Source organism: Rhagoletis zephyria, unplaced genomic scaffold, assembly GCF_001687245.7.
Source record: "Rhagoletis zephyria isolate East Lansing unplaced genomic scaffold, Rhagoletis_zephyria_1.1 Rzeph_scaffold_01879, whole genome shotgun sequence".
Classification (NCBI taxonomy): domain Eukaryota; kingdom Metazoa; phylum Arthropoda; class Insecta; order Diptera; family Tephritidae; genus Rhagoletis; species Rhagoletis zephyria.
The window spans coordinates 1-56787 of NW_016158963.1; the positions used below are offsets into that span (position 1 = coordinate 1).

Here is a 56787-nt window from a genome sequence, read left to right on the forward strand (position 1 = left end):
TTTTTTTTTTTATTGCTGGTCGTGTTTCAGTATTGAAGTGCTAGGATCAGTTGATCGCGATAAGCGTAATGATTTATTTATTTTTATAATCAAAAGCAAGGAAGTCAAATTCGATAGCAGAAATCAATGAAACAAAAAGTGCATGCAATTTTAACAGATGCTATTTAATATACTTCTCATAATCATTGTTTACCTATTACTTATGACATTATATTTAAAGCGATATGTATTTATATTATTTTCGTTTATGTTTTCTGTTTTTTTTTAGCTTAGACGCTTTCAAAATAAATAAATCATCATGCAGTCCCTGCTAGTTGCATTGGTAAGTTTCTTCTTTTTATTTTATAATAAATATATTTCCATCCATTAGTTAGAACGTTCAAAAATATTATTCAGTAAATAAAAATTTGGAAAGCATGCTGTATATTCCCAAACTCTTATGAGTTTAACGAAAAAATCATAACATTTGAAAGGGATAAATTACCATTAATTACGCTAAAAAGGCTGACAAAAAGTTTTTTTTTTTTTATTGAAAGAATTGATCAGCATAGCGATACACCTCGATTTAATAAAAATATTTTAAGAAATACCTATTTAAATTGAGTAGAAAATTAAAGCAAAGAATTCGTCCAGAAAACAGCAATCAGGGCACATACCACCCATTGTGCTGGTTGCCACCTGTCTAAAAAAATCAAATTCAACTTGAATTAAAAGTACTTTTTTTACTGTTAGACGAAAGAGGCTTACCAAGGCTGTAGTTTGAAAATAGTTTGAAAAGCGTTGCCACCTGTTTAAAAAGTCTAATTTAAATTAATTGTTCGCAATCAATTTGAAAATTTTAATTATAATGCCAAACGAAAGATTGTTTCGGAACCTTTTGTTTGAAGATTTTGAATATTATTATTACAAGAGTTTACCTGTTTATTCAATAAATTTAAATTATTATAACATTATGGGTATCAATCGAAATGGTTTTGAAACGGTTTTATTTTTAAACTATGTGTAGGAGGGTTTCCACCTGCTGGAAAAATTAAATTTTACTTGAACTAAGGGAGTTAGGTAACTGGAATTTGTATCACAAAATATTTACTAATTTGAATATTACAATATGGGCAATATGGAAAACGCTTAATTTCCTAACTGCATGTTCCTGTTTAAAAACTCAAATTGGGCTTCAATTTAGGGAATAAGAAAAGTGAAGGAGGTTTCACTTTGAAAATATTGAGAGGGAGTTAAAAAAAATTAGAAACTTCTATATTTTTAACTGAGTTTAAATGTGTTCAGTTTATTTAGAAATAAATTACACGGAATGTAACTCGCAGAAACTCCATACACTCAGCGAAGCGGGTGAGGGCAATCTAGTCTAGAAGATTGCTGGGTTTTAAAGAGCTCAGCTTTTCGTTTGTCAGCTCAGCGCTGCCAAGAGTCGCATACCTAATCTTTACACTGCAGGAAGCCTCGAATCCTTCTAGGCATTTCTAAGCAAAATTGTCGGCCAGTTACTATGGCTAAAGCTGGTTCAAACCAAACGGCCTGGTGTCTTATTACTTCTGATTGACCTGGTGCACAAATTGAAACAAATTCGTTATGTTTTCCAACATAATTTAGTCGAGGCTTGCATTACCGAAGTAATCTGGAAGTTCTTAGGTGGCTACCCAATGCCGTGTTGTCGCACGTAAACTCTTGCCACACTACCTACTTTCCTCATTAAAGATTCCAAATATCTATATTCTCCAAGAGAAAAGTGAGTGCTGGAATTAAGCCAACATCAACCTTAGCGAACTCAACATTTTTTAACTTCTCAGCTAAGGTAATGGTGGCTTAATATCTAAGGACAAGACACTTGCGTCTAAATCTCCAACAATTTCCGTCTCACCCCACCCAGTACCATACCAACATCTCAAGAGCAGAGAAGGCATGCGAGCAGCACATGGCGACTGTCTTTTGAAACTTGGCGAGCAGATTTCCCAAGCTATTAATTGAGAAACTGTTCCACCATACCATGATGTATGTCCTAGGCAATTCATCTGGTGGCACTCAACGTACCCTTACAAAAGAAATACGAATATTTGCCCTACTTTCGCGCTGTTGGCGTCACTGTACTCGCTGAGTCCTGGAAAGAAATAACCTTTCTGTAAGCTTACGGGGAGAATGGACGAATATGCCTTAGGCATAACATATATATAGTTTAAAAGTGTTTATTGTGAGAGTCTCAAATTTTTAAAGCCAATGTTAATCAGCCAAAAAACTGCATACCTTCTCAGGCGCGATCTCCATAATTGCATATGGCATAATCAAGGGCTTCAACAGAATATTGTCATGAATATTTTTATAAACACCGGTCATAAACTTGCGCCTACTCAGAGACCTCAGAGAAGGCATTCACAATGAACAACCCAGGTTCTGACAGTTTGACATAAACGGAAAGGGTCGGATTTTTATCTGAGTACGGGCTGTCACTGCATCATCACTCCCCAAAACCTCTGGTGAGATTTTATATTGTTAAAACAACAACAACAGGTTTCTGTCTAAGCCAACACAGAAACCTGTTTAAGAAGGGTTAAAAGTTGGACTTTTTGGTAAGAAATGTTAATTATTTAACGAAATGTTCTGTATTTACTCCAATTCCTTAAGTCGCAGAAGGTTATCGTTTTCGATAAATGAAAATTCCAATAAAAAATTCACCAGTAACATTCTTCATAGAACATGTTCGTAGAATATCTTTAACACTCTAATTGTAAGTTTTTCAAAAGTTGGGACAAAAGGACCAGATGTAGTAGGAGTTAGAGGGTTAGTACCTTCCACAAAAACTTACACACAATATTTTACTATAGGTCTCTTTAGGTTTTTATATAGGTCTATTTATAGAAATTGTTTAGTAAAATTAGAAGGGAAGAAATTTAGTTGAAGGATTAAAAAAAGAACCTTGAAATGACTAGACGTATCGTTATTTAATAAAATAAAATGTCTCCTCTTGTCTTAGGCTGCGATCTGCAGTTTAAAGTTACAATCCGTGCTTGGTCATGGACGACTGATGGATCCACCCGCGCGCAATGCCATGTGGCGCTTTGGATTTCCAAATGCGGTAAACTACAATGACAACGAACTCTTCTGCGGTGGATATGCTGTGCAATGGGAACAGAATGCGGGGAAATGTGGGGTGTGCGGTGATGCGTATCATGTGAAAACGCCACGCCCACACGAGGCGGGTGGTGAATATGCGAAAGGGATAATTTCACGGTACTACGCGGCAGGGCAGGTGAGTAAAAACTATGATTATTTTAGCCACTAGGTGGGATCTTCATTTGTTTTTTCTTTTTTTTTTTTGTTTTGTATTTTTCTAGGAAATCGACGTAGAAATCGAACTTACTGCCAATCATTATGGCCGTTTCGAAATGTTCCTCTGCCCCAACAACAATCCACGTCGTGAGGCTTCACAAGAATGTTTCGATCGCTTTCCACTTTACATTTCTGGTAGCCGGCGTGAACATCGTTTTCTCATACCACGCGATGCACCCAAGAAAGAGATATTCCGCTATCGTGTCCGTCTGCCGCCCTATGTCACGTGTACGCAATGTGTGCTGCAATGGACCTACTACACAGCCAATATGTGGGGCAAATGCGGCAACGGCACCGAGGCGGTGGGTTGCGGTAAGGCGGGTAAGTAAACGCCTTTTTTTCGTAACTTTTAGTTGAGCTGCTAATTTAGAAATTCTATTAACTACAGAAACATTCCGGAACTGCGCCGATATTGCGATCGTATCCAATACGGGTGGCGGTGTACCGCCAATCTTCGTGAATAACAAATCTCCTTATCTACTTTACTATAGAGATTATCGTGCGCCGGAGGATAATAACGTATTCCCGCTTATTGTACGGTAAGTAGGGGTGAGGTTTTGTGGATGGAGAGAGTTGTTATGGATCAACATAAAGCTTAACAAATTGAATTGCAATATTTGATTTCGCGCTAAACTGATTATTTTTATTTGCTTCGCTTTTTTAGCAACACTTCAAGGCATTAAACTGAGAGCAGTAGGATAAGATGCTTCTTGAGTTTTTGATTGCTTTATGCTGCTTTTGTTTTTCTAATTTTCTTTTTTTTTGCTTATTATAATTTTTTATTTGTACATACTGTAGTCTCCGGTTAAGTATCTAACTTTCCGTCTTAAGTACCACATTGAAAATTCTAGTGCCTTCTAATGCTATGACAAAATATTAAATCGATTACTCTATTAGAAAAGATATACGCATGAAAGTAGTTATAAACGTTTCTTCTTTTCGCATTCGGTGAATATAAATTGGAATAAATTCCTTCATGTAACATAAAATCATAAAATATTTCTCGATAATACTTAACCGGAGTTTACTGTATACGTAGAAAAAAACGCGTAGCTGCTATATTGTAGTTAATTTGGTTTTGGTATACATATATCAAATTTACAGTTAGAACTATCACAAAATTTATTTCAACACAACTTAACTTAATATGTATTATTATCTTATACATAATACACTCACTGTTACAAATATAAGTATGCACAAAAATTTATATGGCGAAGTTGTTTTATTTTTTTTTTGTTATAGATAATAATGCTTTGGTGTTGGCAGCATTAAAATTTTGTAAGAATTTTATCATCGCCAGCGAGTTACAAATATTCTAGAGTTCGGATTTGTATGTTAAAAAAAGCACAAAGATTGAAGCAATCTTGGATTTATATGGTTTTTATTAAAGAATATTCTATATTTTTATAAAAAAATAGAATTAAAATTAAAAAATTTTAAGATGACTAGTCAAATCTTGTCAATATGTGAGTGTCGTAAAGTTATGAGAAGCACTATATTATGATGGCAAAACTATAAGGAAATTGTTTGAATTGGTATACACTTTGCTTATAATTATGATTATTTTTTATCGTGAAGATCTGAGCTCTAGTTGTATGATCAAATAGACCCTTTTAATTTTTAATTCTATAACAAAGGCATTGTGAGCTCCATAATTGAGTTTTTAGTTGTATACTCACTGCTTCCACTCAGGTTATATTACTCATTCTATGTATGTATGTACTTAAGTCCCAGAGAATGGATTAAAAGGATAGGGAAAGACAGGCGAGGTGGGAATTTAATACTCTTCTGCAGACTTACCTACTAGACTCGTTTAGTAGTTTGTCGAGAAAAAGGAATGTAGCTCATCCATCCTCAATACGTCCGACTCAAAAATGTGCCATCTTAGTCTTGCGAAGTCTCATCTTCCAAACAAGTTTTGCACAGGGAGGCCTCGATAATGGCCATGGTGAACATGTCTTCCTATAGTTTGTATGCCGATATCAGTTCTATCAGGGCTCGTAGTTCACTCCTCCTCTCTCTGAGATGTAATCCCACCCATCCCAGTTGCTGGCGTTTTCAGGAGACACTTAGCAGTTTTACAGGTGTCAGTGTTGCACCAACAGTTCTCATGAGCCTTAGGCTGGGACCTAGATTTTTTGCATCCCTTTGATGGCTCCTACCACTCACGGCCAAGATGTTATTAGCCTCTCATATGAAAGCTGAAAGTTTCTTGGTAGACGAATTTTTAACCATAACCATAAGAACTGAAATATTGATATCACATAATGTGCGCCGACGTCTTCAAAGCAAGCAGGCTCTGTCGAAATACCAATCTGGTGCATGTGAGAGCGCGCAGGGGATTATGGCCCGCTAGTTAGCCAATTAGCAACTTGATATTGGCTTTTGCTCAAGAAATTTATATATTTCCTAGCAAAATGACAACCAAACATTCTGGCTTGTTTAAGGCCCCCTACCTCACCCATTACTTACTGTGTTCTGAGTTTACCCACGCATCAATTATGAGCCTCGAAGAGGACCAACTAAGTCCTCAAATCAGCAATTTCCTCGAAGCTGCTGCTGGAGGTGAGGGGAGTCCAACTTAGGAGTGACTCTATGGCCGCAGTTGAACAAGTTCTCATTGCTCCTGTCACCGACAGTAGAGCCCTGCTTTGGAGTTTGTTCAGATGTTAAACGGAAGTTTTTACAGCGTTTTTGGCCACCGGAATATGGAGGCAACTCATTTCATTTTGCAACCGACTTCAACCCCAACTTCCTGGACTGTGAATTTTTGAGTAGGAGCGAGCGGTTTCCAAGGCCTTAAGTGTAGCCGCCTTTCTCCAATTATCCATTCTGCTACACTAAGTATTGCAATAGGTTTCTGAATAAAAAGCCGTTGTTATTGTACCTAAAACAGAAAAATATCTGAAATAACCTTCCTTATGCCATGCAGCACCAGTTCCATTTTTAGTTGTGGAACCTTCGTAATAGAAAGTTTTTACAGAGCTCCCCAAAACAGTGTCTTGATCTCTTCATTACTCTTTTGTAAGAAAGCTTACGACGTACTTTCTTCCAAAAGAGACTCCAGATATCAATGTGTCATTAGATCCAAAAGAATGCTGTCGACACATTGTTTCCATTGGCTTCTCATGCCGCAAACGTAATAAATAAAAAATAAGAAAACACTGTAGCCAGGAAAAAAAAGAAAAAAATCTAATATACCACAAACTTGCACTTTATTATATTAAACTTTAATGGGCTACATGGTTTTAATATTTTTTGTTTATTACGCTTATTTTTTATAATAAAAGTAGCGGAAAATATATTTTATAGCGTTTTCTTTTCCAAAAAAAAAAAATGCCTTTTCATTGCCCGCTTCTTTGTATTTGTACGCTGAGGGTAATTTTAGTTGTCGTTCTTTTTACCTTTATCAAAATTCAATAATTTTTTTTTATTAAATGCCACTAAATTTACGAAAGGGATAGAAAATATTTTAAAACCAAAAGGCTAACTTCAAGCGAAACGCACAACACTGTACATAGTCCTTATCCATCAATGATCAAAAATTATTCGCGCCTTTTTGCATAAACGTTTCTTGTGTTAAATTTTTAAAACTTTTTGATTTTATATCCAGAGCTACTTTTCTCACAGTGCAGCTAACCGCCTGAAGGTATGCAATGAAAGAGTTACTTTGCAGCGCCATCTTCAAGCTGAATGAGCTGTTAGCACAAATAACATGGTTTGTCAACTTGATGGCCAGTTGGCGCACCGACATGCGCTCAATTTATTAAAATAAAGTAGGTGTCGCCCTCACCGACATGCGGAAAAATAACTAAAAAATTTAAAAAAATACCGGGAAAATTTTACTAAAAAATTACTAACAAATGTTCTTCCGGCATTACCAAATTGTCGTTATTAGTTAATGACAATTAAAAGTATGAAATATGCACTCGGAAGTATGGCACAATCGAAGCTTGTTTGCAAGCGCTGAAAGGGGATACCACACAGCAGTGTGTGAGTGATTCTAGGTATTATAGCTCATAGTAAATTATCCAAATGATGAAGTTTCACAAAACTTATTAGAGTACACAGTACATACTTTGCAAACAAAAACTCGTGAAATACAGTATAAAAGAATAAGTTCTTAAGGAAGATTATTATATATTGTCGTCATTAATGGGCTGAGTTGGTCAATTTTTAAAAAAGCAAAAATCTGTTCAAAATAACATAGGAAATACTTTTAGGACTGTCCTACAAATTTCAACAATATGTGAGAGTTAGTTAATTAATAAAATATCTAAGAAATAAACAAAATGTCAATCAGGTCCGGGCTTTTTGCATTGATAAATAACGGCGATATGTGTTTGTGAGCAAACTTGAAAATATTAGAGAAACGTCGAGGCGCGCCTCAAACGGACCTCAAACGGACCTCAGACTGGCAGGAAGACCGGTTACCGATCCTAGCAAATGTCTGGAATGTTAAGAGACGGTAAAATTAGTTTCACGAAGTAAAAAAGCCTTTCGGCCATGCCTATCATTAACTTAACATAAGATCCATTTATAAATATTAGAAACAGCACACCTTTTATAAAAACTCGTATATTTTACTTCGCTAATTTCGAGAATTTTACCTATTATTAATACATACATATGCATGTACATATATAGTAAGTAGTATTATACATCACAAAATCGATGTAAAAGAAGTTACAGAAATCAAATTTCTTCTTTTAAAGAGCAGACAAATTTTCACTTCTGTAATTTCTTGGTCCGTCAAGAATTTTGAACTATTAGTTAAACCAAATTAATTGGAAAAGTTAAGAATTTCTTATAAGTTAAAAGTGCAGGAAAAAAGCAAACCGTCGAACAATGACCATGCAATACAAGTAACAAATCTCTAGGACTGAGACAAATATTCATAGCAATAAATTCGCCATCGAAAACTGGCATCCACTTCAACACCTTAAGTCAGGATATGTGACAGCCATAATAAGTAGCAAGAACACTGATATTTGAACGCTGCCCACCAGTATGGTCTTGAACAAATTATTCTTCGGATCAGTGTCATTGTACGGCGACAACGGTGTTGTACGCTTTCGTATACGACGCCGCTTTCGCCCACGCACTGGCGCCTCACACACTCGAGGTACGTGTAGTTCTTTATTTTCTGGTTCAGTTGGCAAGCTTTGCGCTTGCTGTTGCGGCGCGATCGGTGGCTGTTCATTAAAGAAGGCATCGGTTAGAGTGTTTTGAATCTCTTCGATCTTCAGTGGCTCTTTCACATACTTGTAAGGCACACAAACACTACGCGCACTATCACCAACCTGTGTCGTCGACAATTTCGCGGCTGGCGCTGCCGCAACCAAATCCTTTGACAGTGACACAACACTTTCTATGCCCCCTATTACACAAGGACTATAGAGAAAGCTGTTAAAGAAACAAGGATCTTGCTCCAACACATTAAAAGGTGCGAGTGTATTCTTGGGCTTCAGGTAACGCCTCAACAAGTCGGGGTTCTCTTTTAGTCGCTTGAACGTAGTGCGCTTGAGCTCGCTGTTATCTTTGTGGGAGGGTAGATAAAAGTGATGATTGGCTTGTTCCTTCAGTTCGACAATGGTCTTGAGCTCCATGCGGAATTTCTGTAGAATACCCACGCATCTGCGTATACCCTTGGGCATAAGCGCAATGCTTGCATATTCCACATTGTCTGGGTAGGAACAGTGCCACTTGTTGGCTATGGGTATGGCCAACTTGTTGAGCTCGAGTAATTTTAGTTCATTTTGAGACACCGTGCGCTTTAGCGTCGCCTCCAGTTGTTCACCCAAAGCTTTCAAGATGATTATCTCCTTTTCCAACGTTGGTACATTCTTGAAGATCACATCCACTTGTGGTTTCTTATGCGCCGAATTTGGTGTGCTTGGCTTATGTGTTGCTATAGTGGATGGGCAGTCGGTCTCTGGAAGTTCGTGTAAGTTTTTTAAAGCCAATTTGACAACCATTTCTTGACGTATTATCTCTTTCAACTGCGTTTTGAGTATCTCCTTGAACAATATAGAATCGTTTGGCTGGAGATGTCGATGGCGCTCATCAGTCTTCACCACATTTTTGATCACCGATATCTCCTCGGGTTCCATATTCTTTTTCCTGTTGTCCAAAAGGCAGCAAAAGTTTGATGTTATGTAGGCGCTCATATTCAAGGACTCGGTGGTTGGCACAGGTATGAGTGGAGCAACCACAAAGTCCTCCAACGAATCTTGTGACTCAACTTGATTCACTATTTCGAAATCATCAGTATCATAATCTTTGATGCGCGGCACTGTTACCATGGGACTCATGTTCTCGGATCTGGGTGAAGTTTTTGCGGAATCCGATTCGTCCGAAGAAGTTCTAGAATCGCAAATACTGCGCGCTGTCATAATCTCCTTCACAGATTTTATACGCTTGCAACTGAATGTGCTGTCATCAGCTTCCAGCTCAGGTGTGTACACCGCTTTGCCTTTAATTATACGGTAAGATTTCTTCTCCATAATCCGCTTGTTGAGATTTGTATTTGGTGTAAGCGGCTTTTTGTTAGTTCGTTGTCCCAGCGGGCGCGCCGGTTGCAATCGCATCGAACACTTGGCCGGCATATGGGTACGGCCCTTGCTGCCGATCAACAAACTACCTTCATTGCTGGCGCTCTTCTTTACTTTGCTCAAACGATCCCAAACGGTTTCCTTGTTGGTCTGTCCTGGTGATCGCTCTGAGAGCGAACGAAAGGTTACTGCAGTCATTTGAAATCAGTATGACGAAATTTGTTGAACTTATTGGTCAAATGTGTGAACTCACCTTTCTGCAAGTTTTTCAGCTTTCGACGCAAGTCCTGGTTCTCGTTTTCCTTCTCCATTTTCATCAATGGATTCGGCTTACATCTGTTCACTAAATTCGGCATTGTCCATACGCAGTGCAGTGATCGTTTGCTGTTGGTAGTTTATAAAATTTAAAATGTTTTGTTTATGCCAATTATGCGCATTTTAATTAGTAGGTAATTATTAAAATAATTTAATATTTTATTGGGTATTTATGTGGAAGGCGTTTAAAAAGGTCTAATTATTATTTTTTTCAATTTTATCATTCAAAACTTGTATTTTAATGAGAACTTTGCAATTGTCTACTTTCCCAAATGAAATTATTTGAGTATGAATTTTGGAACGCAGTTTGGTTTGGAGCATGCTGCTAATGAGGAAAAAAGTTTGGGTGTTGGAAAAGATTTATAAAATGACCAGTACTTTACCGGATTTAACAAGATCTCGGTCACGGTTGTTTTGAACTCAGACCTTCACAGAGCGGTGGAATTGTGTTTACTTAGAAAATAAAATTCAAAGAAATGTTAAATATATTCGCTATTTTTTTCTCGAAGTCATTTTTGAAATGAAGGAAATATCGATTTCTTTTTGAAATGTTTCATTACTAATATTCCGATTTTTGGGTTGCCAATTACTAGGGATGTGCCGGGTATCCGGTAGATATCCGAAATCCGGCTCAACCGGTCGTTTTTCTGTTACCCGGCTATTTTTATTTTATTTTTCTTTTAGCCAATATCAGGCCGGATTCCCGGATTTCAATTGTAGAATATTCAATTTTAAAATCTAGTTCAGAATTTTTTATTTACGTTTATAATCAAATTTATTACTAAAAATTTGTAGAGTTAAAAAATTATGTATTTTTCGTTATGATGAGAAGCATTACCGCATTATCGGGCAACAACCTACTTCTATTTTCAACATAAGCGCTACCCGATGCACTAAACACTCGTCAGAAGTTCACTGATGAAGGTGGTACGTAGAGACACTTCATTGCCAGTGTAGCAAATTTGAAATTCTTTGCGACTATGCTTACACCAAATTAAAGGATCTTCTTATCTGGGTATAAGGGGGCGCCGTAAATATTTCTACATTTCTAAATCGCTGCCTTTTTTCTGCGTCCTACAAATTCGCTGAAATTTTGTATATGCGGTATTCTTCACTTAAGAATGAGTAATGTGGAAAGTGGTAAATGTCGACGCGCTACCACGCCCACAGCTCTTGTGGGCGGAAATAGTAAATGTTATCCGATTTTGATGAAATTCTTATTATACGCTGGGTATAATTATAAAAGCATAAATCTGAAAGAACGTCAAAATTGGCTTACATTATCGTCCACCAATTCTAGAAGAAGAGGCGCAAATTGAAAAAAAAAATATTTGTTTGATGAAATTTGGCGTACACTGCTCGTTTACGCCAAAATTTTCCAATTTGGAAGATAATAAAGAGTATCTACTTTAAGTTCGTCCCGTGACTGCAAATATGCATTTTTATCAAAAATTCTTGTTGGTTTAGGTTATTTGGACATTTTGCCATGAATCTGCATAACTGCTTTTTCAAAACGTGGATCACAAAATATTGCAATAATGAAGCATTACGGGACGATACGGGAAGCGGGGCGATATGTAAGCATGCATGATTCATAGTTCGATTTTCATCACATTTTAAAATAAAAATACATCAACCACGCGCTTTTGCTTAGTGGCATCCATTGTTGTTTATCTTTTGCTTTGGACGTTTCTCCTCTATTTACCAAATCCGATATCCAAATATCCGAATCCGGCTCTTATTTTTTATTATTTTTTTATTTTATTATCCGGCACATCATTACCAATTACAAAAATTAAAATTAATAAATGTAAGCGCATATTTAAAACTTACATAATTATTTGGTTTTTCACATGGTGAAATTATACCAAGTGAAGTAATAAGAGCAAAAAAAAAAAGATTTATATAGATTTGACACTTATTGGAAAATTTGCAATTAATTTCTTTTACCGACTTCATAAAAAGGAGGAAGGTTATCAATTCGTCGGAATATATTTTTTGTTTGTTTGTTACCGCATAACTTTGGACTACGTTAACCTATTTGAATAATTCTATTTTAAGGGAAAGGCGTTACCTCACAGGTGGTCTCATCCTAATTTGGTTTAAATCCGATCGTTGGATCATGAAGAAATTAAAGTTAATCTTAAATTTTAATATGAGAATTGAAGTCGGTTTTGCTTTTTGCTTAAAAGTTACTTGTTTTTTATAAGACAGGCGAATGACAAAATAAAAACAGGAAAGATCTTTTATTACTTACCAAGGCGAATTTATATAAGGTGGTGTTACTAGATCAGCTGATTTTGTGTATGTGTTTCGCCGCACGGCTTCTGATGTCAAATTGAAAAATTTTGTTTGAATTTCTACACACACTCTTACAGATTTTGACAGTATATGCCGCCAAAGCAATAACAAAATACATGTAAATTTTTGTTTTTGTATTCATGCTATCACCTTATAATAATTCGCCTTGATTACTTACTTAACCTGTTTATTGAGCCATTGGATATTCATAGCTTGCTGGTTCTATACTGACGTCTGATTTTATTTAAATAAAAATGTATTTTTTCCAATAGATCCTATATTGGAGTATGGTTTTGGTTTTGATTTGCCTTTAGTTTCTTCGAAATTGTTTCGTGGCTTTACGAAACTTTTTATATATATTTTTTTTGTGGGTTAAAGCAGAAAAAATTTATTAATAAGCACTATTTCAGTAATTTAGTTTTAAAGTTGGAATTATTAAGACTCAATGAGTAATGCTAAAACCTTCCACTGATTTTCTTCATAACTTTTGCTTTTTTTTCAGTGATCAAAAATGTATTGCCGCTCCAGCATTCCGTACGATACCGGGCATGGATAACTGGTGTGAAACTAATTGCTTGCGTTATCCACCTAATTGTCCGGAAACTGCATGTTACTGTCCGTAAGTATCTACAGATATTAATGTTTAGTTTTAGTTTTTATTTTTATATTTTATTTCATTTTGTTAATTTAATTTTTATTAGTTTTGTTTAGCTCAGCTTAGTTAGGATTAGTTTAGATTTGTTTAGTTTAGATTAATTTCGATTAGCTCAGATTAGTTGGGTTCACTTTGAGGTGAGTTTTATTCAACTAAAAATTTAAGCTATGTATTAGATTAGTTTCTGTGGAAGACTTAGCCAATATAATTATGTCCCCTATGAGTACCAGGAGGCGACCCATACTTCTAACCGAATTTATTCCACAGTGTCACTGCGGTGACTGTTAAACCAATTACTACCACTGATTAATCTGTAGAGGTCCGATATTTTCACCTCCATTATCTCCGTTCGATATTGATATGTCCAGGAACCTAACAGGAAGAGGTTTTGATGTGACTCAGTGAAGCCAGCGATGCACAACATTTTCCAACTATTTTCGACTTTACTACATTGGAACATAATGATTTGAATTCGGCCTGGCTGTCAACGAATATAGCGGCATTCCCTGACAACGGCTCACTCTACCGTATGAGGCTAGCCGCCTTTTCTATGGCAAAGATCTCCGCCCGTCACACCACTATTACTTACCGTCAAGAGCACTGCGTGCCCGTAATTGGTCTGCTTCCACAATTTGCATTCCTTTATTCCCATAGTCCAATACGAATACCCCTGCTGGCTTGAAGCAAAAAATGATGTACATCCCTTCCTGATATTAATACCTCATCCGCACACTCAGTGTAGTTAGTTTAGTTTATTTTGCTTTACTTTAATATAATTTGTTAATAATTTAATTTTAATTTATTCTCAATTAATCTAAATTTAATCTGATTTGGCTTATTTTTTAATTTTAACTTCCACTTCCACAGTAAAGACTGCGTTGCCATTGGCGAACTGGAGGGACGTGAGGGTGCGGACACATATTGTATGGATGAATGTCTGAATTATAATTCAATATGTCCAGTGGATAGATGTCGTTGCTTCTAAATTGGGAAATCTATGGAACGCTGTCTGTAAAAGTGCCGCCAGCACTCACAGTTCAGATTTCATGGAACGGAGACTAATGTATAAGCCGTTATGCTTACGAGAGACGAATCAAAGCTGTGCTACGAATTCTGTGCCTTTTTTAATTTGCTTTTATAATTTTTGTACGATTTAATAAAAAAATATATACATACATACATATACTAAAAAGGTTATACATAATTTTTATTAATTCTACAAAAAATCGCATCCCCGAGGAGTTAAAATCAGAATTTCCATCGCTTTACATGACCAGAAATTAGAGCTCTTAGAAGGCTTAGTTTTCACTTCAGTAACAAGAGTAACCCATTTGGTAAGCACCTTACGAGGTAATAAATGTTTTCTTTCTGCTTTTGGTACAAAAATTCTCATCTTGACTAATGTCGTACAAAATGAACAGCTCCGATGACGCCTTACGTCAGAATTGGGAAAGACTTCCCCGAGCCGTTTGGCACCAAACGGGGTTTCATGTGATTTCCTTAATCTAATGTTGGAGAAATAAGAGCCGCAGAACTGAACTGCTCAGGAAGAATTTATTACAAGAGCGTGCAATTGCTGGCGTATGCCGCTGACATCGACAGACCGCGAAGTCCAAGCAGGATAAGGAAGCAAAGCGATTGTGTCTACGAGGACAAGACGAAGTTTATCCTGTCAAACAGCCAGCGCATTCGCGGCTCGGCACCCACGTCACTGTTAACAGTTATAATTTCAAGAAAGTAGAGAATTTCGTTTACTTGGGAACCAGCATTATCACCGATAAAAATGTCAGCATGGAAATTCAACGCAGAATCACTCTTGCCAACAAGTGCTACTTTCGACTGAGTAGGCAATTTAGGAGTAAAGTCCTCTCTCGACATACGAAAACTATACTCTATAAGTCACTCATCATGTCCGTGTGGGTAACATCCAATGAGGCGGCTCTTTTGATTATTTGGGAGAAAGACTTTGCGGAAGATTTACGGGCCTTTCGCATTGGCGACGGCGACTATCCAAGACGATGGAACGATAAGCTGAATGAGGTTTACAATTACATGGACATAGTGCAGCGAATTAAAATAAAGCGGTTCCGCTGGCTTAGCCATATCGTTCTAATGGACACCGACGCTCCAGCTCTGAAAATATTCAAGAGGAAGAGGAAGGCCCCACTGCGATGGAAAGACCAAGCGGAGAAGGACTTGGCTTCACTTGGCCTTTTCTAATTGGCGTCATTTGGTACAGAAGAGAAACTTTTTTTTCGCCGAACGTTGGGGTCGGCGGTCGTTATTTTGTTATATCGCCGTATTTTTCATTATATCTTCGGTATTTACAGTCGGACCCTAAAGTATGCTATATCGATGTTTTTGCCTCAAGGAGAAAATTTGCTATTTTCTATAATGAAGTATTTCTATATTCCACTAGAGCTACATATTTAAAAGAGATCAATTTTTTATTGCCAAATGTTGGTGTTACCGAAAATTGTAAAAAGGTGACTTTTAGCTTCTGTAAAAAAAATTTAGAAATTGTGTTGCAAACTTGTGTTGCATACTTTAGACGCAGGAGCGTACGGCGAACGTTTTTTGTTTGTTTGTAAGGTCTAATGTACATACAAGTATAATAATAGGTAAAGTTTATTAATTTTGCTTTTAAATTTTTTTATTAACTGAAATTTTTAACTGTGCTGTGGTACAATGGCAGTTTATTTGATTAAGTCTATTTGGAATGAACTATGGTGTGTCTATGTAAGCGCCTGCATAAGAAATAGCAGCAAATTCGAATATACTAACATTGTAACTTGGCACATAAAACAAGAGTTAGCAAATCTTCTAAATATATACATACGTATGTATCTATGTATGTATAAAAATGCCAAAATAATCATATAAAAATATTTTAAGTTCACGCTGTTTTCACTTACTAAAGACTAATTGTAATATTTTGGCGTGTTGCCATGACTAAAAAAAAATACAATCCTCATAGAATTTTACATTTTAATCCAAAAATAANCTTCACGCTGTTTTCACTTACTAAAGACTAATTGTAATATTTTGGCGTGTTTCCTTGAATAAAAAAAAATACAATCCTCATAGAATTTTACATTTTAATCCAAAAATAATGTACACCGCATCTTCTTTCTGCCTATTGAGACATACATACATACATACAGCAAAAGCTATTCTACTTCTCCGTTCCCATTTCGTGCGCCTCTACTGCTGCGGCAGTCTGATGTTCGAAAATACTGCGAATCTTCTCAAAACCTAACTCTGAAGCCTCTTTCTGTGCCGCATGCACAATCGGCTTACCTATTTTCACATATTGCTGCACCTTGCGTCGCGTATCCATTTGATTGGTGCCCTCGTCAGTAGTTCGTGCTCCTGTGCAAATTGTCGTAGGATCCGGCAGTGGTTGCATCTCCAATGGAGCGAGCGACTCAACGCTCAGCAACAGCTCACCGAGCGATAGATCACTCTCCGAATCAGGTGGCGCAAGTTTGCCACACAGTTGACTAATTGGCAGGTCAGTGTCATTGGAAATTCCGCGCAAAGTATACTCTTCCGAGTCTTCTTCTTCGGTATTTTCTATGGAAGGTTGCATATAACAACGACCAAGTGTGTCAAGGCGATGGCGTGCAATGAGCGCGAGCCTGCGCCAGTGTCGTCTCGCGCGAACATGTGGATCTTCTTCACTTTTGGCAGTGCCATCTGGCTGGTTGGCGATTGTTCGAGAACTGCTGCTTGTGCATATATCGGCAATGCTTTTGCGACGCTGTGCAGAATCGGTAAACGACATAATCGGCAGCTCATTAGACTCAGCGGCACACGCGAATTGGCATTGGGAGTCTCGTTCCAGCATATGTGCAATTTGTGAGTTGGTTAACAAGCTAATTGATGCGGCATCAGTAGTCTTTTTGTGGCTTTCTTTCTTGACTTTCTTCGCTAGATTGCGATGGGAACACGAGTTGCCAAACGATAGTCGAGTTTTTAGTTTCTCTTTTAATGCATTGAGTCGTTTTTCCCCAGCGAGTACCTGCTTGCCAGCCGGCTTACGATGCGCTGTTGCAATCTTTTGTATATTCATGCGCGAACAATCATTACCATAACTGATGCGTTTATCTGAACGCGCTTTGCGCTCCAATTCGATGCGCGAAGGCATGCACTCGACAGCAGCACCCGACCCCATTGTATAAAGACGCGATGTACAACGATCAGCCAACGCATTCATTTTCGAATACTCCTTTCCCAGCGCCTTGGCCTTGACCAGCGTCTCCATACGCATCTCCTCGTTTGTTTTCAAACGATCTGGGGCTACGCGTCGTTGTTTGCACTGCGATGATGACTCCTTGATTTCTTCGATCTCGCGAAATAGGCGCTTCAAGCGTATCTGACGCATCTTTATTTCGATTGTACGATCGTTGAACGCCTTAATACGTTCATATTCCTCCTTCAACCGCTGCAGCTGGCCATTCTTTTTGCTGGCACTAACCATGCGTCGAAAAAATGGTGTCGATTTGATTTCATAGGACATTTTGTACTACGACTAGCTGATCGCGCTCCGGCCTATTTCACCCTTCCCCGCTTTCTTTGAGCTGCATGCAAACGCATACAAAAACAATTCAAAACTTTTGGTAGTGATTTCTTACGCCTCTGTTTTTCAGATAACAGAATTAAGACTTGCGAAATTTTTTTACTTAAAACAATGAATTTAGTTGACACTCAGAAATTTTGGGCCGCTATGGCTAGTTTTGCGCTTTGTGAGAAAAATCTCGGGTTACGCTAATTTTCAGACCAATCACTTTTTATTATGTTTTTCTGAATTTTAAATATCAAACTTATTTTCAAAATGATAAGAAAATCTATTAAAAATAAATTTATCGGCACATTATCAAAGAAGGAAACTTTGAACGTTTCGGGATAAAGTTGGAGAATAACAACAGGTATGGGCCCCAATGATCAACAGCGTAAAATTGGCAACATTAAAGGTTAATTTAGCGCTGGAACATCTGTATTAAGCCAAAATAAAATTAAAGTTTTTAAGGAAGGGAACTTAATATTAGGTTAAAAAATTGTCTATGGAACCCAGTCCTAATGGTATAGCTTACATTTACGCTAAATTAAAAGTCAGAATCGCCACTCCGAGATACCGAACTATTTAGTTACCGAATTAAGATATATCCTTATCTACATCTTATCACCTATCTGTGATTAAGTTTTGGTTATCGATTCATAAGTTTTCTGACATATGTATGTATGTAACTGCCTTTTTTATTATCTTTCAAGGCGAATTTATATAAGGTGGTGTTGCTAGAACAGCTGCTTTAATTCGCCTCGGTACACATATGTCAAAACTCCTTATGAGTGAATGCGAAAGAAAGAGTGTTGGCATTTTCTTTCCCTCTTCCTCCTTGAGCGAAGAATAGCTGGAATTTGACATTTGTGTACCGAAAACGAAAACAAAAGGCATGTTAGTTTTTGTTTTTGTACTACCGCTACCACCTTATATGAATTCGCCTTGATTATCTTTGCAAGATTTTAAAATTTATATATATATAAATAAACAAGTAGTTGGAAAATATAATAGGCTGATATAAAAATCCACCTAAGACTTAACTGTCATCGGTGATATTAATGCTGACCTTATATAACGCTGGGCAGAAGAATTTACTATTAAATTGCAAAGTCAGAACAGTGATGACAGGTAAGTCCCAGATGGGTCCTACCATCACAAAGTAGTTTTTGTGAAAATTGCAGATAGATAGTATTGAATATAAGCCCTCGATGTGTGCTAGGTATTTTATGTTACTTTGTGCCCGTGTAAGTTTCTTTTCAAAACTGCATATAGCCTCCTAAAGAAACAAATACATGTATAATTTATTTTAAGGCATATGTATTTATGTATGTTTTTACCCGAGTTATCTGTAATTTACACATCTTCCCTGTGGGGAAAATCTCTAGTTCTGAACTGGTGCGCTTCTAGTACATTTAGACCTAGTACTGGTTCGCGATAAATCTCTTTTGCATGCAAGCAACTGGCGAATTTAACATGGCGATGTCCTAGGAAGTGTCAATTGCCCCCCGCTGCATAACTTTTTCGATAGTTCCGAACTATTCCTAAATTCTATAGTTCCGAACCAGTTCTAAAATCGACAGACGAAAGAAAAAGGTATCACGATTTTTCAATCTTTTCGGTTCTTCCGTGTGCGATTTTACATTATTTTCAAAGAAACGTTTTTTCAATTTGAAATTTAATTTGTTTGAATGATTGTAAAGAAATGTACGTTTACTTACCTTACTGTAGCTGACTTTCCAGAGGTGCTCGCTGTTATTGGTTAGATTCCAGAAGGCTCCAAGATGTTAATATGTTAACACAAAGCTTTGTTTTGTATTACCAAACTATGAAATAGCATCTGCGAAGCACAGAATAGAAGCGTATTTGCTGCTGCATCCCTTATTCGATAGTTCCGAAATAGTTCTAAATTCGACAAATAGGATCTAGTTCGTTCTGCATCACTTTTTCTATAGTTCCGAACCATTTCTAAATTCGTCACTTTAGATATCGATTTGTAGTGAAAAAAACTGAAAAAATTAGTTTCTTAAAAGTACCACTTTTCGCCGATTTTGGACTGGTGGGGATATAGTTCCTATCGGACTAGTTCCTTTTTGGCGATAAAGACCTAGTACGGAACTAGAAATTTGATTCACTAGTCCGCGGTTTCCCTGCAGGGTTTATACATATGCACATGTGTATGTACATAGTCATCTATGTATATACTAACATGTATGTATGTACAAACATTGACATTTGTTGAACGCCATTGAATTCCCCATTAAAGGCATTGCCTTAAAATGCTTTGAATTTAGTTTAAACAAATTTTACATCCTTTAGCGGCATGACTGGCCTCTTAACAAAGAAAAGCCAAATTAATAAAATGACTTTAAGTATATAAAGAAAATGCAAGTTCATATAGGTATGTACGATTGTATGTATGTAAGGTTTAATTTGACAGTATATAATACATGCAAAATATATCTTTTTTTTATATATATATTTAAGCTTATATTTAGCTAATATTATCAACGTAACACTGTGTGTAAATAAGTTTAAAAATAATTTTGTTAGTAATTCATATTTGTAATTAATAATTATTAAAATAGTCTGAAGACAGGTGTACGTACTTATTTAATTAAACTGAAAATGCTGAGATTTCAATAGAGCAATGAAAATCAAAATAAAATTAAAATATACATTTTTTTCCAAATTAGATTTATATTTTAAATTGAATGCCAATGAAATTGTAATTATATGAGAAATTAGCGTAAGATGAAAAGTACGAGCATGGAATCGTTTAAATGCGGCGACAATGTAATGCTTCCCACTAAGCATGCCTAAATTGTTAGTAAACGAGAAGGGTATGCAATGTCCAATGTCTAGCGTGTTAATAAACGCTTGCACTTTGCTTTTCTTTTGGAACTATACTTTTACAAATTATATGCAATTTTTTCTCAAATTAATTTTCGTCATAAATGTATCACAAGGCGGCTGTAAGTCACTGTAACTTTTCTAACACTGCTTACTATTTACTACATTCAACGGCCCGAAATGCGTCTCATTCTGGTTGCTAAAAGAGAAATTTCTTCTTTTTCTTTTTCAATTTCTGCTTATCCATATTTAATTCAGATTCGTCAGCATCCTATAGCGTGAAAAAAAACCATTAGTGATTTGCAGTTAAATTTTGGGTGGGGATTTAGCTAACCTTGTCTGCATCAATTTTCTTGCTTTTGCTTAGCTTTTTCGATTCCTTTTGTTTCTTTTTCTCCTTCTTAGAAAGCTTAGCTGTAATTTTTCGCGAGTCGGTGTCTTCTTCACGCTGCGCGCTATGCATTTCTAAGCGTTGTTTAATGCTCTGCAAGCGAAATATTGAAAATTGGATTATTTCATATTCTTTATCAGATAATTGTTAACTAAGAAATAAAGCGAAAGTTAAATTTTGATATACACTCACCAAATCTTCTTCGGCTTCGCGTAGTCTGTCCATTTCCAGACATTCCACCACCTCATTCCGTAATTGTACCACCTCCACCAGGCGTGCAATGAGCGCTTCTTCGCGCGCCTTATCCGAATCGGTTTTATTGCGTTCGGGTTGCGCCATTAGCACGCGTATTTCATATTCTAAATCGGCTTGCTCTTGTTCCAAGCGATGCTGGCGACGTCTGTTGGTTGAGAAAAGGATAGAAATTTGTTATATTTTATGTAGCTAAGCTAAATCTTAATAATACATAGGGGATAAATAGCAGCGACCATAAAGGTTATGAACTTCATAATAAAAATCACAATTTAACCGTTAAAATTGGATTTAAATTTCTATAAAATCTTATGATTTAATTTTTTCGATGCATTTTTGATTTTTACTTTTTCGATCATATTACACTATGGAACACAATAGGGCCTATTCTTGTTTTCGTACGAACCGAACATTTGAAATTTCTGTATAGAAAATGATAGGAAAATTTCATAATAAAATTATTGTTTAAAAATCTAAAACCTCGCTATTATAATTTCCATTCGCACTGTCATCAGGTATGTAACTTGAGAACAGGAATCGCTGCATCTTTTAGGCGCATGATCCAAAAATCTGAATATAGCAACCAAATTTACTTTTTTTTTTAATTTATCTTTTTTGGCCTATATTTGTGAAAATAGCATACAAAGCAAATATAGGACAAACAAAAAACGATGAATTTTCAAAACTTGGAGGGAGGAAAAAGTTTGGCCGCTATAGGTAGTCAGATTTTTGGATCGTGATTTTTTTTTTCTCGAGAACACGAATTGATCTAGTAAAACTGGGTATGAGGCATTCTTCTTATGACCAACAGCTATACAGCCTGGTATATGCGCACTCTAAAGTTAATTTTTGTTCCACAGTGTTATATCCTCTATATTCAGAATTAGTTTTTTAGATCATAAAACACTTAAATAGGTTAAAAAATGATCTACAAAAAAATACAAAATAACTATTCAACTAAATAAACAATATTAAATATAATTGTTATAAGGCCATAAATAGCTAAAAAACAAATAATACAAAATAAGGATTATTTTAATCGAGAAAATAAAGATTACAAAATAGCGATTCAATTTGACCGAACAAATAAATATCTTAATTTAACGGCTGCGAATTAAGCTTCATACAAATGTACATTTAGATCCTGTGGCTTTTTATTGCGTGTGTTTTACACTAGAATATATACTTCATATATTCGTTATTAAATCTTTTGAAATGACGATTCCTGGCACGGGTCATTGCGATGTTTATATATAGAAATCGCTCCCATAGGACAGTAAAAAATCAATTTATCGGTTTCGTGCCACCGTTTTGCAATTCACTTTGTCGAATGATTCACCTAAAAACGTCGGTTTTCACCCGTGCGCTAACCATTGAATTTTTGGCGTAGGTCATAGGTATTCTTTTCACTAAACGCAATATTGATTGAAGCAAAATTTTATCGGCATGCTGAACTTGTCTTATATCAGCGCTTAATTAAGCTAGCTTTTCGATTAAATACTTGATTGATTGCATGACATTTTGATTAAATTAACTATTGCTCTATTGGATTAACGAGCGATTAGCTAAAAATGTAGTTATTTTTTTTTTAATATTCAATACTTACAAATACATTAGCTCGGCTTGTCGGCGAAACAGTTCGTTCTTCTCGTTGACCAGCTCGAATAGTTGCAGTATTAAATCTTCCACCTCCTTCGAGTTCTGCACATGCTCCGCTCCACCACTGCTAGATGGCTTCTTGCCATCTGGCGCATCATCTGCTGTAGCATTTGTACCCAATAGTTCACCATTTTGTCCCTCGCAACGATCACGTATCATTTTCTCTAATATAACACCCTGCTTTTCGAGGCCCTGCTGCTGCACTTCAATGATCTCCAATTCGTGGCGTATCTCTTGTAGCGGCAACATTTGCAACACCTTGCGCGGCGGTATGGGTAACGCTGGCGCGGGGCCCTTGCGCCGCTTCCACTTTCCATGCGCCGATTTGTTGTATGGCGTCGACGACATGTCGCAGTCTTCTGCGCCGGACGAAGCGGATATTTGTGATTGTCGATTGCGATTTTGCGCCTCCTTGTTGTCCTTCAACTTCTCGAGCTGGCGATCGTGTAGCCCTTCGAGCAGCGGATTCGATTCGCGCGTCGGCGTCTCCATGCTAGGTGGCACAAGGACACGTCGATACACGACATTCGACTCCTCCTGCTCGCTATAGCGCAATAGCTGTTGCTTTTGCTTGGCGTCATCGCATTTGCCGCTGGCATCGCCGTCGCTATTGGTTTGAGCGCTCGCATCAGCGTCCTGTTCGTCTTCCAGCAGGCTAGCGTCGAGCGGTATGACACGACGTGAACTACGCTGACTAGCTGTGCTGTTGATCACCGCGCCAACTGGCAACTTTAAGCTGTCCACTGACAGCTGATTACCCTCCAACAAAGCTTTTTCTTCGTCGGATAACTTCGAGTCGGATTGTTCGCCTTGCAGAGGGTAATTAAGCGAGTTTTTTGACGCCGTGCCATTTGTGTGCTGTTGCTGTTGATTTGGTTGCTGCTGCTCCGCTTGTAGTAAAGTGGGATCGAGTCGCGCAGGTTTTGGTGGCGCTGGCGCAGGACGTTTTTTGCGACCTAACTTCGGTGTGCCAACAGTGCTCGAGCTGGGTGTAGATGCTTTCGAACTATCCGTCTGTCGATCAACAGCGGTTGTGGACAGTGTGGTGGATGTAGGCGCAGGGAAGAGCTCCTTGGCGAGCGGTGTGGGTGGCGCGGGTGCTTTGCGGGTTTTGCGCGAGCGTATGGTGCCGCCCGCTGAAGAGGTCAGAGAGTTGTTGGAGCCGCGTACTTCCGCGTTGCGTTGCAGACTATGCGGTGTGTTGTTGTGAGTTGCGCTGGCAAGCGAATTGGCGCTGCCATAGTAGTCGCTGGAATTTTGCAGAATATACGGTGAGGCGGATTGTGCAGATTTATTGGTGAGACGAGGCGTGGGTTCCGGTGTGGGATTTTGTGATTGTGATCTAAGTTTGTGCGGTGGTATATATTTGTATTTTAGCATTTTTTTAATTGCAAAACGTTTCGAATTTTTGTCTTGGTGCAAAAGTGCAGTGTCTATTATATTGCTGTCGACATTTTAAATTGATTAAAAAGGTATTTGACGTTTTTAATTTGGTACAAGAAGCTTCTTCAAGCAACACAATTTATTGCTCATTCTCTTGTTTTATTTGTTCAAAAAAAGAAGAAGAAATATCCACAGCTGTTTGTTTCGGTCTAATGCAACACTCTACTGACTATCGCCGCTAATAACTGAATTTAACTTTCGTTTGAGTTTTCCATGGCCGATGTCGTTGGCAAGTGAATACCAACTGTTCTAAAAGAATTACAAAAACCTAAGCCAAAGCTTAACAGGCACAAATGTTTTGTTATTCTTCAGCAAGCCCCGATGAGTAAACTGGCTCCGAAGTGTACTCTTGGCAAAGTTCTTAATTAAAAAGAAATTTGTTAAAAGCGCACACCACAGACAAATGATATAGGTAATGGCGTGTGTATGCGACTAAATATATATGTACGCATACTGATATTAAAAAAGGCGACTACTCATTAAAATGAAACTGCTTTATAACAGGCGCAAGTGCGGAACTCAAATGAGGCGCAAGTGTCTTTATCATAGCAGTGGTTCGTTGACCATGCGCGCAAAAAAAAAAGAAACAAAAACAAATCACAAAACAACTTGGCACCTCCACACTTGCACACTAACAAAAAGCAAAGCGCACACACCTTGCATAAAACGCAAAGAGAACCTTAAACATTTTAATAAGAACCTCCATTTAATTCAACCGATTCACCTGATCACTCAGACAACTCACTCATTAATTCATTAGCATACATATGTATGTACGTTTTTACAATTATATTTGTATTTAATAAGTACTATATGGGCATGCCGCAAGCCAGGAAGCCATAAATGCAAGACAACAACAACAACAGCCGTTCAACGCTAAAGTTATCGGGGTCCCTTAGTTACAGAAATGGAATAACCCGAATAATAGCGGCACATTCTACAGTTAGATTATGAAGTACATACTTATGTACATATGTACATACATTAAGCCCCATCATAATGGACTAATAATAAAATGGCACAAAAGCTGCGCATGCGTGGTATTTAAAAAGCTGAAAATGTTGATATTTATTGAGTCCCACGGGAACCTGCCGCAAGGCGCTTTTTTTTAAATGGCACTGTACAATTGACCTTTGACATAGTTACCACAACAGTCAGGTTAATTGCCCAAGAATATATGTACATACACTCTGTTGCAAAAGGCTGCCGGTTCGAAAACGCTCTATCTCAGCAAATGGTTGAAGAAAATTTGGTTTGAGAACTTAGTTCAAAAACGCCCTATCTCAGCCGTTGAAAATATAAAAAGGACTCGAAAAGAATATAAGAAAAAAAAGAAAAAAATATAAGAATGTGACTTTTCTATGACTTTTGCATTATTAGTTCCGAAAAACCTTAAAGCAGACTGACTAGTTGTGATAATAGCGGATTACAGCTGCGAGTAAAATAAAAGCAGCAAAATTCAAAATCATGTTGTTGGCAACTTATGTTTACTTAAGTATTTATTGTGCAGTTTTCTCACGTAGGTTTTAAAATTTATCTGGCCTTCAAACATTTTTTTTTCAGATAAATTTTAAAACCTTCTTGAGAAAACGGCCCTTGGAATAATCAATTTTGTTCATGCGTTTTATGGAAGAAAGTACGCTACATCCTCCACAAAAAAAAATTTAAGAAATCAACGACAATTTTTAGCGACTTGAAACTTGCTTTTTATTTTACTAGAATTAAATAGGCTACAAAACAGCATAGTCAGAATCCTAAGAAATCAAACTTCATTTATATAGTTTCTGATATAGATCGACCCATATTTTAAATTTAAAAAAAATAATTAGTTTTAATCAACTTACTCAAAACTGACAAATTCGCAAAAAAAACATTTCAGCTTGCTGCAGTTTTACCTATTTTGGTTGATTTTTAGGAAAAAACATGGTACAAACGAAAAATTTTATACGGCAATCATAGTTGGATTACACTTAAATAAAAAAATTAACTAATTTACTAACTGAAAGATAACTATGCAAATAAAGTCAGCAAAAGACTTAAGATACGAACTATTCGTGCACATAAAATGAAAAATTGTTCCATGAATACACATTTCACCCTAATGATAAACGATATGGAAGTTGAAATGATACAGCTTTGCTGGCTTAGAATTAATAATCGCGATTCTCACTGAAACAATTTTTCATTCCAAGGCGTCGCTCATTCTTAACTTTATGTTCTCAAAACGTTTTTTTTTTCGTTTTGTTCTCCAGCAGAACGTTCTCCAGACTTTTGTCCTTATTTCATCCTCCTTGAAAACGCGCTCCATACTTTCCTTCTTATTTTGTTCTCATTAGAAACGTTCCCAAAAGTTTCGTACAGAACTAAACCAAAAATGGAACGCGTTCTAGGTCCCTGTTTTAAAGTCATTCAATAAAATATTTGCAATGAAATCTAAAATCTACTGCATAAACTCCTTTGGGGTAAACTAGTTGCTTATTCTCTTCTAGGGGTTTTTGTTTTTTTAAATCCAGTTAAAATTTTAACCAAATATTTTCAATAGCTAAGCAATTACAATTATAGCGCAAAAGAAAACAAGCTCAGAACTGCCAGTCATCACGCTAGAACGCATGTACTTGCCGCCGCCGTCGCCCACAACAAAACAAAAAGTAATGAAACACTAAAAATAGTTAAACAAAAACTGTATGTTGATATGTATGTAGGTGTATGCACATTTTCATAAAGGTAATCAAACTACGTAATATAATATGCACACCCGCAATGATTCTTGGGAATTACACAGCGTAAATGCGCGACGCCAGATTAGGTATTACTTTAAAATTCATTTAAAAAATCAAAATTTAATATATGAAAAACGCGCCGCGGAAGTTAAATTTAACTTAGAACCGCGCTTTGCCAGCGAAGATTGACAACTGAAATAAGAGGCAATTTAGCATGGCGCAAATATGGTACACCATGTACATACATATGTACATAAAAACAAAATTGCAAATGCATACCCATTTATGAAGCTATGCTTAAAGCTATGCGCGCATTACAAGCAAAACAAAAATAAGGTTTCAAAAAGGTGTAGTCGGTTTTCAAAATAGGTGGGACTAAACAAAGANGTAGCATGGCGCAAATATGGTACACCATGTACATACATATGTACATAAAAACAAAATTGCAAATGCATACCCATATATGAAGCTATGCTTAAAGCTGTGCGCGCATTACAAGCCAAAAAAAATAAAGTTTCAAAAAGGTGTAGTCGGTTTTCAAAATAGGTGGGACTAAACAAAGAAAAAAAAGTATGTTCAAAAGAAAGTACAAACGTTAAAACAGCTTTTATTGGGAGCTTAACTGCTTAACTACATAGTGTAAGGTATGCGAGCAAAACAAGGTATAAAAAAGTAGCAAATTTAATGCCCATTCACTATCCGGCTGTAAGTCAGCTGAATAGCAAAAAGTGTGTGTGTGTGTGTGTGTGTTTGTGTTCCTCTTATACACTGATAACAATGAGCACAAATTGCAGCAAAGAAGCGCCCGCCCAACGCCACCAGCTCCAGTGGTTGGACGTTGTAAGCAGCTTGTGCGCATGCGTTAAATGCGCTGACACACTTGCAAAGTAGCCAACTCACGCACCGGATTGACATTTTCTAGAAGCACTAATATGTAGCTTAAAGCAAAAAAAAATAAAAATAAAATACAACATAAAAGCAAATGTTGAAAATCATGTAAACACACATTTATATAGGGCAATCGGAAAACTGGTCAAGTATTTTACCACAATTTTTGGTGTGATATATACTTTGTGTTGCTTGTTACAAAGCCACAAATATTTGAACAAGCTAAATGTACATACATACATATGTATATATAGATGGATGCACTAGGGTAGGTCAACCGTCGTGAGATATGCTTTTAACAAATTTTCATGCACACTTTGACAAATTAGTAAAAAATTTAAAGTTTTTTTGGGGTTTGATGGTTTTGTTTACATTTGAAACTTGGGCCCATTCTTACTCTGAATAATATTACCAGTAGTTTAATATTTTGCCGGCTCGAGGTCAATTTTTAAAAATTAATAAAAAAAAAAATACTGTTTTGTTCCGATATATTAATATTAAACTACAAGTAGAAAGGTCGCAAGAACCATCATTATGAATAATATTACATTAAAACACAGCAGGTCATACAAAGTTATAAATCAAATTAGCATCATTCCCCGAAACTATTTAGCTGATAATACTCATTGCATCCAATAGCCGGGCTTACCGAATTAGTGTACCGGTACATATTGGAGTGGCAAATATTCTCTTCGGTTGAACTGTCAAAATTTAAATTAAAAATATTTTTATGAAAATCAATTTAGCTGCTGAAATTTAAAATTTATTATTTATTTAAAAAAAATACCAAATAAGTTTGTGCTGTGATGCAATAAATTTTAGGTGACAAATTTTTGTCGTCCATTATAGACCAAGATTTTTAAAATACTTATCGAAAATAAATGCACCACCCTAATATAGCAAATGAGTGGCTAAAACAGTGTGAGAAAAAAACATTTTGAACGAAAAAATATCTAGACGACATTCTTAGCGCCTCTGACCATTTGCAAAGTCGACTATAAAATACAAAAAAGTACAACTATTGGTAAACCAAATACTCAAAAATTTATTTTTAACTCACTCAAAAACATCTTACCTAATGCTGTAAATTTCCATAGGCACACAAAAATATGTATCTACTGTAAGTAAGTATTTAAGGTAATTGTGTCACAAACAACAATAAAAAGTGCTCCTAAAGCAAACAAAACTCCGAACATAGAAAGATGATGTTCCATATCTATTGTCGGCAACCATAAGTGCACAGTGACAATCCGAAATGTAAGGCCATTTAATGCTAACGACAACAATAACACATTGCATTGCTTGCACTTGTAGTGATGATGCTCCTTTGAAAAAAGATTAAAAAAAAAAACAATTAATAACAACGCTTGGCATTGTAAACCTCCAGTTGCACAGGCTTATTTCACAAAAGGCAAACCTGTATGGATGCAAGTGTATAATTTCTAATATGAATATTTAGTTATTTGTATGTATCTATGTATGTTTGTATGTACTTACACATTTACATAACCATACAAAAATGTGTAGGAAGTAGTAAGAATCTTCAACGCAGGTAATAAGAAATCAGAAAGCAAGTGGATTTAAAGAAATACGAGGTGTGGCTATTAAATAACAAGACTGGCGCTGCTACATAAGAAGTACTACGATGCGGCAAACGCAGTGCACCGGCAGCTGTTTAGCGTGAAGGCTGTGTTTACGAAAGCAGTGTCTAAGCGGGGCTGCCAACTATCCTTAGCTATGAGGTGCCATATTGAGAATAAAAAAGTGCCAAAATGTGTCAAATAAAAAAATTGAATTGCCGAAAAAATGTAATTTTTTATCCTTTCCATTTCGCAATAAAATAAGAAGCCAAAATAAGAAACCAGTTCTATAAACTTTAGAATGTAGAAAATTTTACTTGAGAAAAAGAAATACAGGCAAAGGATTTCACAAAAATGTATTGCAAATAGATGACTATTTTTTTCAAAAGTGACATTTTCTCACTTTGTGCCAAATTTAACAGTCAAGTGCCTTTTGAAGTAAAGTATGGCCAAAATATTGAATGTAACAGTAGTGCAACGACAAATGGTTGTAAAGGTTAAACTGAAGGTTAAACTATTAACATTAATACCTATATATGTATATAGGAAGGACAAGTAATGGCTTCTCCAACAAGGTAATAGTTAATATCTGCATTAAAAGGAACAAGATTTGAGTCCGTTAATAAGCTGACAGAAGAGGACTTCCAGCACTGTTTTGAACGATGGGAGATTCGCATGGGACGCTGTAGTTATATAGAAAAGGCGTGTATGTTTAATGCCATAATAAGTAAATGTGTTTGAAATCAACAAATTATAAAATAAAATTTTCAACAGCGTCAGTATCGTTATTTAATAGCCACACCTCGTATGCTGTATAGTACTCTAATGAATACTTATGTTAATAAGCGACGATTGCATTACAAAAGAGTTAAAGTGTTATGGATAGTGCGTTGAACTGCTCTGTATTGTATTACTAAACACGTTGGGTGGTCCCAAGCAAAGAGCGAAGAGGAGAGCATTGATTCGAAATTTCTTTAGCTGTTAATTAGAAAAATATTTACTCGGAAATGTTTGATTTGAGAGCCTTGCAGTAAGTAAGTTTAATGTCCAACGTATAACTAAGCAAATAACAAAAGTAGGTTTAAATTATGAAACGAATCGTATACCACGAAAAAAAATATTACAAAACCAAAAAAGGGGCAAAGAATCAACGAAAAAAAAAATGTTCTTATGTAGATCATAACCGATGTTAAGAAACTGCAGCTACAACCCAAATTTCCGCAGCCTCATATCGATGACATTTATCACAAAACAAAAAGCTGAATGACAAACTGCCTTGGACCAACAACTCATTCACACTTGGTTGCTATGGCGCAAAAACAGAAAGGTATGTAATTAGCGCGCGCTCCATAAAACATGCGCATGCTTCCATAAACAATCATTCACTTTTCTGACACTTATAAACAAGAAGTCTTAAGCAATATTTTCGGCATACTTTTGATGCTAACAGTCAGTTTTTTTTTTGCCTCTCTGCCAGTTTTGTTACTTCGCTCGGGACTGATGCTCACTGCATACGAGTACTAAGCACTAATTGCTGGCACTGGAAACACTCTATGTATATTTTCGACTAATAAAGAAATATGTAGTCTTCTTAGATAAATCANTACTAAGAAATATGTAGTCTTCTTAGATAAATCACTTTGAAGTTATATTCACTANGCACTAATTGCTGGCACTGGAAACACTCTATGTATATTTTCGACTAATAAAGAAATATGTAGTCTTCTTAGATAAATCACTTTGAAGTTATATTCACTAGCGAAACTTTATTGTTTTGTCTTTTATTGCGTTGGCTAAAACCACTTGGACCGACTCGCATGTGCTGACTAGAATGACTGACATACCCACAGCCGTGCACACCAGCTGCAGCTAAATGTTTTACTTTTATGTTAATTAAAAATAATTACTTACTTTGAGTTGAGTTGGAGTTAGCTGTGCGTTGAGTGCAGTTGGAGTGAGAAATTAATGATTTTGTGAGTGGAGTTATATTTACACTCAATGTTTATAAGTGCAGCGATCATAATTTGGAAATGCAGATGGAGTATCTGAGCAAAGTTATATTTATTTTATTGAAATAAAAACTGGAAATATCAACTTAACAGACGGGTTTACTGGCTAGGTCAAGATTATTTAAACCAATAACGAAAATGAAATTATTATTTAAATAATTAAAACACAAAAAGAAAACAACAAATAGTAGAATTTTCCTACAAAACAAAAAATAACACAACGAGCGGAGGTGAAAAAATCTTAGAATGGAGGGTTTAGAGAAGAAAAGCCCCACAGATCATTGAAAGAGTTCGCCACAAATTTAACCTCAAGCGCACGTGGTAGGACCGCCCTAGTAGCGCTGGAAGTGTTAAAGGCTTTCGACACCGTATGTCACTCTACGCTGCTAAAAGTCATTATATTATATATATAACGATATAACGATAATTATATCGAGATTAAACTTCAAAGAAAATTAAGTAGGGTCTCCCAAAGGGTGGTGATCTCTGCCCTCTTTTTGCTTAATTTCCAGATTTCGAAGCTTCCCCAGCCAGCAGAGAGAATTTCGCTGAACTCATACACTGACGATTGTTCGATTTTGGCGCCCAGCAATGACATTAGTAAAAGGGCCATCTCTCTGGACGAAGGAGGTTAGGCTGCAGCTGGTTATTCATGCCGATGCCCCAAAAACCAATAACCACATGATCAAGTTTAAATAGCACTGGAATAGCTGCGCTTGATTGTAGTTGACTTAACAAATGCAAAAAGTAGAAAAAAGCAAACAAGAGTTTATAAGGCGAACTAAGCACAGTGCGTAGACTACTGGCTGAGTCAACTGGGGTCGCATCCTAATTTGGTTTAAATCTGATCATTGGATCAAGAAAAAATAACGGTACTCCTAAACTACTGAGAGTTGAAGTCGGTTTTGTTTTTTTGCTTAAAAATTAATTGTTATAAATTATTGTTGCTTTTCCACAATGTAGTTTTTCATTAAAAACGGCCTCAAGTCCAATAAAATTGTTGAAAAACTGACTTCAGTTCCCATATAAAAATTTAAGAGACCGTTAATTTCTTCATGATACAATGATCGGATCTAAACCAAATTAGTAGATATAGGACTACCTCTTTAAAAGAAGAATTATAGAAATCGGGGAACTGGATCCAAAGTTATACCACACATACATAAACAAAATATTCCGACGAATTAATAATATCCTCCTTTTTTGAAGTCGATAAAAAATAGTAAATTGGCTATATGGCACAGATCCAAGGAATGTATTAGGTTTAAAACATAATATAAAAACGCGAACAAATAACATCGTATGTAATTTTACACTCCTGCCTTTCCAGCCGCGGTCTCAGAAACCAAAAAATGAAAGTCAAATTGCTGTTCAACCTACACATCAATCTGGGTTAATCTGCAACTCACCAGCTTTTATAATTGTTTAGCTACATCTGCTATCATCACTACTTAAAAATCAGAATCATCATTTGGAAAAATCCCATCTTCTAAGCAGCAGTAAACTAAACATTCAGTGGAAATGATGGAATAATTTCACTAGCAAGTAGAAGGTTGACAGCAAAAATGGAAGTAATTTGCATATGCACGTCCGCCGCACAATTTAGCATTTAATTATCGACCTGACGCTGTCGCATGTCGCAAGAGGCAACAAGTAGCGGCATAGTGGGCGGTGGCAAAAATGTCATAAATATGAATGAATGAAAACGTCGTTGTGGATATGTGTAATAAAGATGCTGCAGCAGTAACACTTGAACGAAATACACATCTTCTTAGAGCGGCGAATACACGTGGCAACAACAAATACAAATACAACAGCTTTTCATGCATTTAAAATGTCGACAGCTTCATAGAATAAACTAGACTATTGGAAATGGATTTTTTTTTTTAATCATTTCTTTAAGAAAATCAAATGTACTTACATATTTGTTCTAGGTGTTGGCACAGGTGCCTTCTTTGTCAATGATGATGACAAACTGGAACGACGTGAAAAACTCGCTGCATCTTCCTCGGGCTCCTCACCGAAAGGATTACGCGATATGCGTGGTGGTGGTGGACGTGGTGGTGGCACTTTGCCGCTTGATGGCGTAGATGCTGCCGTTGAGTTGCGTGATGTCTTCTCCAATTCGACCTCATCATCGGAACTATCGAATGGATTGAGAGTTTGTGCTTTCTCTGCAGACTTTGCCGGTGTTGTATAGCTGCCACGCAGTTGTGGGGTTCTTAATTCGACTGATTGTTCTTGGACATTTTCTTTATTGGCATCTANTCGTGAAAAACTCGCTGCATCTTCCTCGGGCTCCTCACCGAAAGGATTACGTGATATGCGCGGTGGTGGTGGACGTGGTGGTGGCACTTTGCCGCTTGATGGCGTAGATGCTGCCGTTGAGTTGCGTGATGTCTTCTCCAATTCGACCTCATCATCGGAACTATCGAATGGATTGAGAGTTTGTGCTTTCTCTGCAGACTTTGCCGGTGTTGTATAGCTGCCACGCAGTTGTGGGGTTCTTAATTCGACTGATTGTTCTTGGACATTTTCTTTATTGGCATCTAGTTCCTCATCTTCATCTTCCGATTTAAAGGGATTCAAATCTTCGGGATATTCATCCGGGTTGATTTTGCTGGGCGTAGTTGGTGACTTTATTGCTGGTGCGTTGACGATGTCGCCGCTAGTCAATAGTGACTGAGTTGCCAACTCCTTTGCAGTTTCTGTATTTACTGTTGTTACTTCCACTTCACTTACTGCTATTTTCGGGGTTTCTTCCTCGGGCTTAAACTCGTTATCAATTACATTTAACTCTACATTATTGTCTTTTTCAGTTTCCATTTCTAAAGGCACTTCATTTACATTTGGCTTTTCGATTTCCTTGATTTCCTGTATTTTCGCTTCAATTTGTTCCGCCTTCTCCATTTCCATAGCTCGCAATTTTGCTTCATCTTCTAGATTAACTCTTTTCACATTTTCAATTGTTTTAGATTTAATTACATTTGGCGTGGATGATGTCATAGAGACCTGTTCATCCAGTTTCGTGGCCACTTCATGACCAGTATTCAGTAACTTCTTATCGCTAGGAGTGTTAGTACTATCCATTTCAGCGTCACTTATCTTATGGTCAGTATTATTATCATTACGTGTATCATTATCGCTGCGTTTCTCTTCATTAGCATTATTATTACGTTTGTTTGCAATTACTTCGAATTGTTGCAGTCGCGCACGCACCACACTGAGTCGTTCGGTGGTTGCAACATCCTCTGGGGACTCCAGTGACTTTATGCGCATTTCAACAGGCTTCTCCACAGACGTATCCATATTTTCAGTCCGACTCTCAGTATCCAATTCACTGAGATTTGCTCGCAGTTCTGCAAGTTTCTCAGTGTTTGATACCGTTGATTGTACCTGCTGCTGCGCCTGTGCAGTTGCTGCATCAATTACAATTGTATCTGCAATTTGGTCTTTGGTAACATCTTCATTAGAATTAGGTTCACTTAAATCTAAGTTAACTGCTGCTGCTGGGCTTGTTTGCGCTTTTTGTTCTGCTGCCAATTTTGTTGGGGCGTTCTCCAAATCGTCCTTCTGATGGCGGCCATTGTTGTTTGCGTTATCTGCTTGTTGATCGACGTGGGCTTCAGGTTCTGTTAGGCTCGCTGTATTAGTAATTACATTTTCTTGTTTTCCAGTTGCTGCCAAATTCAATTGCAACTCAGTTTTCATATTTTCCAACGTGGTCTCAGTGCTGTTGTCGTTCGTCTTTTTAGCTAATTCATCCACCTGTATTTGGCCACTAACAGCTGCTACTTTTACGGCTTCGGCTTCGTTTGGCGCAGTGGCCAACTGTAATTGCGCAGTGGTTGTAAATCTTCCAGCTTTCACTTTCTCGCTTTTATTTTCCGAGCCTGCCTCTTCCACCGCCGAAGGTGGCTGAGTTGTGGGCAATGCAGGGGCGGCCACGTCTTCCAAACTCGCCTCCGTGTCTGTATCGTTTTCTGTGTCTGATGTCTCCATTTGTGTTTCTGCGCCCGATTTACTTTCAACTGTGTTGGATAAACTCTCCGCATCTTCGCCCTCACCATCGATAGTGTCATTGAGAAAACTGCTAAGCGCGCTATTCATCTTGTACGCCGGTGACGTTGTCGTGGTTGTAGGCGCTTCCATGCGCTGCAGACTCTTGCTCTTCTCCTCATCGGAAACACTTTTCTGCAGCAGCAAATTGCTGCCAGTTACTGCTTCACTTCTGCTGTTACCACCAGCACTCTTCTTCGATTGCTCAAAGAAGGCTAGCCGTTCAGCGATGGAGCTACGCGCGGCTTTTGGAAGTGCTGCGCTAGATTTGCTGGTGGTAGGCATTTCCTCTTCGTCTCCATGGCGTAACTGTACACCATCTGCTGCCAGTTCGCTGCTAGAGACTTCATTAAGCTGCACCTCTTCGTCGGGACATGTTTCACAGCAGTATTCGCCGTCTACTTCGGTCTCATAGAAACTACCAGGCGTGAGTTGGGAACCACAACGCGCACATTTTAGACAAGTGCGATGATAAACTTTCTTGCCAACTAGCAGGCGCTCGGCGAGAAAAACGGGCAACTGACAGTTTTGACAAGGATCCCGCTTAGGTACGCCGACAACATGGGCCATCTGTAAGAGAAGAAAATAATTAGCAAACCGATATATAGTTTTTATGAATTTTAAATGTGCTTTCTGGTTTGTTAGTAAAGGAATTAAGTTGGGTTTTGGGTTTGCGGACTTTTAAATACTTAAATTAACTTTGTTAGCGCTTGCTTGGGTCCAATGGGTTTATGTAGAAGATATCTTATTATAACCCAAATTGTATAGTACTTAGGAAACAGCTGCCATGTTAGAAGAGCTGGGTTAAGTAGAATTATTAATGTACGCGATGACGAGATCTTATAAATAATACTAACTTCGCTTTTCTTTATCACTAATACATATCAGCAGGAAACGTACTGCTTAGGTGGGGTCGGACAAAACATGAGGAGCGTGTTAGTTGAGTTGGGTATGTCCGGATCTAGTCTGGATGGGTAAGAGGCTAACCTACTACAGTGTTCATACCGTAATTGTGCCAGAGTACCTCGGTTAGCCGAAGCTCTTCCTCTGCAATTGATGGAGACTGAACTCCGATGACGACATTCACGGAACGGGAGTTAGTGAAGATGGTAATGGTCTGCCGGTAAATATCGTGGATTGTCAGTCTACACAGAGTCATGTCGAGTAGTTTACGTGCGTACATAAGTCCTGAACACGCCCTTCAGTTCAAAGAAATGCCTTTTGACGTGCCTATATAGGTATCCACCTTCCGTTTCCAGCACGTCTATAGCAAGCGGCAGCAAACGACTTAGTCATGCTAGGATAGTAATGACTGTATCCAAACAGATAGAGCTCTATTTGAACTCGTATACTAGTTTGCGAGAAGACAGAAGACTTTTTACTACAATAGCTTGGGCTTTAACTAGTCGGAAGGTTTTGCTTTATCAAACACCGTATTTTTACTAGATCGGTAAGCACGGTTTATATGTTGTCTCTAACCATAATATCCTTTAAATATATCCTGAACATGTGTGGAAAATTAGACTTTTTCCAACTGCTACGAATCATAAGACAGACTCTCGACTATCAGCTGGACACCTTCTATGCAATGCAATATTTTGTGCCACTATTATATTTATTCTTTTAATACGAAGGCAATATAAAAAGTCAGTGACTTTTTGAATTACACTAACTTTAAATGCAATACTGCTCCCATCAACTGCTACCGATTAATAGACTACTGTAAAATTTTGAACAAGCAGCGCTATTTAGTTTGTGTTTGACAGTCATTAGAAGCAGACAACCTCGCGATTAAGCATTATTTTTTGCGTAAAAAATCCTTTATCGAAGCCAAGGAAAGGCTTGATAAATACTGTGGGGATTCTGCACCATCAATTTCAATGGTTAAAAAGTGGTTTATTGAGTTCTGTTGTGGTCCTAGCAACGCAAGTGACTCAGAACGTTCGGGTCGCACAAAAGAGGTCGTCACGCCAGAAATCGTCCAACAATCAAGGGACTCGTATTAGATGACCGGATAATGAAAGTGTGAGGGGTGGCTGAGGCTGTAAGCATCTCAACTGAATGGGTACATCATAATTACATGAATATTTGGATAGGAAAAAGCTAACCGCGCGATGGGTGCCACGCTAGCTCACACTCGACAATAAAAGCAAACGGGTGACCCTTTCAAGGGAGCGTTTGGCGATGTTTTGCTACGTTTTGTAAACACGTTGAAGAAACATGGATCCACCACAACACAACAGAGACCAAGCCACAATAAAGCAGTACACAGAAGAAGGACAAAGCGGGTCTGTCGGCCAATAAGGGCATCGATACAGTAGGGTGCTCATAGAAAAAAATCTATCAACTGGGCTCGCCTTTCCACCATATTCCCCCGATTTAACCCCCAGCGATTATTACAAGTTTCCGAACCCAAAAAAATGACAGGGCGGTAAGCGATTTGGGTCGATTGGAGAGGCCATCGCTGAAACAAACATTTATTTTGAGGACCTTGAAACACCTATTATTTGGAAGGAATTACAAAATTGAAAAAAACTCAGTACTAAATGTATCGGGCTAACAGGAGACTATGTTGAGAAATAAAACGCTTTTTTGCCGACAAATATATGTTGATTAACCCAGTGAGAGGGGAGACCAGCATTTTGCATGTATTTGTATAAAAAAAATATTTATTGGACCAAAAGGTAGTGGGTAGGCACTGTGGCCAATGGAAAACTTCGTTTACCATCTTGCAGAGTCCGTAAAATGCTACGGAAGCAGTGTATAGAGGATGCATCCGACTAGGCAGAGCATAATTTGAAGTGCTATCTAATTGAAACTTAAGAAAGTTCAATTACATGGCGGTTGAGAAGTGCATGTGCAAAAATTTCATAAATTGCATAAAGCAAATTTTTGCGCATGCAGCAGTACATAGCACGAATGTAGGCGTTCGGTGTTAGCAGTCGGGCCTAAACATATGTTTTATTCAAAAAGTCACTGACTTTTCAAATTGCCTCGTAAGTCAATATGAAAGTGAGGTTATTTATTCAATTAAATATTTGTAGTGACAGAGATTTTAATAGATATTCCAATAAGCACTTAATTACATAAAATAAAATGCAGCAACAAAAAGCAATTATGAGCTACGGAGACGCATTGGCGCTAATAGAAGTAAAGCAGCAGCAGCAATACATAGTAGACAGAGCAAAGGCATATCGAATGTAGATGTACATACATATGTATCAATAGGTATGGAGAATATGCAATGAATGTCACTAAAAAATACAAACTGGATTAAGGTTAGCAAGCAGTGAGATGTTAGTGAACTTATGACTTAAAACGAGAAGCACATAGAATAGTTTAGCCTTAGTAGCACATACATACATACATATGTATTGGGTTAGATGCGATTTGACGTCACTCGTTTGAGTTCTTACCTGTAACGCGTTTTGAACGCAATTGCGCAAGCGTCTTTATTTTTTTATTTATTTATTGTTGAAGCGTGTATGAGTGTGGTCTTTGATAATCCGCTTTATTCCGTATTTCGTACGATGCGTGCGTTTTTGATAATGGAATTGTTGCGCATGCGCTCACTTGCCCAACAGGTGCGTGCTGCTGTGGATTGTTGTTGTTGTTTTGTGTGTGTGTGGGAGGTTTTTGTTCGTTTGTGTTTATCATAAATTCTCCTCTTAAAAAAGATGCAATTATCTTTAGTCCTCAAGAGAATTATAGTACCATCAAGCACGAATTAGTTCTTATTCAGTAATTAATTAATTCATTAAATTTAATATCGTGCAAGCAGAGCTTCAATCTGAGCGAATATTAACGGCGAACGAACATTTAAAGCACAACAACAAAAAAAGAATGTCTTAAATAAATTTTTGCAAAAAACACAAATAAAAAAATAATTATTCAATTAACTTTACACTTAAACGCTACTTAAATATTGCTTTAAAATATTTAATTTGTTGCCTTGCTTTTGTTTTACTTTTTGTTTTTGCTTCTCGTGATGTGCATACATAAACTTAAACGTTGCATAAGATCACCAAATTAATTTACATATATCAGTGATTGATTAATGTGAATTGTTGATGCGTTTATTTTTTATTTTTTGTGTGAGATACTTTCATTTCGCATGCAATTGATTTCGTCCTTTAATTGCTTGCTTCTCTAATGCATAGCTTAGCTTGAGCTTCTTTTTACAGCTTCGTTTAAAATACTTTAAATTCTCCTTATAATTTGGTACACTTTTGATCTTTCTCGCTATGTTTGTTGTACGTATTATCTGTTTTGTTGTGAAAAAATTTGTTCGTGTTGTACGAAGTATTGAGTTTTTATTTTGTTTAAGTGTTACTAAGTGCTCCTTTTGTTCATTTTCATGTGTTAAGTGTTTTTTGTTTTGTTCATTAATGTGGGCACTTTTGCAATGTTGAAACTCAAATAAACAACTGAGCGCCTTTAATGGTCCTATTTGTATTTAGCAGAATATTTCAGGTTTATATTGTCCAATAATGTCCAGAGTTTTCTCGTCCTGTGTAAAAAGAAATAAATGTAAAAAAGAAAAGAAGTCGAATATTTATAGAAATAATATTTTAAATGATATGAAACACGAAGAAAGAAGTTTAAGCTAAAGAAACCAACGAACCATACTAGAAGAGAAGAAAAAGAGATGGGCTTCTACGTCTCATACTTATTAAAAATAATTGTATAAATAGCTATAAGAAACTAAATTGTGACACGTAAAATTTGTGGCGAGCAGATATTTTGCCGAAAAGTCGAGGATGACTTAAATTTTTTTGTGGAAAATTCTTGAAACCCCGAGGAGTAATCGTGGGTTGGATATTGGCTAACAAGAGGCGATAGCATTGACAAATTTATTTATTTTTTTTTTGTAAACGAGTTCGTAGGAACCTCATCGAGTTAGGAAACGTGACAGTCGAGTTCATGCCAATTTTGAAATTGGTTTAAATAAATAAATAAATATGCGCGAGTCTCAGGCGCGACTGATGTGAAACTTCTTCCTATATTATAAGGGTATTTTTCTCAATCTCAGTCTTAATATTAAAATTTACTTCATCTTAATGATGATATTAATCTTAATCATGGCCGTGCTGCCATCCCATCCCTTCTTCTGTGTTTTTTTCTTCATCGGAGTTTGGAGTTACAGCCAACAGAGCGAAAAGAAGTTCCACTACAAAAAAGGTAGTTTTAATTTCTCTACGATCATTTGTGTGATCTTTTTTAGGTTATCATGAATTCAAGATTCCTAGCAGCCTGTACAGTTTAATATTTTTTACTTTTTTTAATATTTTTTAGCAGATTTAAAATAATTATTAGGTTTTTTTTGCAGCACATATTTTTATGTATATTTCATACTCTAATGGCCTTATTCATAAAAAATATAGGAGCTTTATAAAAGGTTTATAAATTGAAAAATGTATGGAAACGTCAATTTATAAAGCTCTTTAAACCTACTTTATTTTTTATGAATAAGGTCATTAACAGTTTACTCCATTTACAATTTTATAATCTGAAAATTTACAAACATTCACACATACTTGAAACATTGCGCTTCTAAAGCCCAATAAACTAAAAGTTGCGGCAACATTTACAACTTAATTGAACTATTTATTCTCTATACGGTTCGCTGGATACAAAAATCAGCAATTTAGGTCAATAAACAATATTTTTGTCATACATAAAAAAGTTTAAATACAACTACAGTCCTTGCTTATACATATGTAATAATGTGTGGAAATTTTATGAAAGGATTTTTTATTTAAATACATTCATTTAATTTAGTAAGCGTTATTTAGCGTAGATATAATAGTATCACATATAAAGCATGTTAAACAAATACAATAAGCATATTCAAAAACAATTTAAAGCAGAAACATAAAAATTACATTCAAATTCAACCTCTAAATATTTCGAAAAACACCAAAATGCCAAACAAAAGCATCTAAAAAGCAATAAACATGTCCGGGTTCGGATGTATTAAAAAAAAAAATCACTGAATGAATCAATTAGAAATTATCTCATTTTACTACATACATATGTATATCGTTGTCTAATACGAGTGCAGTTTGTTGGCAAGTGTGAACTTATGAAGTTACCCACATAGCAACTTTAAATAAAATACTGCTTAATAGACTACTGTCACCTCTTGAACAAGATACGTCACTTACAGCAGTCTCTAAATTGGAGCTTTAAGCGTTGAGTTTTCTAACACCAAAAAGTCCCAGTACGCGCTATACCCAAATAAGGCAATAAAGGTAATATTTTTGACGTTTCTCTTTTCCTCTCGTTTTTATTGTCGTTTGCTCTTTCACTTCTTTGTCGTGTTTCTTCTTTTCTGCCTTCGGCACCCAACTTCAACGCGTAACGGTCAAAAATGAAAATTCAATTTCTACACTAGAGATATGCCCACTTTCTGGGCAGAATTCATGACGAACATATATGCCCTTGACAGCTCGTCGGCCATGCAGTTAGCAGAAACCTCCCTGTGTCCAGAACCAATACAATGCTCAATAAGCGTTAAATGCTAGCTCTTTACCCAAAAAAGCGTAAATTTTCACTTAATAGGATACCCACCTAAAATGAACTCCCCGCTTTTAAAGTTTTTCGCGCATTTTTTTTGTCAACGCTTATATCCGGGGAGTACTGTATACGCAGTATAATTGGTTTAAGAGGTGGTCAATAGAGATTCAAATAGTCAGTAGAGCGAAAAATGAGATAAGGTAGTAAAAAAATTAATCGGCGCCGTTAACTCACCTACAATTACATACATATTTATGTGTATGCATATGTATATGCATGTGTACTTGTGATGACTCAAAGCAAGGGCTGAAATATGCCTCATAGTACATACCTACATAAAAAAAATACGTGAGTAAAAAGGCACATAACTTTCACTATATCTGACGAGTTATTGATTAAACACTAATCTATATTTTTTTAATAAAATATGGACAAGTACTCAAATTAGTTCAAAAATCACAAGCAAATCACAACTCATCCTTGCGCCATGATTTGTATAGAGCTCAATTCAAATGACTACTATATGTATGTAATTCTGTGGACTAAACAACCTTTGTACTCACATTGCTGAGTCACAGATTTTGCAATAATCTTATCTTGCTCTAATTTCGCATTTGAATTGAAATGCATAGACACAAAGGAGTAAATAAACAAAAACAATTTTATAGGTGTGGGTAGACATTTTACTAATAATTGCGCCTCTTTTTTCCACAAAACAATCTAATACCAATTAGACGTCCCATACAAACAATAATATTGTGCTTTGAATATAAAGTGTGCTTGATAGTTAACGAGTGTGAGGCTGTATTGAGATGCAAGGTCACATTGAAGAGATTAAAATCGTGATTGCTGAGTTGAATGGCATTTTTCTGGGTTATGCAAATATTTAATTTTATTTAAAAAAAAGTCAACTCAGCTAATACTTGAAACAAAATACTAACACCGAATTAAAATTAAATCTGTATTAAGCGAAATACTATTGTAATAATGTGTCAATTCGAAAAATATGTGCATATTACTTACTTAAATATATTGGAAAAACGTGCGTTTTCAATTAGCACTCTTTCTTCACGTAAATAAATTTATTTGTTTCCGTATTTGTGCAAATTCTACAAAAAAATTTTAGCATGCATTTGTACGTAGAGGTATTTGTTCTACGCCTAAGCAAATTATAAAAGGGGTATTCACAACCATTTCGGTAGTTTTGGTAAACTGCTAGTACTCGGTAATTTTATCAACTATGAAGTCTGGTTAACCACGTTTATCAACAGCTGATACGTAGCTTTTTTTTTATAAATGGGCTTCTTTATTGGCAGAAATGCACTAAGGCGTTTGGAATTGCCCGCAGAGGCGCAACAGCTGTCAAGCAAAGTATCCACCACTACCGAAACCGCAAACAAATTATAATTTTCTTTTTATTTCTACATAACGAAATTGTTTCTGCATTTTAAAGCTAGCCGAATTTTAAGCCCACTTCCAGTGTGTCAATTATGCAAAGCATTCACCATGCAAAAACGCTAAATTTAGGTGCAGTAAATTAGCTCAAGTAAAAATTTATACAAAATGATAAATCAAAAGTGCAAATTTCGGACCTACATACATATAGAGACATGCAAAGCTGGATGCTAGAAGAAACCCATGCAATTGCACATACGTATGTATATGGATGTGTTTTCACTTCTACCCAAATATGTATATATGTACATTAGATTGCATCACCAAGTCTAAATCGGAAGAGCCGATACCGTTCAAATTTTTTAAAAATATTTTTATGCAAATAAACAAAAAAAAAAACAAAAAAAGACCTGGCATCCTCGAATATTTGTTTGCTTTGCTGTTCGTTTTCGGCTCAATAAAACATAAAAAAGTGCTTAAAACGTTTTTAAGGAAACTTATGAATTTTTGGAGGTTGCAAGTTTTATCGGGGAAAAATTTTGGTCCCGCCCCGCTCGCAAAATTGTTAAAGACCTTTCCGATACCGCCCATCCCGGCAATTTTTAAATCAGTGCCGTGGGTCCCGCGGGCCCGCGGCTCCCGATATGCCGTGCCAATCTCTAATACATATATGTACATATGTATAAAGTAAAAAGCATTCGCACCCCGCTGAACCCAACGATGACAACTAGAATATTTATCGTAATTATACAGCGGTACAAGCTGGCATATGCACCCAAATACATACCTGAATATGTTTCTGCATTAGGGTTGTCTAAAAATCAAGAAAATCATCAATGGAAAATGAACAGAAACCCGGTTGTTTTGAAAGCGGATCACATGTTTTTAATGATACGGCCAGGGCTTTAAAGTTTTGCATGTGTTTTGTTTATTTATTTAGTGCGTTTTTTATCAAGTAGTTTTTTAAATTTATCTGCCTTTCAAACAAATTTTTCAGAACAACATTTCTGTTTAAAGAGAAGATAAATTTTAAAACTTACTTGATAAGCGGCCCTTAAAGCCGCACTCAGAAATATTCATTAAATTAGCTGTAACGGGTACTTAACGGTACGATCATCAAATCTGTTTCTCAGAGTTAAGAGCTCATTAGTTAATGAAAAATTTAAGTATGACCACAGTTGCGGCGCTTTTTTGTGTTTTTGTGGCATCACTTACTTTTTTCGTTCAGTTTGAAATCAAATATAAAAATAAGTATTTATATCTTTTTGCCGGCAGTGCCTTAACAGTCGCAATGGCTGAGTGAGCAAAGCGCTGGCGTGCCATTCTAGAGATCCGATTTCGAGTCCTACGGAAGGAAAGTTTTCTTTTACCTTTTTTTATTTATTCATTTTCTTGTTAAATTTTTAGAAACTTATCTTATTTAATTTTTTGCTGTTTTTTAATTTAAGGGCCATTGCATTGGGACTGGTGGGACACTTTACTCCAGAATGTGATCAATTGTGAATTATAACTATGTCTAGCTGAGCTTTGACTGAGTGACTCGCACTTCAGGAGCTGTAAAACCGAGAATAACTAAGAAAATTCGTAATTTTTTCAGAGTCCGTCTTATTCAAAGGACCTAGACTTAATGGAAAATATTTGGAATTGGATGTTTTGCAAAGTTTCATGAAAGGTATAAAAGTACGAGTCTCATTATTTTCGATATTCTTTAATACTGGGTGGTGGCTGAGCAAAAAAATTTGGACCTTCCTGATGTACATATGTGTCTATATACATACATAAGCAGTTTCACATGCAAATATACTTTCACAGTAAGCAAAGTCCAAGGGACATGTGTACATTTTAAATGTTTTTTATTTTATTGTATGCCCTTATTAAAATATAGTGCATTTATACGTTTGTATGTTTGTATGTGCTTTGCCACTATAATTGAAAATCTTCTTGATTTATTGACTCACACGCAGTATATAACTTCTCAATGCAATTTCAATAATTGTTTTTGTAAAACATTTCATTTGCTCTGTCGTCCAGCACTGTAAGCGACATTTGCAATTTTAGTACTTTTATTTGCATACATTTTAATCTACTATAAGGTTCATATGCACACAGTAGATACATATAAACATATATAGGGTGGTATAAATAAAAGTTGACATTAAAAAAAAAAAACAAGTCAACACTCCCGGCTTATAAAAGCTTTTATGACGCATTGTCCAATCGTGAAAGTGTAATCATCTTATTATTGATTCGACTCACGTAATTAAGCAAACAATTACCGATATTTTTGCTATTTAGAATGGCAGAAGCAAAGGCGATAAACTTTAAACATTACAGTGGGACATTACATGACCGCCGCCGAGAAACGATTAGCTGCCTAAATAACGCAGTCGCAATTTAACACCAGCTAAATGAAGTGGCAGCACGTATAGCTGCGTTTTGGCAGGTTTGTAAATTTTGTAGGCATGTCGACCACACTGACGCTGCGTAGTTTGTAACCGACTGGCTAATCGCTTTGTATACTATGAGCATGGTCTCCTTGTCGGCTCTCCTGGCGACTTGTGGAATTTATTGCTGGATATGCTGAGTTTTCTGGCAGTGAAGAAATTGGAAAGATTGGTGAGATAGTCAGTGATTTTCCGGCAAAGGCTGACGAAGCTTAGGTCCGTTGCCATGATCGTACAATCATCAGCGTAGCTCACTAAGTTGAGGCCAGCTGGCGGCGGAAGGAATTTCACCATGCCGTGTGGGGGAGAATACGCCGCCTTGGCGTTACGGAATTCCCCGGATGATTGACGTGCGCACAGATAGCTGGCTATTCACCTCTTCGTTCGAGTCTTGGGGCAAGTATCGCCCTATCACATCGTCAACGTTGGTTCAGCTCTCGCTGATCTGTGTGGCAATGGCTTTCAATGCCCTCTCAAGGGGCAGTGGCCAGAAATGATACCTATTACCAGCCGGTGTTGGGGGCGTTCCGATTTTATTAGGGTGTGGGTTCTGTTCTTAAGCCTCGGTAAGATTTAGCGCTCTATCCCACACTTTGGCTCTGCATTTCATCTTCTTCGATGGCAAATCGAGGAAATTGGTATTGGCTTGATGAGAAGAGTTTATCGTCTTGACCTTGCAAGTTCATCCGCTTTGCAACTACCCAGAATGTATTTATTAATTCTGAGCGAAATACGTTTGTAATGATAACTTGGTTCAGTTTCTGATGTGTACACATCTTTGCTCTCGGTATGGGCAAAATTTGTGTAAATCAAGATGAATTCAGCAGTAGTACAAATTAACAAACACTGCTCATTGACATTGCTCGGGGCTTTTTTTCTGGCCATTTCGAAACTAGTTCGGGACTGTTTTCGAGATCATTTCGAGACTAGTTCACAACCAGTTCGGGTCTAGTTCAGGACTTATTCGGGGCTAGTTCGGACATTTTTTGGGATCGTTTCGGGACTAGTTCAGACCTAGTTTTTCGGAGCTAGTGCGGGCCTGGTTCGGAACCATTTTGGGGATAGTTTACAGCTTTTTAGGGGCCTTTTCGGTACCAATTATAAACTTTTCGGGTCTAGTTCGGAACCATTTCGAGACTGGTTCGAGATTAGATCAGGACGTTTTCGGGACACAGATGTTTTCAAATCAAATTTCATGAGTACCTGGTACTCACGCCTTTTTTTACAAACAAATCCCTTTTTTTTAATTTTCTATTAGCATCGTCCTTGATACCAAGACGGAACCGCACATTGCTTTTATTGATTTTCGTCATCTTCACATCACTAGTTACTTATGTATATAAAAATTGTTGTAACCATATACGTGCTTAGTAAGGTCTTCAATATTTTTTACACCGCCTCATTTCAAGATTTTTATTGTATTTTTAGCATTCTTATTCAAGCCAATTTGGCTTTCCAGTCGATACGTATGCACACATATGTATGTACTTACATATGCACTTTCAAATGCATTAAGTACGGCGTTTGACTTGCGTCATTTCAAAGTTGCTGATGCTGCTGCTGCTGTGCTTGTCAAGTATTTCTGTGCCCACGCCAGGGAGAAGAATATTGCTAACAATAAAGCAATAAATTGAATTTTGCGGAAGTATGTATGCATGTATGCAAAGACTGTAACAAAGTAAATTACAATTTGCTATTTGTGGCAAATGCAGCCGCCATAAGAAATTGCCTTAGTTGAAGTGGAACGCTTTTAACGGCAGATGGAAGAGGTGGCCACATTTAGTTACTTAGTTAGACTTGCAATTAGGCCTACTTACACACTAAGTATATAAACAGGGTAATATCAATATCACACTTATTACTTCTACAAACAATGGCGGCCGGTAAATGCAAAACCAACAGACGCCTATTTGATGAACTTACGATTTATGTGGAACCAAAGCAATAATAAAATTGTAATCTTTCGACCGCGCCGCAACTTCAAAGCAAAACCACAGACACAAATCACCAACTGTCAGTCACTACCGCTGCCCAAGAAAACACTGAATCCAATCGAGCATCTAACATGCGAAATTGTTAAAATAAAAAGACATCAATTCAACCAAGCAGCCAACCGATCACCGCAAGCAACCGTTTTCCACTGACGTCTAGAGTCGATGGCTAAGCTGGTGACTCGCGTCGGAAAACGTATTAAAACGAAAAACAAAAATCTTTTTATTAACAAACAACGTTGAACGATGCAAAACAGCCTTTATCCAAATGTGTTAAGTATGCAGATTTGTTATGAGAGGAATGATATTACAAAACAAAGAGCTAAAATTCTCACTATACAACTTTCTTAAAGTATAAAAAAGAACAACAACAACAACAATAACGTCCGAAGAATGACGTTAAGAAAACTTAAAAATAAACACTTAAATACTTACAACCGGTTGCCAACAAAGTTGTGAAGAAGAACCAATTCAATTTGTAAATTTTCAACTTTAAAGATCTTGAGTCAAAGTATGAAACAACAAAAACGTATGCATTTAAATACATTTCTCCCCAGCAGATAAACAACATCCGCTGCAGTGTTGTTCATATGGATGCTCATATGCACATGCACACATACATATCTACAAGTGTATAAGCTTACATGTGGATATGAAGTAATTATGGCTAAGCTAACCTTTGACAGTGAAGCTATGGGAAAGTAAATGTTAAAGCAAAGCATAAATGCCCACCAAAACTCGGAGACACTTACTAACTCTAACCTCAAAGCTAACCACTATCGGAAATGCCTAACGGCTGAAGAAACCCGCCAGACAGTTAACCTAAAAAACTTAAGTATTTCGTTAGAAAAAAACAATACATAGATTTGGCCAAAGAAGCTATCTAACTGCAAGATAAACAAGTCTCGCTGTAGTGAGCTCAAGTGACGTACAAGTGTATGTATGCACGTACTTGATTCACATAGTCCAGCTAGTGAGTGAGTGAGGAGCGTTGGTTGGCTAACCCACTACCTATCGTTGGACGGTGGAGTCAAATAATTTCACACACGCTGACCATAGCCACATTCATTGAGCGACCGGACGTTGAACCTGTGATTGTAGTGATGCTCGTGTCACATTCACTATTTTTTACGTATCTATTTTGTTTACGAAGTTGAGTAGTTAGATGGGCTGGTTATTATGACCAAACAACAATTGGTTAGATATGTAAATGAAACCAAAGATACTTGCAACTTAAGATGTAGGTAAATACNACGTCAGTCGGGTTGTTTACATGTCATTTGTACAACACTGATTTAGCTGAAAATCACTAAATAATTATTAAAATCTATACATATTCAAACATTTCGTTGTTTACTTCCATTTTTTTTTCAAATATAAGGTTCTTTGCTTTCACCGTTTATTGTTTTTGCTTGCACATGGAAATCAGCTGATCGTTTGACACTTTTCATGAACTTACAGGAAAAGAAACTCCGGACTAAATCCTGTAACTTCTGACTAGGAACAGTTGCTCAGTTACTCTCTCAAAAGTGTTCCCACTTACAGGTTTTATGTCAATAGGAACGACTTCCTGTAACTTCTGACTAAATCCTGTAAACCGGACTGCTATTGGAACAGACTAACTATTTATCTTCTATAATGTAAGTAAATTAAAGCTCGCCAAAAATCATTTAACTTTTGCTAAGGAAGTATTTTTATTATAGCAGTAGAACTCTTTACACAAATTATTTATTGCGAGAAAAAAAAAAAAATAATATCGAAATTGTCTTGCAAAAATACGTTAAACTTAGGGGAATGCGCGAACCTTTTTTGTTTGCTTGTAAGGTGATACTGTCTAATGTACATACGAGTACATTTATTTAAATGTGCCAACCAATTTTAATTGCTTTATAGCTAGCGAAATTTCAGTAAAATTTTAAATTTCAACTGCCAACAAAACCACAAATGCACTTAATCACACATTTCCAACAGAAAAATGTGTCAAAATCAGTGGCATTCGCCGCAACAAAAGTAAAAGTTGCAAGCTTTTGTTTTCTTTTTGTTTCATTTGCCAATATTTTTCAGTATTTTATATTTTCTTTTTCTCATTTGCAACAAAAAGTAAAAGTCGCAAATGTAACGGCTGTTGGTAAAAGTTTGCACTATGTGCTACAAAAGCGTTTTTGTGTGGATTCTCATGGTTTTTTTTTTGTTAACAGGGTCATTCAATAAGTCAATTGCTATGCTGCTTACTTCTCAACTGTAAAACCACGCTGACCTGAACATTCATTCAAAGCGTTGTTTATTCTATAGAATGGATAAATTGTAGTAACTCAAAAATCTGTTCCCTCAAGTTTTTAATTGGGTCAGGCGATCGTAGGCATGGAGAATGAAAAGATCTGATGAAGCGGCTCTTGGAGTTTTCGAGGGAAAGATTCTGCGAAAGATTTACGGACCTTTACGCGTTGGCGATGGCGAATACCGCAGACGATTTAACGATGAGCTGTACGAGCTTTACAACGATATAGACATAGTGCAGCGAATTGAAATTCAGCGGCTCTGCTGGCTTAGCCATGTCGTTCGAATGGATAGAAACGCTCCTGCTCTGAAAGTATTCAACGCGGGCCGCGGTGCTGGTAACAGAAGAGGAGGAATGCCTCAGTTAGCACAGAAGAGAAATGACTGGCGTTGGACTCGGCCAAAATCGCTTAGGCGGTTACAGCGCTAATAAAGAAGAAGTCGACAGTCTGGTCTACGTAACCGGAACGACCCAGATTTATATTTGGCCAAGGACTGTCACTCCAGCAACACTCCCCAAAAAGTCTTTGGGGAATTTGTACGCTGCTACAACAACAACAACAACAACAAGAGGCGATCGTAGTCCGACGGGCAATATTAAAGCCTCGACGTTTCCATGACAGCCGTACTTAACCCGAATGACCCCGATTTATGTCTGGCAAAGGGCTGTCACTGCCCAAAAACTCTTTGTGGGATTGTTATGAAAATTTTAAGACGCACCAGACAAACTGAATGATAAGCTCGCTACTTAGAAAAATCTGTTAGCGCCAAATACATACTGATTTTTTATAATTTATGATTCTACAAAAAACGTAAAACGTATGTACCTACTTAAACATAGGTATATTTTCCCAAGCCTGGCCCACCTCAAAATATATTTGAAAATGGTGTTAGTGTTGTAACAATCTGAATGAAAAAGCAAATTTACTTGCAATTAGCCTTGAAACTTACTTAAACATTCAAATTACGAACTATATAGTTATATACAACATTGGATAATAGCGAGGCATACATACATACATATTTACATACCTAAAAATGTACATAAATACTTATGTATGTATAAACGTACCAGTTTTTGGTAAACGAAATACACGAAATTGCGTGCCGCATGGAGCCATAACAAAAGAAGCCACGTTACTTGGTGACCCAGTGGCTTAATTTGTATGCAAAGGAAACCAACAATAAGCAAAACAAAAAAGGAAAGATTTCCAGACGCCGAATTATAAAATAAACCACCAAAAGAAAATCGAGAAGTCGAAAAATCCAAGTATATTTTAGTAAATGAGCAATAAAATGCGTAAACGATATAAAGCAAAGATAAATGAAAAAGTTATCCTGTAGTAAAGACATTTCAAACGATCTACTCCATAGTCAATTAATAGAAATTTTTAGTATGAAAATGGTTACTTAAACATTAATATAGCATCATTATTTTTACTAAATAAAAGATATCCAGTATCAGTTTACACATTTGCTGGTGAGTCATGGCGTGAGAGCTTACCTTGCAGCAGATAAAAAAAACTCAAACAGACGCCATGGGACCACTGACTGCGACAAAGCACTAACAATTTATCACTGCTAGTATTCAGCGTACAAAGAGCAGAAGCAAAAAAAAATATAAAATTGCATCGATTGGCCCATAAGCAGGCCAATAAACCGACGCAACACAAAAAAGCTATCGAATGTGGCAGACCAAAGAGATTGGCATGTTTAAGATACATTAAATAAATAGAATTTATGGCCACATGTCATAGCACACCTCGTTGGAGAATGCTTATGTAGTGTATGTATTTAAGAGTATACTTTAGCGCACTTCATGCACATACACATGATGGCTACATATTTCCCCACCACCCACACTCATTGGAAGTTTAATTTGTGCTATGAGTAGCTGCACACGCAATGCTTTTAATGAAATGGCAACACGCTATATTTATGCAAAAATGTTAACTTCAATTAAATAATGGACATATGTATGTATGTATGTACATTTTTGCACTGAACAACCAAACCTAGGCGCCGCAAACCACTCCCAAATAGCGCCGGCCTAGACAAGACTATTGTGGCGGTCATGCGTGTCGAAGTGGCCAACAACAGCTTATAAGCGACCCAATGAATCCATATATTGAATGCACATACATACTTACATACATATAGTTGGTGTATAGTAATGCTTTTGCGGTTTTTCAAATTCTTTGATTTTGATTAACTTTTTGTTTAAATTATTTTGCAATAACTCAGCAACAAGAAAACTGATGAGCATTTGAAGTTAAACTTCACTGAGCAGCAAGATTGCGCAAATTTTTAGAGCGATGAAATTTGAAAAATTTTCACGCAGTTTTGAATTGGAATTTAATACAAAAAATAGTGTCGGAGAAAAGTGAAGCAACTAATAAGTATGATGCATTTCATTGAATTATAAGTCCCCAGATCGTTTTATACCATACAAATTTTTAGTTAGCAACGCTTTGTTTGCATTTCAGCAATGATGTGAGATAGGGCCTTTCTATTTTAGGTAACAATATGTATTTATTAAGCAAAAGATTTATATTTTTCAATTTTGTGTATAAATAAGCATGCATACATATTTTACAAAAGGAATATACTGATACTTTACAAAGTACTTAATTCATTCATTTTTTCGATTGTAAGATCACTCAATACAGCATAAAAATTAGTAGTTTTACAGAAAAGTTAAAACGTATTATGCGAAAAAATGTATGCTATTATCTGCAACAGCGAAAAAAGAAATCGTTAACACTATTTTGCATAAGCATAATAAATTTAAAGAAATAATCAACAGCTCTTCTGCATTCAAAATTAGTGCAAAAGGTACGTTGGCCGTAACGGTTAAAATCTGTGTAATAAAATTCATAATTTAACCATATATATTGAATTTTATTGTTTCGGTCATTTTATTGCCGTTTTTTTTTTAATATAATTTTGTAGATCATAACAAATTTAGTAAGGACTCAGTCTCCAATAAAAATGGTCAAAATAATCGAAGAAATAGAAATCCAAATTTAACAATTATTTTTGATTGAAAAAAATAGCAATCGCATAGTATGTAATCATTAGGTTTGATCGAAAAAATAATGTAAATTTAACGAATGTTCTTTATCAAACATGGGGAAATACCGATTTTGCAATGATCTTGAAATAAAAATCTTGATATTTAACGGCATTTTAGGTTCCTAGCCATACCGATTAACTGCTATGCTGAAAAAATATTAATTTGTTTTGAAATCGAGAGTGGATACTGGCATTTTAGCTGCACTCGCTGGCTTATCGTTCCCGGGCTTATCACTTATATTATGATGAAGTCAGTTCAAATGAAAACAAAGACCTTGTCATGGCGTGTTCTGCAAACCTCCAGCTAAACACATATTTTTTCAATTACTCAACAAGGGCAGTGGCGTCATTTCTTATCAATCACCAACAAACGTGATTGGTGATACTTGCGATAAACATGTATTGCCATTGCTATTTGTTTTCATATGTACATACATATGTATGTCTGAACATATTTATCTTAAAACCTATTTACATACATCCGCGGATTTGAGAAATTATTCAACATTTCCATATGTCTGATATAAATTACTTTGCAATAGGTACATCGCCGAAGATAATTAGGCGGTCTTTTTAAGTGGGGCCATACTTGAAGGCTTACCCAAGAAAGGCTGAGAAAGGGATCCCTGTAAGCCTACCAGAAGGGGTTTTCCGATTTACAATTTATGTAGAAGATTATAATATAATATTATTTATAATATTATTATTCAGCATTGCAACTGAATTTCAGTATGTATATTAAGACATTTTTGATATGAACCTATAAAAGATCGGGAGGTATTTATACTCAAAACTGTAGAAAAAGGTACAACTAACTTTAGAATCGACTTAATTTCGACTGCGAATATGCCCCAAATATTTGTTTGAATTAAAAAAGCAGCATTAAAAGACCCTTCTCTAGAAGGCCTACCGAACTAAGTCCTATAATAATAAGCGCTGTTTTGGAGGCCTTTAATTTTTTGGCACTCCGGGCTCAGTTCATAGTTCCTGAAATTAGCTACTGGGATATTCACCGTTTGAAGCGTTTTAGTGTATTTTGGATTGCTTTTAAGTAGAACAGCGAATGTGTCGATAATTTTTTTAAAATGAGTCACTGTTTATGAGAGCGTCGAATTTAGCTGGCCAGCTTACAATTAGCCCTCTAGCACAGCGCAACAAACGGCATTTCTTAATTTTATATACATACTTATTTAATTGATGCAAATAAAAGTGTACGATTAGAAAAACGTTAAATTATAGAAAAAAAAACATTGTTTACCTTCTTAAAGTGACGTTGCCATGCAAGGCCGGCTAGTCACCGATCACCACCAGCTCCACCACTGCCACGTACCAGTTAGGCGTATTAGATTTTCGAGTACAATAACGCAATGGAGTATGGCTTCAGTTTTATAGTATTTGATGAGCACTTTATTACAAGATATTTGTATTAAAATAGATAAGTTATTTTAGCTTTAACTAAGCGCGAGCCTGGAGTCGACACAGCAAATGGACGCAAGCAAACAATTCTGCAAATTTTTCTCGTTTGGCATGCACTGCAATCCAATAAGATTATCTTGTTTTTGTTTTTTCACTCGCAAATTGCTCCAGTAATTTTGAGCTTTCCACCTTTTTGTGACCTGGTTTTTTTCAGACTTTATGGACTAAAATTTTGCTGTTTTTTTATAATTTTACAGCTTCATTTCTGCACTAGAATTTGTGTTTTATATAAAATAATAAATGTCAGTCCGCAGAAGGTGGCAAACTCACCCACCCAGCAAATCAGTTTTAAATGGACTGATTGGAAAAGAGAAACAAATGTGAGAGCGCCACTTTGGCAGCAACTTTTTGACAGCTAGCAATTTTGCTTTTGCAACTGAAGGTGGCGCTATCAGCACCGGTCAGTTGACAGCTGCGGTTTGGTTATACGGAATTAAAATTGATTCTGAACTAGTAGCCGCTAGATGGCGCACCGAATTGCGCACAATTAACTGAACTAGATTAGGTGTCGCCTTCACCGATATGCGGAAAAATATTTTTAAAATGCCGGGCAAATTTTTACCTCTATTTTATGCTTCCGGCATTACTAAATTATCGTTATTAGTTCAAATTAAAAGTAAGAGATATGCAATCGGAAGTATATGTAGCACAATCGCACATTGTTTGCCAGCGCTAAAAGAGGATACCACAACAGTGTGTGAGCGATTCCAGGAATCATAGTTAATAATCCAAATGATTACAAATTATCCAAATTGTCCAAATTTTACAAAAATTATTAGACTTGTATTTATAAACACACATCATACGTACGAAGATACATACATAAGGTAGTTTAAAAGGAATTACAATAGCGGAACTCAAAAGAAGGCCGTGTTTGAATGCCTTATAAGGTCTCATACCGCAAAAACGGAACGCTAGAAAACTAGCACAAAAAATATATATATATATACAGGAAGGCCAGTGCGAAACAATACATATCCAACAGTGGCAACAACAAGAACAAAGAAAAGCTAGCAATATGCGTACGCAAGCGCAACAGTGATGCACGGAGTCGATCGATAGAGCTGCCGGCCAAAATAGGCACTGTCGCATATCTGTACATATATACTTAGTATGCACTTATACGCCGATATATGTACAAACATACATATGTATGTACATCCACTTCAGCAACCACTTCCATACTTGCCACAAGCTATGCACATATTCTGTTCTAACCACTTGCTGTTGTTGCAGCGGAGAGTACGTTGAGTCTTTTGGTTGAAATTCTGCGCATTTTATGGGGTTTATTGGCACGTAAATAGTTAGCTACAAATATTTTGTTGCAACTAAACAGCTGAGGAGCTTTCTGTGATTTGTTTTTTTTTTGTTTATTGCTATTGCTAGTTGTTGCTAAAGTATTGCTTTTGCACAAATTGTATGTTTGTGTTTTGATTTCCTTTCGCTATGCAGTCAAGCGCTTCATTGGAACGCTTTGCCTACATTTTCTATGGCCTTACCATTTGTTGTTGCCACTTTTTTATACCCGAGCGCACTTGTGCACAAGGGTATATTAATTTTGTTCACATAACGGTTGTTTGTAACAGCCGAAACGAATCGAGATAGATATAGACAAATGTATACATAAATGATCAGGATGAAAAAAGAAATCGATTAAGCCATGTCTGTCTGTCCGTCCGTCTGTCCGTCTGTCCGTCTGTCCGTCTGTCCGTCTGTCCGTGTACACGATAACTCGAGCAAAAATTGAGATATCTCAACGAAATTTGGTATGTAGGTTTCCCTTAATCCATTCTTTGCGTGCTTTTTTATATGTCGCCTTTCGATTTTGTTTCTGAAAAATTGTATTTATTTAACTTAATTACCAATTCCTAATATTTGTTATTTCTTTGCATTGATTTGTTTCTTTTCATCAGAAATTGCGCTCAAATTAAATGCAAATACAGAAAACGTGCCCAATAAATAAAAAAAATGCGATTAGTATTGCCATAATGCAACCCTGCTGCGAGGTTGCAAAATGTAGACGCGTAA

The 56787-nt window shown here is 36.6% G+C and overlaps 4 protein-coding genes across 7 annotated transcripts; 1 reads left to right on the forward strand and 3 right to left on the reverse strand.

The window, feature by feature from the left end:
- Nucleotides 1-255: 255 nt before the first annotated feature.
- On the forward strand, nucleotides 256-14368 carry LOC108365461 (uncharacterized). The gene is made up of 6 exons (XM_017619489.1): nucleotides 256-322; nucleotides 2984-3259; nucleotides 3345-3660; nucleotides 3728-3878; nucleotides 13015-13131; nucleotides 14035-14368. The coding sequence occupies exons 1-6, from the start codon at nucleotides 299-301 to the stop codon at nucleotides 14150-14152; spliced, it is 1002 nt and encodes a 333-aa protein (XP_017474978.1). The 5' UTR covers nucleotides 256-298; the 3' UTR covers nucleotides 14153-14368.
- On the reverse strand, nucleotides 8277-10415 carry LOC108365458 (uncharacterized). Its single transcript, XM_017619486.1, has 2 exons — nucleotides 10150-10415; nucleotides 8277-10084 (listed from the first exon to the last, which is right to left on the reverse strand). Exons 1-2 carry the CDS (start codon nucleotides 10250-10252, stop codon nucleotides 8277-8279), a joined length of 1911 nt encoding a protein of 636 aa, XP_017474975.1. The 5' UTR covers nucleotides 10253-10415.
- On the reverse strand, nucleotides 11259-18204 carry LOC108365459 (uncharacterized). 2 transcript variants are annotated; one of them, XM_017619488.1, is made up of 2 exons: nucleotides 16468-18204; nucleotides 11259-11464 (listed from the first exon to the last, which is right to left on the reverse strand). In XM_017619488.1, exons 1-2 carry the CDS (start codon nucleotides 17687-17689, stop codon nucleotides 11367-11369), a joined length of 1320 nt encoding a protein of 439 aa, XP_017474977.1. In that variant the 5' UTR covers nucleotides 17690-18204; the 3' UTR covers nucleotides 11259-11366. The 2 variants fall into 2 exon arrangements, with proteins under 2 accessions (XP_017474977.1, XP_017474976.1); XM_017619487.1 differs by lacking the exon at nucleotides 11259-11464 and having other exon boundaries at nucleotides 16174-18204.
- Nucleotides 18205-20124: 1920 nt separating this feature from the next.
- Nucleotides 20125-54958, reverse strand: LOC108365462 (COPII coat assembly protein sec16-like). 3 transcript variants are annotated; one of them, XM_017619490.1, is made up of 8 exons: nucleotides 54542-54958; nucleotides 38999-40092; nucleotides 34073-36152; nucleotides 33445-33787; nucleotides 22831-24225; nucleotides 21165-21372; nucleotides 20916-21065; nucleotides 20125-20852 (listed from the first exon to the last, which is right to left on the reverse strand). In XM_017619490.1, exons 3-8 carry the CDS (start codon nucleotides 36150-36152, stop codon nucleotides 20781-20783), a joined length of 4248 nt encoding a protein of 1415 aa, XP_017474979.1. In that variant the 5' UTR covers nucleotides 38999-40092; nucleotides 54542-54958; the 3' UTR covers nucleotides 20125-20780. The 3 variants fall into 3 exon arrangements, with proteins under 3 accessions (XP_017474979.1, XP_017474982.1, XP_017474980.1); XM_017619493.1 differs by having other exon boundaries at nucleotides 22831-24132; nucleotides 33445-33526; nucleotides 33812-36152; XM_017619491.1 differs by having other exon boundaries at nucleotides 33445-33526; nucleotides 33812-36152.
- Nucleotides 54959-56787: the final 1829 nt, after the last annotated feature.

Coding starts and splice junctions, on each gene's coding strand:
- LOC108365459 (XM_017619487.1), bottom strand. CDS start 17,689: ATGTCCTATGAAATCAAATCGACACCATTTTTTCGACGCATGGTTAGT.
- LOC108365458 (XM_017619486.1), bottom strand. CDS start 10,252: ATGCCGAATTTAGTGAACAGATGTAAGCCGAATCCATTGATGAAAATG. Junction 10,085..10,149: donor GCTGAAAAACTTGCAGAAAG/GTGAGTTCACAC, acceptor AAATGACTGCAG/TAACCTTTCGTTCGCTCTCA.
- LOC108365461 (XM_017619489.1), top strand. CDS start 299: ATGCAGTCCCTGCTAGTTGCATTG. Junction 3,260..3,344: donor GGTACTACGCGGCAGGGCAG/GTGAGTAAAAAC, acceptor GTATTTTTCTAG/GAAATCGACGTAGAAATCGA. Junction 3,661..3,727: donor GGTGGGTTGCGGTAAGGCGG/GTAAGTAAACGC, acceptor TATTAACTACAG/AAACATTCCGGAACTGCGCC.
- LOC108365462 (XM_017619490.1), bottom strand. CDS start 36,152: ATGGCCCATGTTGTCGGCGTACCTAAGCGGGATCCTTGTCAAAACTGT. Junction 21,373..22,830: donor CAAGCCGAGCTAATGTATTT/GTAAGTATTGAA, acceptor CTCAACCAACAG/ACGTCGCCAGCATCGCTTGG. Junction 21,066..21,164: donor GCGAAGCCGAAGAAGATTTG/GTGAGTGTATAT, acceptor TTTCGCTTGCAG/AGCATTAAACAACGCTTAGA.